This window comes from Cololabis saira, chromosome 8 (genome assembly GCF_033807715.1).
Source record: "Cololabis saira isolate AMF1-May2022 chromosome 8, fColSai1.1, whole genome shotgun sequence".
Classification (NCBI taxonomy): Eukaryota; Metazoa; Chordata; class Actinopteri; order Beloniformes; family Belonidae; genus Cololabis; species Cololabis saira.
This window is the reverse complement of record NC_084594.1, coordinates 4,663,184-4,735,272: the sequence shown is the minus strand read 5'-3', so window position 1 is coordinate 4,735,272 and position 72,089 is coordinate 4,663,184. Positions and strand designations below refer to the sequence as shown.

The following is a 72,089-nucleotide window of genomic DNA, read 5'->3' as shown; positions in this document are numbered from 1 at the left end:
ACTGAGTTTTGTCCTCCATCACTTACATTGGCCAGGTTTCCCAGATCAGTTAAGAAGCTCTTAACAGCAAAAGGCTTCTTTCAAACCTTCCTAAGGAGCCTGTGCACGAAAAACGCGTTTCCCAGAGTCGAATTGGGGGAAAAAAGCACTGTGTCACTAAACAATGAAAAATAAATATTTCCAAAATATCTGCAAATAATATTTTGCAGACTGCAAATACTCTGAATTGATCACCTTGTGAGCTTGTTTGAACTCCCTTAAAGAGGGGAAGTGAGACAGTGTGGCTCTCTGTAAATCTCTGGCTAAAACTGTCAGTTTGCGCTCAAATGCTAACACCTCCTCCAGCATGTGTAGCGCTGTGCCTCCTCTCCCCTGAAGAGTTGTGTTCAGCATGTTCAGGTTCACTGTCATGTCCACCATGAAGTGCAGCTTTTCGTTCCAGCTCAGGAAAGCTGAGCCCTTTGCTGCTCATGAAAGTTTTCACCTCTTCCAGACATGCAGCAAAATGTTTCAGCAGCTCTCCTCTGGACAGCCAGCGGACTCTGTTGTGCAGCAGGAGATCAGAGTATTTGCTGTCCACCTCATTCAGTAACCAACGGAACTGGCGGTGATTTAAACCTTTTGCCATTATTTTATTTACAATCTGAATGACAACATTCATGACCTCTGTGCATTCTGGAGGAAAAGTTTGCGCGCACAATGCGTCTTGGTGCAGGATGCAGTGAAAGGTGAGCAGCTTTCTATCCAGTGACTTCTGCAGCAAAGCCACAAAGCCCCTGTGCGCTCCCGTCATACTCGGTGCTCCATCAGCCACTGACACTAGGTGGGTTGTTTTTATTTCTTTGGCTCGTAAGCAATCAAGCACAACCTCACAGATGTCCTCCCCCCGTGTCTGGCCTTTCAGTGTTATCAGCTCAACCATTTCTTCCTGTGGTCCAGCAGAGTGCAAATATCGGCAGAACAGCGCTATTTGTTCAATGTCACTTTTGTCTTTGGACTCATCACAGGCGATTCAGTACGCTGCAGCTGAATTGATGTCTTTAATTTGCTGTTTTGTGATATTTTCGGCCATTTTTATGGTTCTGTCTATGACAGTCTTCGCAGCGAGAGGCATCTCTCTGATTTTCTGCACAATTTCATGCTTGTTTTTAAAGTCCGCGAATAGGTGTTCTGAAATCTTAAGGGATGATTGTTTCATATAGTCTCCATCTGTGAACGGTTTCCCATGCCAGACTATTTCCTGAGCGGCCACAAAACCTGCATATGTAGTTGAATTTGCAGACGTCATCCATTTCTTGAAGTGATTTTTCGTCAGATCAGCCTTCCGCATCAGTTCCGAAACAAGTTTTTTTCTAGGAGGATGACACCATCAAAAAGTTTGTTCTGTTTTATCCTCCTAATGACACGCTCCACATGTACCCTAAGTCTGGCTATGGCCTGTGTCTCCCTAACCTGGTATGCTGGCATCTGCTTCTGCTTAGACAAAAAAAGGTGGGCAGTACACTCTGCATTTGCAGCAGTTGCTGATTTGGAAGCCCTTATCTGCCATCACTGCCACGTCTTCAGTCAGCATCTTAGATATTCCTGACCAGGGCCGCTGCAAGGGGTGTGCGAACTGTGCGACCGCACGGGGCCTCGCGCTATGGGCCGTTTTTTTTTCCTTTTTTCCCCTTATAAATATCAACAGTCACGTTCCATTACAGACCTTAATGTGTACTAATCTGTGCATATCAATAAATATATGTGCAATGATGTGCGTGTCTGTTGTTCAATACAACTGCGTCTGACCAAGCGCAGACACAAGGTGCTCTGATCCAGACGGGTGGAGTTGGAACAAACTGTCACACAATGTCGAGAAAACGAGACGGATTCAGGAAATTTCCATCAGGGAATGAAAAAAGAAAAAAACTAAAGAAAATGGAAGAGTTTAATGCCTCTCTGAAAAGCTCGTTTGATAAATTTGTTACAAAAATCACCGATCCGACCGGGTCTCAAGCAGCCGTGGGGCCCCGCGTCGAGGCAAGAGATGATGATGAGGCAGGGGAAGGTATGCAGTATTTTGCTAATTGGAGAGTTAAAATTGTACATATAGACACCCGATCCGACCCGAAAAACCCCAAAATTTTGCGCGCGTGAGCGTAGCGAATGCGCGAGGGCCCCCCCCGGCCATTTCGCACAGGGCCTCGCAAATCTCCCAGACGGCTCTGTTCCTGATTGTCTGAATATCTCCTTGTCGCTAACTGAACCACCATACAGATCAGAGATGAATGTCACAGCACCATGTGGGGCTTTGCCAACCAGGGCTTTCATTGTGCAGTTGGATTGGTACACAGAGTACACCTCACTTTGGAGGAGGGGTGAGGATGGTGTTTGACACCTCAGCTCTGTGCAATCTAGGATCACCTGGGTGTCTGGGAAATCTCTGAATGCCTCAGGAAGGTAAGCTTTCACTTCTGCGTTGACCTTGGTTGATGTCAAACAATAACCTGGACTAGATGCAATTTAGGCTTACCTGGTATAGAATCTGATGTCGGCGTCGGAGCCAGCAAACCGCTGTAACCCAAACTCTCGCTGAACTCGTAACTCCTGCATTTCCTTTCTCAGATCCTCTAATTCTTTGGTCAGGTCTTCCACAGTTGTTAAGGACATGTCCAGTGCAGATGGTTCAGGGACTGAGCAGTAGTCGTGATCCATGGTGACATCTGTGTGCTGTTCTTGCTCCTCAGGAGGGACGGGTTTGGGCCGTTGTGTTCTCTCCCACCACTACGCCGTTAAATTTGGAGGACACCGTACAGAGTGGAACACAGCAATGCTCGGAGTAGGTCTTCTGTTGTTTTTGAAAGTGTACCGTCTTGAACACTTTCCTGCGTACACTCATGGCCGGCTCGAAGAACACGGAAGTAGACTGGAAACGGACGAACGGTTTTATTTGGAATTGGAAGTACGTCACAAAGCCTAGTGCATGTAGTCTATTGTCTAATGTTCTGTTCTTAAATTTAAAAAAAAACACCCTAGGAGGTAGACTGTATATCTTTTTTTTTATTCTTGTTCTACCGTGCCTTACCCACTAATAAAGATATAAAAAATAAAAAATAAAAAAAATCATTTAAAAAAAAAAATCTAAAAAACCCTGCAAAGTCTAAAGCGGGTATAGATAATGGATGGATGGATGTGTGGATGGATGATGGATGGATGGATGGATGATGGATGGATGGATGGATGGATGGATGGATGGATGGATGTATAGATGGATGGATGGATGGATGGATGGATGTGTGGATGGATGATGGATGGATGGATGGATGATGGATGGATGGATGGATGGATGGATGGATGGATGGATGATGGATGGATGGATGGATGGATGGATGGATGTATAGATGGATGGATGGATGATGGATGGATGGATGTATAGATGGATGGATGGATGATGGATGGATGGATGTATAAATGGATGGATGGATGGATGGATGATGGATGGATGGATGTATAAATGGATGGATGGATGGATGTATAGATGGATGGAGGGAGGGAGGGAGGGAGGGATGGATGGATGGATGGATGGATGGATGGATGGATGGATGAATGGATGGATGATGGATGGATGGATGTATAAATGGATGGATGGATGGATGTATAGATGGATGGATGGATGGATGTATAGATGGATGGAGGGAGGGAGGGAGGGAGGGATGGATGGATGGATGGATGGATGGATGGATGGATGAATGGATGGATGATGGATGGATGGATGTATAAATGGATGGATGGATGGATGTATAAATGGATGGATGGATGGATGTATAAATGGATGGATGGATGGATGTATAGATGGATGGATGGATGTATAGATGGATGGATGGATGATGGATGGATGGATGTATAAATGGATGGATGGATGGATGGATGATGGATGGATGGATGTATAAATGGATGGATGGATGGATGTATAAATGGATGGATGGATGGATGTATAAATGGATGGATGGATGGATGTATAGATGGATGGATGGATGATGGATGGATGTATAAATGGATGGATGGATGGATGGATGATGGATGGATGGATGTATAAATGGATGGATGGATGGATGTATAGATGGATGGAGGGAGGGAGGGAGGGAGGGATGGATGGATGGATGGATGGATGGATGGATGGATGGATGAATGGATGGATGATGGATGGATGGATGTATAAATGGATGGATGGATGGATGTATAGATGGATGGATGGATGGATGTATAGATGGATGGATGGATGGAGGGAGGGAGGGATGGATGGATGGATGGATGGATGGATGGATGGATGAATGGATGGATGATGGATGGATGGATGTATAAATGGATGGATGGATGGATGTATAAATGGATGGATGGATGGATGTATAGATGGATGGATGGATGGATGTATAGATGGGTGGACGGATGGATGGATGTATAGATGGATGGATGGAGACAGCGAAAGGAGAAAAATAGAGACCAATCCTTGGTAGCATTTTTCTTTGGCCGACCCTGTGAAGACGAATGGAGAAAGAAACAGAAACAAATCACTCTCTGTGTGTGAACCCAGCCTTGTGTGTGTGTGTGTGTGTGTGTGTGTGTGTGTGTGTGTGTGTGTGTGTGTGTGTGTGTGTGTGTGTGTGTGTGTGTGTGTGTGTGTGTGTGTCTTCGCTGTACAAACCCACAGAGAGAGGAATTGGAAAGCAGACGGAGGGAGCCGTGATGGGAGGATCCCGTTCCTCCCGGCCTCATCATCGTGGCTGGACGGTTTCAGCCATGAGAAGAAGAAGAAGAAAATCCCTTTACCTGTAGGGTCAAAGGCTAGATCTGCAGCGTGTGTTTGGGTCCTGACGTGGAAGACCATCACGAGCTCGATCGCAACATCGATCTTTAGATTTGGTCTCTGCGTAACGTGCAGGAGCTCTAACCTGCTGCTGAGGTCACTTTTTGATGACTAGATGTTTCTATCCTTCATTTCCACGGTCGTGGCGTCCTGCCGCTCCATCTCCCCCTCGTTAACTCTGCTTTAATGACTTTTTTAGTTAGTTGCATAAAAGGCAGAAAACATGGAAGTGATCACAGTTCGAGTTCAGATCCTTTTAGGGAGAATAAAAATAACTCAAGAGGGTAGAAAATTGAGTAGAATAATGCAGTGAAGGAACAAAGAAAACCACATCCACTGGGCAGGAATCAAAGGGGAACTTTATGGGTGAAATGTTTAAAAATGATGCCGCTGAGTGCTTTTTCTGTTTGATTTTTGGTTGATTCGCTTGTTTGGATGCTGTTCTGCTCCATAGATGTTTGATTTTAATTCGGACACTTATGTTGTATTTGTTATAAGTTGCCATGACAACAACCGAGTTAACTTTCCAGAAATAATGGGGTAAAGCCGAAGAGGAAAACTCTTCCGAAAAGGATGTAGAGAAGGAGAAAAAGACAGATGACAGAACCAACATGATCATCACGGGCAGCACGGTGGCTTTGACTCCCAGGCCCAGCAGGATCTTTCTGTGTGGAGTTTGCATGTTCTCCCCGTGCTTGCGTGGGTTTTCTCCGGGTACTCCGGTTTCCTCCCACAGTCCAAAAACATGCATGCTAGGTAAATTGATCATTCTAAATTGCCCGTAGGTGTGAGTGTGAGTGTGTCTGGTTGTTTGTGGGGACTGCGGGTGGAAACTAGCAATTCTGCTAAAACCAGTGCTTTAAGTGGGCCGGTACGCAGCGGTACGGAGTACCCCCACTTCTCAATATTAGTCTCTGGGGTACCGGGACTTTTTACGGCGTACCGGGACTTCTCATGAGCTCACAGTTCTCTGTTCTCTCCTTGCGATTTGGCTACAGTGGCGTCGCAACGCGACTGCCCCTCGTGAGACGTTCACTCGTAAAGCCTGATTTATGGTTCCGCGCTAAATCGCCGCAGAGCCTACGCCGTATGGTACGCGGCGACGCGCAACGTACATGCGCATCGCCGCGTACGCCGCAATACAAAGAAAGCGAAGAAGAACATATTTTAATCTTTCTTTAAAAGTGGAGAGGAGGAGAAGTATTCAAGGATTTGGGGAATACAAGGAGCTGAGGGGACACCAGAAGCTCTGAAGCCTCTGCTAAAAGCTGTCCATCAAAATCAAAATCACCCCCCCCCCCCTGAAATAAAAATGAATGTGGTTTTACTGCTATTTCAGCATTTAAAGTCATCACCAGAAAAATAACTTATTTGACAATTTTCACCTGTTTCAAGTAAATTTTCACTTGAAATAAGTAGGAAAATCTGCCAGTGGGACAAGATTTATCTTCTTATTACAAGCAAAAAAATCTTGTTCCACTGGCAGATTTTTCTACTTATTTTAAGTGAAAATCTACTTGAACCAGGTGAAAATTGATGTTTTTTCTAGTGACGAGTCTTGTTTTAAGTCCAATGAGATTTTCTTTTACTAAAATGAGACATTTTAACTAGAAATAAGACAAATATTCTTGTTAAGATTTTGAGTTTTTGCAGTGATCCATTTTACTTATCCTGTGAAGGACAGAGTCATATTGATAAGTTCAGAAAAGTGTTTTTTATTGTTGTGTTTTGATGTATTTGATGTAAGCCCAGTGGATATTTAAAAGGAACCCTGGCTATTAAGACATGTAGGTCTTAAAAGATAAATGTTGGTATCAATTATAACAATGTGATATAAAAAACCTTTTTGATGTCTTAGTTTTTTATAAAATTTGAAAATATAATTTAACTCGTAGGTCGCCATTGTTGTTTACACCGCAATGCATTCTGGGTAGTGACGTCACACGGTTGCACCTGCTGGCCCCCGTACACTGTTTTGACTGTTCAACGAGATAATCCAGAGGATAAACATGTCATCTGTTCAGCCATTTCAATTTGAACCCGAGCACAAGGTCAAGGAGGAAGACAACACTGAAAACATATCTCAAAACGAGCCAAATGAAGACCAAGAAAGACGGGATGAGGCGAGAGTGGGACAAAATCCCAGCAACTGCGTCTCAATGCAAACAGAGGAGTGAGAGCGTTTGCTGTCAAGAGCTCGTGTTTTTGTCAGCAGCTGTTCACTTTAAGCTATTGTGTGATAAAACGTATTCCAATATCAATAATTTTGGAGTTTATTAGCATCCACCGCTGTCCTATGCTTTATAAATCATTAGGACAGGTGGCGCCGCCAGGATTCAATTTTGTAATAGACACAGAAACAGTCCGTCCACTGCTCTATACGGCTAATTTCAGGGTCCCACTCGGCCTGAATATTCCACTATCCATTAGGGAGAGGATAGGTTAGTTGGCTATTCAGTGTTCAATAAGTATTTCAAAGATCTTTTTTCCTCAAACAAAACTTTGCAGTGACAAATTGGATAACGTGCGCACGGCGCACTACAGATATGGTGACATTATTATGCGCACCAGAAACACAGATGCAAACATAAACATTAAGGTGTCAGCGCATCAGAAACAGATGAAAACACAACTAAATATTTAAGGTGACAGCGCACCCAGAAACAGATGAAAACACAGCTAAACAGGTGGCGGCGCAACAGAAACCCAGATGAAAATGCAGCTAAAAACATTAAGGTGACGGCGCACCTACAAAAAAGTAAAAAAGAAAAAAAAAAAAAAAGATCAAAGTCGTGCGCATCTTACCAGTGCATTAAACTGTAGATAATGCAGCGGCGCAACCAGCCGGAATCCCGTACGCACTGTGCATTCCCTTTTTTTGAAGGATTTATTTTTGGTACGTGCTGGGTCCATCGTTTGATGACAGACCAGAGGCTGAGGGGACTGGCCCAGGACTTTGACGAAACGGGAGGCGCAGACTCAAATAGGCAAGAACATCTTTATATAATTTAATGACGCCAGATCTGGCTGGGGTTTTTATTGTAGCATCGGCTATCTGCTAGTTGAAACGTGTGGTCTGTTAGTCTATCTGAGTTTTATGGTGTTTTTATAGTTCATGCTTTATGGGGCTGTACTTTTTTTTTTTTTTTTTACTTTTTTGTAGGTGCGCTGTCACCTTAATGTTTTTAGCTGCATTTTCATCTGGGTTTCTGTTGCGCCGCCACCTGTTTAGCTGTGTTTTCATCTGTTTCTGGGTGCGCCGTCACCTTTAATATTTAGTTGTGTTTTCACAACTGGACTCGATGATAAAAGTCATCAGGCTTGAAGCTGACTGGTGTATTGCTGTTCTCATAAAAATGAATGATAAGGAATTTAGCATCCTTAATGTTTATACACCATATGAAGCATTGGCAAACGAGGATGAATATTTAAATCGACTTGCTTTTATAAATTCTTTTATTTCTGAGAACCAAGCCACAAGTGTCTTTGTAGTTGGTGATATGAATGCTGACATATCAGATAAAAGTTCTTTGTTTGCAAATCATATGTTGCAGTTCTGTGAAGAACATTATCTAACTGTATCCACTCAAATGTTTTTGCCTGCAGACAGTTTCTCTTACATAAGTGAGGCCTGGCATACCACATCATGGCTTGACCATTGCATTAGCACTGCATATGCACATGGTATTATAAGAACAATAGAGATTGTCTATGAGGCATCTACCTCTGATCATATTCCTTTTGTCATGACATTGGATTGTGATAGTCTCCCTGAGCTGGCTCAGCAGGTGAAAAACTCTTCGAATAATAAAATTGACTGGTCTAAACTCACATATGAGGATAAGCTTTTATACTATGGAAACACTGATGACCTCTTGAGTAGTCTCCATCTGCCCAAAGATGCTGTCCTGTGCACTGATGTAAACTGTAACCTGAAATCTCATTGTGAGGATCTCTGTGCCTTATATGATGGTATTGTGGGGTCTGTATATGAGGCCAGTAAAAGGTACTGTACCAACTCTGAGAGAAGACACACTATTAAGCCAGGGTGGAACAAACATGTGTCTCACCATCATGCAGAAGCCAAGCGGGCATGTAGGGCTTGGGTCCAGGCAGGCAGACCAAGAGAAGGATCTGTTCTTGATTACAAAAAAGCCACTACTGCTAGATATAAATATGCAGTTCGTTATGTCAATAGAAATGAGCAATTGATGAGAGCAGATTCCATGGCTGAAAAGCTCCTTGGTAACGATGTCACTGGGTTCTGGAAAGGGGTGAAAGCTATTAACAGGGACAATACATCACTACCTTGTACCATAGAGGGGGTTTCTGGTTGTGACAATATAGCTGAACTGTGGAGGCAGCACTATTCTGAGCTTTTTAATTGTGTTAAAAGTGACCCCTACATTTTAGGTAAGATTCCCAGTGGTGATAATGTGCAAATCACCGCCAAAGAGGTGCTACTAGCTATTGCACAGTTAACTGACAACAAGGCATGTGGCTCAGATAAAATTTTAGCAGAACATTTTAAATATGCGAGCCCAAGAGCAGCAATTCTTTTAGCCATTTGTTTTACTGGTTTTATGACCCATGGAGTCCTACCAGACTCCATGTTATCTGTAACTCTGGTCCCTGTCATTAAGAATAAAGCTGGCAAGGTGGGCAGCATGGACAACTACCGACCAATTGCTTTAGCCAGTGTGCTGTCCAAAGTTTTAGAGAGTATTTTATTAAACAGAGTGTCTGCTTATGTACACACTTCTGATAACCAGTTTGGATTTAAGGCTAAACATGGCACTGATCTTTGTATTTATGCTTTAAAAGAGATTGCTGATAGATATAGAAGACATCATTCTTCTGTTTTAATTGGGTTTATAGATGCATCCAAGGCATTTGATCGCATAAACCATCATAAACTGTTTTTAAAATTGAGTCAGAGGGGCGTGCCTGACAGTATTCTTAGGATTCTGGTTTTTTGGTATGCCAATCAGTGCATGCAAATAAAATGGGGGGATGTAGTCTCTGCTCCATTTGGGGTGAGTAATGGAGTCCGTCAGGGCGGCTTACTTTCCCCCTGCCTATTTAATGTGTATATGGATGCTCTATCAGACCAGTTGAAAAGCTGTAAAACAGGTTGTGTGATAGGAAATACTATTATTAATCATCTTATGTATGCGGATGATCTGGCAATCATTTCGCCTTCTAGTGCTGGGTTTCAGGAGCTGCTCAATATATGTTCTGAATATGGGGTGGAATTCAATGTTAGCTATAATGCTAAAAAGAGCTCTGTTATGATTTTTAGAACTAATGGTGATAAGGAACTGGTGTTCCCATAATTTTATTTGTCAGGGAATGTGTTACCTTTTTGTCACACTGTCAAGTATTTGGGCCACATCATCACTGATGATTTTTCGGATGATGAGGATATGTATAGGCAACGGCGTGTTTTACATACACAAGCAAATGTGCTGAAAAGTAAATTTTCCTGGTGTTCTGAAGAAGTTAAAATGAATCTCTTCAGAGCATACTGTACCCCACTCTACACTGCCCCCTTATGGGTTAAATTCAAAAAGGCGAGCATCCGCAAACTGCAGGTTGCCTATAATGATTGCCTACGTATTTTGTTGGGAAAACCCAGGTGGTGTAGTGCGAGTGAGTTATTCTGCCAAATGCGTATAAACACTTTTCACGCTCTTTTGAGAAAACTAATGTATAGATTCATTTGTCGACTGAATGACACACAAAACTCTGTTTTAATGCTGTTGACCAATCCTGGACTGAGTGCTGTGAGATATCAATCAGCAATGTGGAAACACTGGCATGATTGTCTTTTTTAAAATTTGTATGTGTGTTTGTCTTTTTTAAATGGACCCTGAGTCTATTAATAAAGTCTATCTATCATCTGTTGTTGATGCACTGACACCTTAATGTTTATGTTTGCATCTGTGTTTCTGGTGCGCATAATAATGTCACCATATCTGTAGTGCGCCGTGCGCACGTTATCCAATTTGTCACTGCAACGTTTTGTTTGAGGAAAAAAGATCTTTGAAATACTTATTGAACTCTGAATAGCCAACTAACCTATCCTCTCCCTAATGGATAGTGGAATATTCAGGCCGAGTGGGACCCTGAAATTAGCCGTATAGAGCAGTGGACGGACTGTTTCTGTGTCTATTACAAAATTGAATCCTGGCGGCGCCACCTGTCCTAATGATTTATAAAGCATAGGACAGCGGTGGATGCTAATAAACTCCAAAATGATTGATATTGGAATACGTTTTATCACACAATAGCTTAAAGTGAACAGCTGCTGACAAAAACACGAGCTCTTGACAGCAAACGCTCTCACTCCTCTGTTTGCATTGAGACGCAGTTGCTGGGATTTTGTCCCACTCTCGCCTCATCCCGTCTTTCTTGGTCTTCATTTGGCTCGTTTTGAGATATGTTTTCAGTGTTGTCTTCCTCATTGACCTTGTGCTCGGGTTCAAATTGAAATGGCTGAACAGATGACATGTTTATCCTCTGGATTATCTTGTTGAACAGTCAAAACAGTGTACGGGGGCCAGCAGGTGCAACCGTGTGACGTCACTACCCAGAATGCATTGCGGTGTAAACAACAATGGCGACCTACGAGTTAAATTATATTTTCAAATTTTATAAAAACGAAGACATCAAAAAGGTTTTTTATATCACATTGTTATAATTGATACCAACATTTATCTTTTAAGACCTACATGTCTTAATAGCCAGTTCCCTTTAAAGTTTACAGAAGGCTGCATTTAACTGCTGCTATGTCATTCCTGCAGTATTTCTGCAGGTGTTTTGGTCACTGCTATTATTTGTAATATATTATATTATTTGTAATCAGCACAAATTATCTGTCCCCATATGAAAAAATCCACCACCCCCCTGATTCTTTTTTACAACTCGAGTACTGTCTGCCAGTGAATGTGAGCGTTTTCTTGTGTAAACATAATTTGTTTGGAAAATTCAATAAAACAATTTTCTTTTTAAAAATCAGGATAATGTCCTAGTGTTTAAATATATCACTTAATCATCTGCTGTTACCCACCGCCTAATTTACCTGACATCAGTTGAATAAGGGGAGTACCGGCACTTATTTTTGTCCACTTAAAGCACTGGCTAAAACCTGGTGTATTTACACTGCTTAATGTGGTGTTCATGAATATGCATTGTCTCGTCTAAATAAAAATAAAAAATAATACAAAATCATGCAGCGAAACATATAACATATTCAGCAAGTAAAATTTTATATTTCTACGAGTTTTAGGTTTTCAAGGGCGTGACTGCAGGACCAGGTTCCAGTCTCATGGATTTAGGACAATTAGGACAGAAGAATGCACAGCATTGATGCTGGAGTGATACGGTGCTTGTCTTTTTCACTTTTCTATGAAATTTACACCAAACAGCTTCACCTTCTAATCTGGGGATTAACCCTCAGAGTTCAAGCGGCACAGTTCGGTGCCACAAGTGAACGCTCAGTAACACCGTGTCCTAACTGCATGCGACGCGAGCGAGCGTCAGCGTCTAAAACAATTCCATTGCTTTATTTTTTTTTTGCACTGTCTACAATGGTTGCGAGCGACGCAGCGCGATGCGGCGCGATGCGACGCGGCGCGCCGTTTTGAGCTGGACTTTTGTCGCACGCCCTGCTTCTATTTTCTTCCTGTCGCTCGCGTTGAAAGCCGGTTGAAAGTTGAAAAAAAAAGTTGAAAGCGCTGTAGGAAACAGTCATTTCAATACAAGAACCTCAATAAAGTGGCAGCTGCTGGAGGGAGATCGCCAGGGAGCTGGAAGGTTCTGATAAGATAATAAGAATCTTATCTTAATCTTATTAGGGCTTAATTTGTGCCGGATCCTGCCGGATTTCTCGTGTACTCTGCTTTTCCCCACATCCCAGTAATGATCTGACATGCTGACATGTTTGCTGCATTAACACCACACGCCGGTCACTCACGCTGTTCGCTGTTTGATTGCGTCACCGTTCGGTTTTTTCCCCACTTATTCCACCGAATAATAAGCTTGTTTTCTGTTTGGAAAGTACAAACGTAGGAAGATTACAAGTAATCACCCATCTTTTACTTGTCCCTTTACTCTTTTAGGAGTTATTTTAGGAGTTTCTTTCAGGACCGCACGGGCGGGTGAATAAAGCCTGATTTATGGTTCCGCGTAAAATCGACGGCGTAGCCTACGGCGTAGGGTACGCGGCGACGCGCACCGTTCGGTGAGTGCGCCGCGTAACCTACGCCGTAAGGTCTGCGTTGGTGTAACGCAGAACCATAAATCAGCCTTTTAAAACGCGAGTCTCCGCTGTCAATCAAAAGAACGTGGTAGAACGTGGGGGCCGATAACGCGTTCAGTGTTTCAGGACAGAGAGCGTCCGATGCCACGCAGTGCGGCGCGACAGTCGGACGCTCGCATGCAGTTAGGACAGGCTGTAAACCTCCTTGTATTCTGAGTTTGTAAATCCGGAGCACCTTTTGCTCAGGTGGGTTCATAAAGCGGATAAGAATTGAATTTGATCAGTAAAAACACCGTTTTATCCACCACAAAATCCCTAGTATAAACAGCAGAGGTTGGAACTTGGTTAAAAGTTTGTTCATGATGATATTGGGGAGGTTGGGAGTAAGCGTGGTGACTCGAGGGGGGAAAGGAGGGATAAATAGATGGAGAGTAAAATAGAGGGAGCAAGAGGCAGAAAGCAGTTGGTCGTTAAGCTCCACGTTGATGTGACAGTTCTATTATGAGGAAAGATGAGTGGTGGAAAAGTGGGGATTGAGCAGATCACTCTTTTCTCTCCCTGTTGTCTCCATCACATTCTTCTTTCCACTTCCCATCACCCTATATTTTTCTAAGACCTTCCTTTCACTCCTTTTCTGAACCGTTGTCTCTTTTTAAATGAAAAATGAGACACCTATTGTTCTATTGAGTAAGTTTTTCACTCTTTCATGTCATTTTTACTTTGTAAACTTACATATTTATCCACAATCCCAGTTAAGGAAGATAAAGTGCCTTCCTTTGGGTGTTTTTTATGGATGAAAAAGAAAGGCGTGTGTGCATGGGAGCTTGTTACGGTAAAACCGGTGTGTGCAGGAACTTTCAGGCCTGATGTTTCCTTTCCAGGTCCAGAAACGGCCGTAAGACGTCTGCATGTCTTGATCATGTTCACGTGCAGCTTTATCGGTGCATCTTTATCGTTGCATCTTTATTGTGCCGTTGTGGGTTTCATGGATGGTAACGATGTGCCGTTAGAGAGTAATAACTGCTTCAATGGAGGAGTGCAGCCTGAAAATCATCGTCTCAAGATTCAGGATTTAACCCTTGTGCTGTCTTCGGGTCAAGGAAGGAGGAAGAGAAGAAGGGAGGAAAGAAGAAAGGAAGGAAGAATGAAGAGAAGGAAGGAAAGAAGGAAGGAAGGGAGAAAAGAAGGATGGAAGGAAGGAAGGAAGAGTGAAAAGAAGGAAAGACAGAAGGAAGGGAGAAAGGAAGGAAGGAAGGAAGGACGGAAGAAAAGAAGGAAGGGAGGAAAGAAGGATGGAAGGAAGGAAGGAAGGAAGGAAGGAAGGAAGGAAGGAAGGAAGGAAGGAAGGAAGGAAAGAAGGAAGGGAGAAAACAAGGAAGGAAGGGAGAAAACAAGGAAGGAAGGAAGGAAGGAAGGAAGGAAGGAAGGAAGGAAGGAAGGAAGGAAGGAAGGAAGGAAGGAAGGAAGGAAGGAAGGAAGGAAGGAAGGAAGGAAGGAAGGAAGGAAGGAAGGGAGAAAAGAGGAAGGGAAGGATGGTTTTTTATTGAAGTGATTTTTTTTATTGAAAATATATATATATTTTTTAAGCAACTTCTTTTTTGATTAAATGATGAAGACACAAATGTCCTACCCATAATATGGCCCAAACACAAAACAACACTGCTTCAATCAAAAAAGTTGCTTCAAACAAAAAAAACGTCACTTCTATCAAAGAAAACATTTTCAATCAAAGAAAAACAGTGTTCAAATGCATTTTTTTGAGTCTCAAATATTTTTTGGCATTCAAACACGTTTTTTCTTTGATTGAAATTTTTTTTTTTTCGAGGTGAATTTTTTTTTGTTGAAAATATATTTTTTGATTGAAGCAATCTTTTTTTTTGATTGAATAATTAGGAAACAAATCTACCTCCATATGGGAATGTCATAAGTAAGTAACACATAATTATGCGGCTTTCTTACATTTATTGTATTGTATCATCTTTTTTTTACATGTGTATTATACAATGACAATATAATGAACTCTGTTCTGTTATATATTATGGTTCATCACTGGGGTTCCTGTTCTCTGGTGGTGTCATGTTGGAGCTGCAGGCCGAGGATTTCTTTTCCAGTGTTTAGAGAATGATTTTTTGCATTTTTTACAGTGTATTGACAAGGTGGGCAGCTTGCAAATGGTCACTGGGAAATAATGACAACCAGCATTCTTGATCAGTGTGGGGCTGCAATAATGCAATAAACCCTTAGACCAGGATGAGCGAGTGAGCAGAGGTGAAGCGCAAATCAAGCTCTGATTGTTTTTAACACCAACTGCAGGAGGAGCAGTAGCGGCGGGTCAAACCCGACCCCAGACTAACACACACCTGTCAACTACCAATTACTCCCCATTATAAACCTGCAGGACAAACCACCCCACAAATTACACATACAAGGCCTTACACGTTAGTATTTACAAAATAGGAACAAGTAAAAACCCATCAACCCAGACTTAAATGAGGAAATCTCAATAGATGAATGGGGCATTATATGCTCAGACCATTAACACTCAACTTCGCTTAATACAGTACAACTGGATAATGAGATGATACATCACTCCTGTAAAATTAAATAGATTTGATCCTAATATCCCTGACCTCTGCTATAAATGCAATGATTATCAAGGTACTTTATATCACTGTCTATGGCAGGGGTCAGGGCTCTAGAGCCGCATTTAGCGCCGCCCTAGTGGCTCCTGGAGCTTTTTCAAAAATGTTTTTTTTTCTTCCTTTTTTTCTTCTTTTTTTCCTCTTTTTTCTTCCTTTTTCCTTTCCTTTTTAATCTCGACATTTCGACTTTTTTCTCGACATTTCGACTTTTTTCTCGAGATTATACTTCAACATTAATCTCGACATTTCGACTTTTTTTTCTCGAGATTATACTTCAACATTAATCTCGACATTTCAACTTTTTTCTTGACATTTCGACTTTTTTCTCGAGATTTTACTTCAACATTAATCTTGGCATTTTGCCTTTCGCCTTCATTCTAAGGCTTATACAAGACTTTTCATTTTTTGCGGCTCCAGACATATTTGTTTTTTGTGTTTTTGGTCCAATATGGCTCTTTCAACATTTTGGGTTGCCGACCCCTGGTCTATGGGAATGTAAAGAAATCCAAACGTTTTGGAGGATGGTGGCAATATATCTCACAAAATATTTCCGCCCCGCTTCCTCTAAGCCTTAAATTGTGTGTTTTGAGCTTCCTACCCGGACAATTGCGCTTTGTCCAATAAGATGTCTGTGGAGATTCATTTATCCAGGTAGAAAGTTCTTCTAAAAAGGATTTTATTTTAAAAACACTGGACTTAAATTGGCTCATTCATTGGGCAGTCATGTGACCTTAGTCATGTGACTCCTTTGTGTCTATAACTGCCTACTTCCTGTGGACCAAACAACTGATGAAGGTGTTTGGATGAACACTGAAACATCTTGTGTTTTTAAGTATGTTTTAAGTCCAGTATTTTTAAAATAAAATCCTTTTAAGAAGATTTTTCCAATAAGGAAACACAAATGGTTGACCTCTGCTTACTATAAGCTAGACCAGTGGTCCTCAACCTTTTTTCAGTGATGTACCCCCTGTGAAATATTTTTTCATCCAAGTACCCCCTAACCAGCGCAAAGCACTTTTGGTTGTAAAAAAAGACCTAAAACAGAGTACTGTGCCATCAGTAACTGATTTATTAAACATCAAAATATTGCTGCTACGCTTCAACCACGACTCCATCGTTGGTCCAAGTGATTGACAGGTGAAGCCAGGTGATTGACAGGTTAGGTGGAACCATCCTGGTGTGGGGGATGCTCTGCGGTTTTAGGATAATAAGTTGAATAGCCTACTCCTGAAGATAAAATTCATTTTATGAATTTAGACTTATATTTTCCTCAATTATTTATGAAATATTTATTATAAGGATTATAAGGATTTTTGCATGGATGCTACTTTTTAAATATATGTATATTTTAAAATCTCACGTACCCCCTGGAGTGTCTTCACGTACCCCCATTTGAGAAACACTGAGCTAGACGATCAATAGCCTTGTGCTGGAAAAGTGTTAAAGGGGACCTATTATGAAAAACATGTTTTTTCTTGCTTTAACATATATAAAGTGGTCTCTCCTCAGTCTGCCAAATCAGAGAAGGAGGAAAGCAACCAAATTCTGCAGTGTCTGTACAGACCACACCTCTCTACCTCTGACCACCAACATCGGGGTGCCACAGGGGTGTGTCTTATCCCCGTGGCTCTTCTCCCTCTACACCAACGACCTCCGATCAGCCTCCCCTTTTGTCAAGCTGCTGAAATACGCAGATGACACTGCCATCGTGGGACTGATCAAAGACGGCAGGGAGGACGACTACAGGTCAGAGGTGGAGAGGACAGTGAACAAGTGCAGGGACTACAACCTCTTCCTCAATGAAGCTAAAACTGTGGAACTGGTCATTGAATTCCATAAAGACACTCCCATCATCATCCACAACCAACCCATCTCTGCCACAGACTCATTCAAATTCCTCGGCACACACATCAACAATAAACTGTACTGGGACCACCAACCACTCATCTGCTCAAAACAGCAAACCAGAGACTATTTCACCTCAGACAACTAAGAAAATACAGAATAAGGAAGAATTTAAAGGTCCAATTCTACACCTAAATATTCTAATCCAAAATATTAGTTGTTTATCAATCACCATATGGTTCGGCAATACATCCAAACATACACTACACAGACTGGACAGGGTAATTAAAAGGGCTTCCAAAATCACACCCTGCTAACTATCTGTTTAAGCTCTCAGAGGAGGATTATTTATAAGTCACTGGGTAAAAGGAACAAGAGATACAACGACTCTTTCTTTCCCTCGGCCGTACGACTAATAAGTGCTTAACTCCTTGTCCTATTTTCAGTGGTCCTGTCTGATATGTGCTGTTGTGTTCTGTGTTGGCAAAAATTGTTGTTCGTTCAATAAAGTGTTCAAAAAAGAATGTCTTGACACGTCAGCTGTCTTTCTTGAGTTTTAATAAAAGCATTCATGAATGGAGTCACACAGTACAACTGATCAGACGCGCAGTCAGTCCTGAGTGAGCTGAAGATGTTTAGAGACACGCTATCTTATAGTTCAGCGAGGCTGGGAACAAAAGACAAAATATATGTCACCCTGACAACCATGACTGGTAAATTCCACAGGCACTGTGTGAAAGGAGATCCTTCGGGTCCTTGACCTCGGGCCTGCTCTGTGTGGATATTTCTTCCTGCCCCTGATAAGGCCACATAAATTGTCAGCACAGGAATGTTCACTTGAAAACAGGATTGTGCATTAGTCAGTCTTAAAGCTAACTATGTTATACCAAAATTTCGCATTACATTGCCTTGTCCAGTTTTGTCTGCATTGCATTACTCTGTCTTTTTCCTCTGGAAAATGTTCTGTCTTTCGAATTGCTGTGGTGTATTGTTGCAGCTACCACCTGCACCGTGAAACAAATTCCACCGGCATAGCCGTGTGGCAATAAAAGGAACTTGACTTGACTTGACTTGACACTCCTCCTCCCCGGCTCGCCATCACTTTTCGTCATCGCCCGGCTGACGGCAAAGGAGCTGAGCCAGCAACGGGCAAATGCACCAAAGGGTAGCGATAACTGGGTAACTTTATTTAAAGAGTAATGCATTAGAGCATCAGTAGAATCAGCTAAATAATCTAATATCTAAGGTATGGGTATATGAGCTCTACAAGTCATTGCATTTTATTTTTAACTCAACGGAATTGGGACTGCAGTGTTTTATTAGGCGTTGCACGGGTGAGGGCTGCAGCAGATAGACCTCCCGCTGAAATGTTTTGTGCCCCCACTTCTCTAAATCCTACATAAACATGCCCTTTTAATGTGTTGTGCACCTGAACTGCATGGCCTAAAAGTTTTCACCTGAAAGTTGTGAAGTCGGAACGAGCAGACGCCAAGGACGAGCTGCGGGGTGCTTCTCTTGGAGTAAGCACAAATCTCACCGTGGTCAAATCTCATTTCATCCTGATTATGTAAAGCAGCGAGGGGGGAGCAGCGAACGCCGGGCTCAAACACCGCAGCATTAATGCCGGCTATCATATGCTGTCAATTTGGGATGAAGCATAGCAAAGGTTTGCTCATAACTTCATTATATCGTCTAATAGAGTTAGGACCAGTAGCCCCTCGTCTTTCCGCCTAGGCGGAACAAGATGCTGCCGGGAAAAACACAACAGCCGACATCTGAAGATGAACCCGACACTTGACAGGGGGGTTGGAAGTCTAGTTTTCCTCTCTGGATTCCTGCACCCTCCAACATCCTCTTCTGATACCCCTCAACTTTCAAACAGTCCACAATATGGCAACAGAAAATGGGCCCTTTATCAGAACTGTCTCTAATAATATTATTATATTATTATCAATTCCTAAAAATCGATTCGTATGTCTAAAGATTGATTTTTTTTTATCATTACATTACAACTTTTGGTATTTTTTTGTTTATGCCCAAAAAAGGATGTTTTGTTGGACATGAGTTTTCAGTTATAATTGCATAATTTGTCTATATTTCTTTGCTTTATATACTGTCTTGGGGTTACATTTGCATAAAATGCTAAAAACCAAATTCTCATAAATGGGAAAAAATTAAACTGATTTCATCCGTCTCTGTTTCCTCCCTGGATCTGTTTAGTAATTCTGCCCCACGATGTTTCTGAAAGCAGTTCTATCAGCATTCTGGGAGCTGATTGGTCCTTACAGCATCATTAGCTGCAATACTTGCTGTTGAATCTCAGTATAATACTAGTATTAATATGTTGCATTACAGTGATGCACTACAGTCATATACTGTATATTATATGGTGGGTGCGAAAAAGCAAACAAAAGCCCAGTAATAATAGTTACACTATGAAATTTGGTGTCAATGAATTACAATATATCCGTACAGTTTATTACAGTATTTTTTATACCCGTTGATAGTCTTAATTTCAAACATTCTTTTGAAGGTATGGATTGAACTACACATTCTTAAGTCCCTTTCGCAACAATTCCATAGTTTTACACCATTTACTGAAATACAATGTTCTTTTCACTTTGTTCTTGCCTTTTGGTTTTTGAACAAACCGGCATTTATCAGTTCATATTTATTTTCCTGGATTTTGATCAGCTCCAGGATTCTGCGTGGAAGGAGATTGTTGTGAGCTTTGAATGGGACCAATAAGGTTTGCAACTTGACTATATCCCAGAATTTGAGAGTATTCAAATTTATAAAAAGAGCGTTGGTGGGCTGATGGAATGCTTTTCTCTTTATTATACGTATTATTCATTTCTGTAACATAAAAATTGGTTTTAGATGGGTCTTGTATGTGTTTCCCCACATCTCCACACAGTAAGACATGTATGGAACTACAAGGGAATTTGACATGTTTTCTACTGTTTCATCACAAACAAACCCCCTATATTTACTACAAGATGTAAAAAAAAAAACAAAGTTGCAACGACCCAGTCAAAGTCTAGGCCTCAATTTGACGCCAAGAGAGCCGTGCACAGAGATCTACCACGAAGAAATTCATCGAGTCAATGCTGCCAAAGCTGCTTCTGCAAGCTACCCGATAACGTGAGAAGCAGTTCCTCCAGTTTTTCCTAAAAGGTGTAATAAAACCACGTCCTTCCTACGTGGTATTTATCCCATTTAAGGATATGATGGGGGGTTTTGTTTTACGTTTCGTTGGTAAGTTCCAGACTTCCCTGTTATGGAACCATCCTGTCTTCCGAACTGATCAGCTGAAAGCTCGTTGTAATAAATAGTTCTCAGGGAACGAATCTGAAAACGGTTGCAGAGCTTGTTGTGATGCTTTATTTCATTAAAAACAGTTTAGCATCATTCATCAAGAACACTTTATTGTGTTAGCGCTTAAAGGATGCTCCAAAGATAAACTAGCAGAGGAGGAGAGTGGGGAGCATTCGGCCGTAAATTAGACTTTGCATAATTACGGGAGAAGTTTTCTTTCCATATAACTTAAAGTATATCTGTTTAAAACATCTATGATATCAATCTTAGGGTCTGAGATGATGCAGTACAAGTTTCACTGCACAATTAGTGATGGGCAACTCTAATTACGTAGTTGGAGGAAGAGAGAGGGGTTGCAGCAATGGATCTTAAAAACGTCGGCACAAAAGTGGCACAGAAACGACTCCCTGGAGTAGACTTGTAATCAAGACCGCCTAAACCGAGACCAAGACTAGTTCAGCTCAAGACCGAGACCAAAAACAAACCTGATCAGCACCATCCTGGTTCAGCTAGTTTCCATATGAGCTTGTTTTCAACTGCAGCTCAATAACACAGAGAAGTGGATGATGATGTTGAACTCACTATAAATGTTTCCATCCATCAGCTGAGATCAGATATGTACGACGGAGTATTAGGGCCAAACTAAGACAAAAAAAATGGGAAATTACGAGAATAAAGTCATAATATTACAAGAATTAAGTCGTAATATTACGAGAATAAAGTCGTAATTTATGAGAATAAAGTCGTAATATTATTTTACGAGAATAAAGTCGTAATATTATTTTACGAGAATAAAGTCGTAATTTATGAGAATAAAGTCGTAACATTACGAGAATAAAATCGTAATATTATTTAACGAGAATAAAGTCGTAATATTATTTTACGAGAATAAAGTCGTAATATTATGAGAATATAATTTATGAGAACTCTAACAGGAAGAGCTTCTTCTCACTGTGTTAAAATGATGAATATTGAGCATCTTGTGAAGTTATATTTATAATATATTTAATATTAAGACTTTATTTTCAAAATATTACGACTTTATTCTCGTAATATTATGACTTTAGTCTCGTAATTTTACAACTTTATTCTCATATTATTATGACTTTATTATCGTAATTTCCATTTTTTTTGTCTTAGTTTGGCCCTAATACTCATAAGATATGTGTGGTGACTGCACTACCGCTATTTCTACACTATTGGAGGATTGACTCCAGTGCTTTTAAGGATTGACACGACTACTAACTAGTCCCAAAGTCCTCTAGCAGAATAACCAGCTCCAACACCCTCCACCTCAGGAAATAATGAATATAAATGTTACTGATTTAAATTGGACTGAATTTGGAGATTAAACCTGAATTTTAGATATTAAAGATTGAAATGACATTATTTACCATCATAGTAGCCAGATTACACTGAAGAACTGGTGATCACCAGATTCTGTCACTTCGGTGTGCAACGGCATCTCAGTTATCGAGTCACGTCAGGGGAGTCTCAAAAGTCACACACAAATCCAGCGCAGCTCACAGACAAAAAAAAAAGTTTGTAAGTTAGGTTATATTTGTGTGTGCATCAAAAATACATTTGTGTATCTTGTCCTACGCAGGTGTGAATTGTTCTGTGCATTTGTGAATCTTGTCCTGTGCATTTGTGAATTATGAGACTGTTCTAGCCCCATAGAGCTGGGGATCATTTGGAGACCTTCGTGTTCAGGGAGAAGCAGCAATGTAGCAATGCAGCTATGTTTTGGTAAAGCTTGTGCGCACTGTCAGCTGTTCTTCATGCAGGGGAGGGGCAAGTGATTTCTTAAGGGAGAACCCCCGCACCCCCTGGCAAAAACGTCTTCCTGCGCGCCTGCCCTACACTTACATTTTGCGCGTTCCCGTGAGGGTAGTGGTGTCCCAATTCCTCTTTGCATGTAGGGCTAGTGGCCATAACGAGGGCTAGTGTGTATGAATCTAGCCCTTCACAGCGAGGGATTTCAGATGCTGACTCACCGACCGAGGGCTAGAAATATTTCCCAGAATGCTTTACGTCATCATTTGCAGACTGAATCAAACAAAAAACATGGCGGACATTTCTTATTTTTAGTGAATAAAATTGATATTTTGAGTTAGTTTCTGCATAAAAATGCGTTTTGATTACATTTCTAGTGAGAAATATATATTTTACTTTCATAATATTCACTCAGTGAGTTTATATAATCACTCGCTTGCTTGTTTTTTCAGATCTCGCCAGAATAAAGGCTGATTTATGGTTCTGCGTTACACCAACGCTGAGCAAATTTCTTAACAGGCGTTATTTGGATAAACTGAGTCCAGGTTGGGGATCTTAACGGTTACTTTTACGCCTGAAAAAATATTAAAACTTAATAAAGTGGCATATTAACAGCACTACAACAGCTTTTATCTCTGGGCTTCCTGATATGGTGTGACGTTTGTGCAAACGTAACTACGCAGTCGCTTACGTACCCGAACGTAAACCACGCAGTGACGTAGCAAGTGGTCCCAATCCCTAGGGAAGATTACAAGGGCCCTAAAGTTTGTAGCTTCATTTTTAGGGTGAAGTGGTAGTGAGTAGGGTGAACATTGGGATTGAAAGTTTGTAAACGCGCCACAGCGGTGACTCCGGATCGGTCGACTGTGTTTCTGATGCTTGATCACAAGGCCGTCTGCTGATCCCAGTCTGTAGCTGATAAAACAAGGTTTTAGGGATAAAAACAAAGCTTCCCTGCAGTTAAGTCTCCACTCTGCTCTCCTTCCTGCTGCTCGTTTGCACGTCGTCCGTGTCTGATCGCGACGCCTCCCAGAGACGGAGAGCTTATCCGTCTGAAGACCTTTCCCGTTTGGGCGGCTGCTTACTATTCAGATATGTGAGCGTTCTCGGTAGGGATGGGAATTGATAAGATTTTTTCGATTCCGATTCTCTTATCGATTCTGCTTATCGATTCGATTCTTTATCGATTCTCTTATCGATTCTCATTTGGAAAAAAGTGAGAAGAAACAATTTTAGTATCAACTTTGTTTTAATAAAACAAAGTTGATACTAAAATACTAAAAAGAAACAATTTTAGTATCAACTTTGTTTTAATAAAACAAAGTTGATACTAAAATTGTTTCTTTGTTTCAATTTCTTTGTTTCTCCGACCTTTTTTGTTCAAAGATATAAAACTTTTATATCTTTGAACAAAAAAAATAGTCCCCACAAAATGATTTGTAATATACAGTAAAATATGTATTTAATATAAAATAATAATAATAAAATAAATATTCTTCTGTAGAAATTAACGAAAAACAAATTATTTTGTAGCAATTACACAAGAATGGCCAGTAACATGTTCAATACCACAAACTTAGTCACTGCTTGGTGACATTCATCTATTCTGGCCTGATACTCTTCCCTGCCTTGATAAAAGGAGAAGTTAGCGGTAGAAGCTCTTTAACTTCTCCATAGATGAGATGATGCTGCAGCTGTGTCAGGAGCTCCGCTGTCCGCCGGAGCGCAGCTCTTCTAAAGCATGATTTATGGTCCCGCGTTAAATCGACGCAGAGCCTACGGCGTATGGTACGCGGCGACGCGCGCCGTACTGTGCGTGTTGCCGCGAACCCCACGCCGTAGGATCTGCGTTGGTGTAACGCGGAACCATAAATCAGCCTTACCACATGCAGGCTGACTCCGCGCTCCCAGCGGATCAGCCGGCCGAGTCCTAACAGTTTCCCCCCTCTGAAATGTCCACATTGCAAGAATTGTCGCCCTGTTGTCATCCTTTTTGGTAAAATGTAACCAAACTTTCCAGCGTTTATGCCGCTTTGTCCCCGTGTTTTCCTGCTGGGCACGAAAGCGCACGTGGCGCAACGTGCTTGGTGACGTCATTCGCGCCGACTGGAATCGATAAGGGAATCGTTTGGGAAAAAGGCAAACGATTCCAAGGAATTGAAACACTGGGAACCGGTTCTCAACAAGAACCGGTTCTCGATTCCCATCCCTAGTTCTCGGTCTAGACAGACAATCAGCGTTGTGTGCAGCTTCACTGAGAGATCATCTTTATATTCAGACGGATACGCCGCCTCTTACTAATGCACACGCTGCATCGGAGGACCCGTACGCCAAAGCCTCCGTACGCAGAAAGCATAAAACGACACTAAAAAAACAAACCTGCTTCCGCTACCTGAATGTCTGAGTGGCGTCTAAACATCTCAGTAAACTAATGGTCTGATGGAGACGCTGAGAGGAATAATGATGCTCCAATAAGTCCTGTTGCTTCAGTCGTCATTATTAACACTTCTCAGACGGCATTTCATCGGCACAAAGGATGTAAATAATACTTGGAGAGATTCCTGTCCATGTTGGTTATCTGATCCTTGCATGTGCTCAAACGAGAAAAGGAAAAAGTATCACAAGTTTTTTGATTGAATTGTTTATTTCGAACACATAAGGGAAAAATATAAAATTTTAAAACAAATTCAAAACATACAGAAAAAAAGCAACAACAACAAAAACGTAATACAAACAGGGGAAAAAAAATGTAGACCTTAAAATAATCAGCAAGGCTCTTACCGAACGTCTGAAAAGAGTCATAGCTTCTATTATACATCCGGATCAAACAGGTTTCATTAAAGGTAGACATTTTTCTACTAATACTCGTAGATTACCTAATATTATAGACAGAGATGGGAGTAAGTCCCATACATGCAAGTCTCAAGTAAGTCCAAGTCGCCCCTATAGGAGGATCAAGTAAGTCAAGTCCAAGCAGAGCTTTAGTCAAGCAAGTCAAGTCGAGTCACGAGGCAAGTCATTCGTTTTTCTTTAAATGTCTGTATTTCACCAAACCTGTTTTTCAGAGTCAATATCTTTTTTCATGTAAGCTGATAAGTTAATGAATCAGCTCAACATGAATGAATTTAAAACAGCTTTTTATTACTTACACCATCACATTACTGTATGTAAAAAGAAACACTGTAACAGAATGTGCTTAATTCAACAAAACACCATGGTGTCTGAGATCAGCTGCTGTAACGTACCCGTGCACACAGGGGGAGAGAAACTACTTAAAGGAGCTGTATGTAAGAGCAATAATAAAACGAATCATAAAATGACCCCGATATGTCAACAGACATTTAAAAATCATGTTCATTTCAAATACTTATGTCACTGACAACAGCACTCAAGCCAGGATATTCCAGTTTAAAAAGAGGAGTTGCAGCCCTCAACTGATGTTTATGTTGAAGCTCCACCCTCCACCTATCTCCCAATCACCAAGTCAGTATTGTTTCTGAAGCTCCACCCTCCACCTATCTCCCAATCACCAAGTCAGTATTGTTTCTGAAGCTCCACCCTCCACCTATCTCCCAATCACCAAGTCAGTATTGTTTCTGAAGCTCCACCCTCCACCTATCTCCCAATCACCAAGTCAGTATTGTTTCTGAAGCTCCACCCTCCACCTATCTCCCAATCACCAAGTCAGTATTGTTTCTGAAGCTCCACCCTCCACCTATCTCCCAATCACCAAGTCAGTATTGTTTCTGAAGCTCCACCCTCCACCTATCTCCCAATCACCAAGTCAGTATTGTTTCTGAAGCTCCACCCTCCACCTATCTCCCAATCACCAAGTCAGTATTGTTTCTGAAGCTCCACCCTCCACCTATCTCCCAATCACCAAGTCAGTATTGTTTCTGAAGCTCCACCCTCCACCTATCTCCCAATCACCAAGTCAGTATTGTTTCTGCATCCATGTTGCCAGCTCGGCTCTAATTATGGCAGCCATGGCAGCCTACGTTCCTGCTGCATTCTGCAGCCTACCTGGCAACCTCTGGTCGGGGGGAGGAGGGGGAGGGTACACGCCGCTCAACAATATTTTGAAAGTGACTGCAGTACCAGTTTTGGACATTTCTTACAGACGGCTCCTTTAAGAGTGGTCACCATGGGAAACAATGGCTATTAAGAACGAGGATAATTTCTAAATGTATATCCATTGTAGAACAGGTGAAGTTGAGACAGTCATTAGTTTTCTCACAAGTTGTTGAATATAAAAAGCAGTGATAGATTTTTTAAATTGTATTTATATGTTCTTAACCTATGAATTGTATTTTTTGTTTTGCTTTGTTTAACCGATTCTTGATGCCAATAAAGCAAATTTTAATTTTGAATTTGAGACAGAGAAAGAGTGCGCACAACAGGAAGAACGGACAATGAACAGTAGTTGTGTCTGCATGTTTTCACCCGTTAACTACCAATAACTATTCATATTTCATATTCATATTCATGTTGTATTTGGATACATACACTTGCCTCCATTCATTCTCTATAATATGAAAATCCGTTATCACTCATGTTATCCTGAGTCAGAAAACAACAGTTGTTTTTCTGTGTGTGTGTGTGTGTGTGTGTGTGTGTGTGTGTGTGTGTGTGTGTGTGTGTGTGTGTGTGTGTGTGTGCGTGCGTGCGTGCGTGCGTGCGTGCGTGTGTGTGTGTGTGTGTGTGTGAGAGAGAGAGAGAGAAAACAATGTGAGCCTACAGTAACAAAGCATCACAATATCTTGAGTTGTAAACCATTACCAGTGGCCATTACACTTGCAAAAGATTAAACTAGTTAAAACCTTTGCACTGAGTTGTGACCGATGCGGTCTCATCATCACACCACCGTGGCTAAACACACGCTCAACCGGGGCACTGGATGCAGGGATATGCAACAGTCTTGCCACAACCTTGAAGAGAGAAGGAAGGGTGTGTCTGTTCAGTGTCCAGAAGTGGAGGCAGTCCTGTCCACTACGGATGTCCAAGAAGTGTGTGAGCTGCATATGAGGTGTTGAAGCTGAGTCCTTCTTTTGTCTCTTGTTCTGGTAGGATGCAAAGAGGCTTGACTGAGGCTCTGTCGCCTGGACCTCTTCTTCCTCTTCTGTGCGTGGGTTCGTTGGAGTAACTTTCACTGCTTCTTCCAGAATCAAGTCTTGAGCAAAAGCAAAAACAATATCACTCAATAACCAAATAATATGATAATGTGTATACTGTAATATTTTTTATACATAGGTTAACTTGACATGTATTTACTGTAAAGCTGTAACATACCTTTGATCATCTTTGACACCTCCTCCTTAGTGTTGTCAGGGACCAAAACATCATGCATGACCCACATGCTGCCAAAAGAAGGATCCAGCATGGCTGCCTTCAGATACAGTGGGTCAGAGAAGGGCAATGGCTGGCAATCAGATGATGAGTTTTCTGCCATCTTTACGTTTACGAAAATCCCCTTGAACCTCCTTTGAAGAGATGTCTGGAGGGTTTTGACGAAGGCCCCCAAGTAGCACATAGTGCCTTTTAGGTTTTCCAGATGGTGGTTGAGGGAGAGGATACAGGGAACCACTGCACTTATGGTTACCACTTTTTCACCTTGAGTGAGGTCAGTGGCCTCGGCAAAAGGCTCAAGCACACGCACCAACTCTTGAATTTGACTCCATTCTCTTGATGTGAATGCTGTCTCTTTGTGGCCAGACTCTTGAAGAATGGCTGTGAGCTTTGTGGCATCACATTTCAGTACAGCTTTCAACTGCCAAAGCGTTGAGTTCCAACGAGTGACAACTGAGGAAGGGATGCCAGATTGCCCAAACTCTCTCTCAAAAATGTCCTTGAAAGAAGTGCTGCTGTGGAGTAAATTGCTCAGTTTGCAGATCTTTGCAAGAGCTGCATTAGCTATTTTGGTGTCTTTTAAGCCATCCCCCACAACTAACTGCAGGGTGTGTGCAAAACACTGCTGTCTTGTCTGAGATTTAGCTTGGAGACAAAGATCCACCCTCTCTTGGTCTTCGATTGGCAAGTCAGTCCACAAGTTGTCGTCCTCAACTCCTTCATCTTCGTCATCCTCGTCATCTCCACGTTGTGGAAAACAGGTGCTGAATGCTTTTCTCATATTGGCAGCATTATCGCATATGATGTGCAATAGCTTCTTTTTGATTTGGTACTCTTCACATATTTGCTCAAATTCCTCACATATTCTTTCCCCTGTATGGGAACCCCTGAACCTATTACAAGACAGCAAAGCAGATTTCAGGACTATTCCACCTTCTCCATTATCCAACCAGTGAGCAGTAACTCCTAGGAAGCCCCGCATTTTCCGATCTGACCATATGTCAACTGTGACTGATAGATTTTCAGCATTTTCAAGACTGTTCTTTAGTTTTGTCTGCTTTTCCAGCACTACACCATCCAGTTTTGAAGTAAGAGTTCTTCGGCTTACAGGGTTGTACCTTGTGTCAACAACAGACATGAAGCGCCGGAAACTTGGGTGTTCTATGATACACAACGGCAAGCTGCAATCAATAACCAGGTCTGAAAGTATTGAACGTGTGATGGCGTTCTGCTGGGGATGGCTGGAAGTGTAGTGTTGCTTGTTGATTGTGATGAACTGGGATATCTGGGGCTGACTCGAGTCTGTCGTAGGAACTGCTTTTGAGTGAAGGTACTCGTCATATCTAGACATTTGGGACAGAGGGGGGGGGGGGAGATATATTTTAAACTCATGTATTCGCTGCACACAGCTTGCTATTACTGCCTACAAAGGAGTCATAACATCTGAAAGTAAAGTTCTAATATAGCCTCATTGTATGCATACATAGATATAAGGACACTAGTCAGTTTTGGTGTTTAAGCTCAGGGATGCAAATGCATTGTATGGTCAAAAAAAGAGAACTAGGTTATTTATGTACGCAGTTGTTTTTCTTCCCGTCTTGTACTTATTTTATGTTAAGTCTAATTTAGTGCCTTAATTAGCTCTTTTTTTGATCATATGTGTTTGCATCAATGAGCTTAAACACCAAAACCATGCCATAATGTCTGAAAAAAAAGTTTTGAATACATATAGCCTCATTCTAGGCATGCAGTTTTGATGTTTAAAACTCAAGGCTGCAAACGCAAAAAAGAGAGAAAGAAACTAATTGATGCACACAAAGGGCTATGCAAAACAACAGCCAACAGAGAGGAAGGCAGAGGTATTTAAAGAGTAACTAACACCGCGGTTGAATTGGTTTGATATTGGATATTCGACATTCAACACCCATAAAACTTGTGATACATACCACTGATTTTGGTCAATCCACTTGTGATGTGTTCATGGTCATCTAGACTATATATCACAAAACAGTAATTATTAAAAAATAATATTAAAAAATCATATATATGGGCTGATTTAATGTGGTTTAATGAATTCAACACCCATAAAACAATCGGTGTTATGTATCACAAGTTTTCCTTATAACCCACATTGTGAAGTATCCTGATTGCTTTTTTCTGCAGTCTGAATAGCAGTTGTAAATTGCTTATATATGTGTTGCCCCAAACTTCCACACAATAATCCAGATATGGTAATACTCGTGATGAATAAAGTTTATGAAAGTAAGTTTTGTTTCCTGGTCTTGGTGCAGCGGCTCCTCCAGCGTCGTTTCTCTGCGTGTTAAAGTGGCAGATGAAGAGAGATTGACGGGTTTTGATGGCAGGACTGGAGCCAGCAGAAGGGAACTCCAGACGACGTCACATCTGCTGATTCTCTTCACATCTTCCGCAGTACCGACGGCCTTCGGGCTTCTCTCTGAGCTTCTGCACCAAGACGGCTGGTGTTCTGTCCTTTTTTAATAAAGCTAAAGTTTTAACGAGTCTGAACGCGGCGGGAGCCGCCTGTCCCCAGACCGACCCATGCTGCAACCGTTTCTTCTCTTCTCTCTTCCAGTTTAATTCCATAGGTCAAAAGTTTCTTCCAACACTCATCTTGTCACAGTATTTTTCCACTTGTAATGCTGTGAGTCTAATGATAGTTACAAACAGTACTCGAGTTGTAAAAAAAATATCAGGGGGGATGTTGGATTTTATCATATGGGGACAGATAATTTGTGCTGATTACAAATAATATAATATATTACAAATAATAGCAGTGACCAAAACACCTGCAGAAATACTGCAGGAATGACATAGCAGCAGTTAAATGCAGCCTTCTGTAAGCTTTAAATATCCACTGGGCTTACATCAAATACATCAAAACACAACAATAAAAAACACTTTTCTGAACTTATCAATATGACTCTGTCCTTCACAGGATAAGTAACATGGATCACTGCAAAAACTCACAATCTTAACAAGAATATTTGTCTTATTTCTAGTTAAAATGTCTCATTTTAGTAAAAAAATCTCATTACACTTAAAACAAGACTCATCACTGGAAAAAACAACAATTTTCACCTGTTTCAAGTAGATTTTCACTTAAAATAAGTAGAAAAATCTGCCAGTGGAACAAGATTGTTTTGCTTGTAATAAGAAGATAAATCTTGTCCCACTGGCAGATTTTTCTACTTATTTCAAGTGAAAATTTACTTGAAACAGGGGAAAATTGTCAAATAAGTTATTTTTCTGGTGATGACTCTAAATGTTGAAATAGCAGTAAAACCACATTCATTGATGAAATGACATAAGGGATGGAAAGGAGGGATGGCAGTTTTACAGGGGGGATGATTTGGACCGTTTTTATTTCAGGGGGGGATGCCATCCCCCCTCATCCCCCCTCAACTCCAGGACTGGTTACAAACATCATAAAACATAGATAATTTACATACATTTTCATAACAATAAGATGATTTCCTTTGCCCTACCTTGATGATATACCTGACTCTTTCCCTCCCGGTGTTCTGCCATTTTTTGCTGCTTTGCCAAAAAATGCTACCTAATGGTTTTCTACCTTTGTAGAGCTACAATTTTACTGTGTTTTACTCCCTAAACCACGTCCCCCCCCCCCCCAAGTGGTCCTTGTCTCTTGCCAGGCCGTTATTGTAAATAAGAATGTTCTTAATGACCTGGGGCCTCATCTATAAAGCTTGCTTGCGCAGAAAAAGCGCCTGAAAGTTGCGGAAGCCGCCATCTACGCAAATCCTCGGATCTAAAAAGAAAAAACTAACCGAAAAATCTGCTTATCTTTACGGCAACTCGGACCCTCCCGTAAGAATTTACTTAAGACACGGGGAACTGGCGACGCAGGCTGTGAGGTGGTGAAATGAAGCCAGATTCATGTCATACTCTTAATAATGTCATCACATATCATATGTCAGGCTTATAATAATAAAATAATAAAATAAAATAATATAGCGCTGATCGTGTCCCTCTGTGTGTGAAGCTGTCAGTCAGGACTCTGGTGCTGCTGGAGCTGCAGCCGCGGTGACACGCCGGGAACCTCCTCCACCGCTTAGGACAGAACAAATGAGGGGCTGCGTTTAGGGAGCCCCACGGAGCCCCTCATTTCTTCCCTAAAGGGACACAGATTTTTTTTCATATATATGAGTTTTACGCGCGCCTGAAACCTTTACGTGCTGCTTGTATATGGTGCCTAAATTAGGGTCCCGCGTTAAAACGACGCAGGGCCTACGGCGTAGGTGTACGCGGCGACGCGCTGCTACGCCGTAGGCCCTGCGTTGGTGTGACGCAGAACCATAAACCCGCCCTGAGCCGCTCTGAGGGGAGGGAGGAGGAGGGGGAGCGGGGGGTGAAACGGGGCTGCGGGGCCGTTCTCGTATCGCTTTCATACAGTGTCTTGATAATTTGCAATTACAGGCTGAGCCTACCGTTAGTTTTTTAAACTTTAAAAAGTAAGGGAAAAAAAAAACATGATTTTGAAAAGACGGGGGGCATGTCCCCCCTGTTGCGCCGGGGAACTCACGGCGTTCAGCGCAGCAACGGCGTGCTGCCACTCACTCGCTTTATTTTATTGTATACTATTTATATACTTATTCTAACTTTTACTGTGACCACCAAATAATGTGGTTTTCCTGTCCTCCACATCATCTACAACATCTCTGTCTCCGTGAAAGTCAGTGTCACGGTGGCTGCTACTTCTCATTCATTCTGACGCCAAACCATGGATCTGCGCCAAACAGGCTGCAGAAAGCCACTGCGCATGCTCAGCAGGCTCATCCATATGCATTTCTGGGCGTGGATTCAGCTACGCAACCTTCCAGCTGGACTGCGTGGAAGTCTGCGTGCACATGGTTTTATTGATCCGGATTTTTTTTTGCGCCCGGCATTTTCGGCTTTTGAGCGTACGTGCACTTTTAGTATGAATCCTACGCAGTCCATTTTAAATGAGGCCCCTGCCTGGTTAAATAAAGGTCAATGACTGAATGAATATCAAATAAAGCCATAGAATTGTTGTTTTTTTCTCTTTTTCGTATACAGGACTTTCTCAGAAAATTAGAATATTGTGATAAAGTTCTTTATTTTCTGTAATGCAAAAATGTCATACATTCTGGATTCATTACAAATCAACTGAAATATTGCAAGCCTTTTATTATTTTAATATTGCTGATCATGGTTTACAGCTTAAGAAAACCCAAATATCCTATCTAAAAAAATTAGAATATTCTGGGAATCTTAATCTTAAACTGTAAGCCATAATCAGCAACATTAAAATAATAAAAGGCTTGCAATATTTCAGTTGATTTGTAATGAATCCAGAATGTATGACATTTTTGTTTTTCTAATTGCATTACAGAAAATAAAGAACTTTATCACAATATTCTAATTTTCTGAGACAGTCCTGTAATGTTCACAAAGTGTCATTGGTCGTGTATTTTGAATGATCAAATACTCAACATCCAACACATATTGGCCCGGTTTCCCAGATCAGTTAAGTAGTTTTTAACAGCGAAAGACTTCTTTCACAGGCTCCTTAAGATGGTTTGAAAGAAGTCTTTCGCTGTTAAGAACTACTTACAGGTTACACTGTAACTGATCTGGGAAACCGGGCCATTATCAATTTTACATCGTGCAAGAAATGATTGGCATGGCAATCAAACTTTGAAAATCAACTGTGCGCATGCGCAGAACCACAAAGTAGCATTTCTCTGCAGGTAGCAGAAATTGACAGAACACCGGCGCGGATGTGACGGTGTCGTGCTGCCATCTAGCGGCCACATGTGTTCCTACACCCTACAGCCTCTAGAGCAGCTTCATCCTGTCCAGCAGGGATTTGCAGAGACCTTTGGAGGGGAAGGTGCTGAAACTTAAAAAGGGACACATGGAACACAACTTTAACACTTTGATTTGATTTTGATTTGATTTATTTTATTTTTGAACATGTAAAAAAAAAGAAACAACACTAGGAAGAAGTGTAAACTTATTTAGTCTTACCCCCATTCACTGATCATTTAACCTATGATTATTTGGATTTAGAAGATCAATATTGAACATGACTTCATGTCTTGTTTTTGTTAAATGTTCCTCTATCCAGTCTTTAAATGTGTCTATATTAGACCCTAGTGTTCTGTATATACAGCTCACAATGACATTTCTCTTTTTTTCCATACATATTTCTATTGTAATACACGTAAGTACATTATCAACCACAGATGACATTTCTTCTACCACCTTATAATTATAATTTATGTCCACGTACAGAGCTACACCACCACCATTTTTGTTATTTCTGTTCATACAGTTCATTTCGTATCCTTCAAGCTCAAAATCCATGTCCCTTGTACTGTTGATCCATGTTTCAGATATTGTAATTATGTTGAAAGGCTGTGTGAACTGGGTTAAGTAATCCTTGGTGTTATTGAAGTTGGCATACAAACTTCTGCTGTTGAAGTGGATTATGGACATTTTGCTTCCAGTTTTTAAAGTGCTGTTGTACTGATCGTCCGTATAATAATGGCAGTCATTGTTAATGTTTAAGAAGAAGTTGTTTTCTGGATCAATATCATTTTCAATGTCCTGTGGCTTATGTTTAGTGTGTTGATATGTAGATAATTCCAGGTGATCAAGTTCAGCAATCCTTGGCCCGGTTTCCCAGATCAGTTAAGTAGCTCTTAACAGCAAAAGACTTCTTTCAAACCTTCTTAAGGAGCCTGTGAAAGAAAAACGCGTTTCCCAGAGTCGCTCTTAGCTTAAGAATCTCTTTCATTAAGAAGGAAATGTAAGATGCTGCTGACCCAGTCTTTACAACCATCTTAGTGAACAAAGACTCACAGATCCAGCCGCGTCAGGCAAATCAATATCACACCAAGCAATGAGATATTAAAACAATGCACCCCGCACACATTTTTATCGAATTTATACTTTAGATTTATATTGTTTAGCATTCATTGGTGACAGTAAAGGGGAAAAAAAAGAAAAATAAGGAATAACAAGTGTGTTCCTGTATATGCTTTATGCTTTACGCACAAATAAAACGATCATCATGAATATCATTTATTTGACCATTTGGCTGCTATACAGCATGTTCTCTCTGCAAATCAACCGCTTCGCCGTGCTCGAAGCAGAACTGTTTTTATGAACGCATTCGTGCGTCAGCACTTCAGTCCCCTGGACGTGCTGTCGGACCGGGCTGTCCAGGCAGCCGGGACACCGATCCTCCTGCGCCGAGCCCGAGCACCTATATGTGTGAAGACAGGGAGTTAGTGCATTGAGGAGCAGCGCTGCTTCTCCACCAGTGTTGTGCTAGTTACTGAAAAATAGTAACTAGTTACCGTTACTAGTTACTTCATTAAAAAGTAACTCAGTTACTTAGACCAAAAAGTAATGCGTTACTATGAAAAGTAACTTTTTACTTACTTTAAATAAAAACATTATTTTAAATGCTCCCATTAATGCCCCTCTAGCCTTCATTTCAGCAGGTACTGTATGGATTTACATTGTGCATCATGTTCTGCATTCTAAACAGTCTCCCCGCTTCTTCACTTCCTGTGTTAATAACGTTGGTTGCTTAGCAACAAGCTGAGAATGGCCAATGAGCTTCAGCAGCAGCTGAAGAACGGGACCTTTGATGAATCGTTCATTACAGTCTCAGATATAATCCATGGTGTCGGTTTATAAGAATCTTTTTGCCCAGAAGAAAAACCCAGCTACACCGCGGGGTTTAGGAGAAAAAGACGATAGAGTCGGGATGCAGCAGCATCAGAAGAGCAGTGGAATACGTGCGAGTTGGGGCTGATCTCTGCAATTTGAAGCCCTCTATAATTGTAAAAATAATTTCACTTATCACGGGTTCTTTTTGGAACATAACCCCTGCGAAAAACCAGGGATTGCTGTAATTCCACGTTGCGAAACTCGCCTTCTCTTGGCTCGCCATGACCGTCATGTTTTTGAGCGCACACACGCCCACTAAGTTTCCTCCGGTCTCCACGTGTGGGGAAAAAAAGCTTCACTGTATCTGCAGAAATAACGGAGTACCGCACCGTTTGGTAGCGGTAATTGTGTGACTGAATTTAAAAAGTAATGCGTTAAGAGTATTAGTTACCGCAAAACTAACGGCGTTACTGTAACCCGTTACTGAATAACGTTAGTCCCAACACTGGTCTCCACACCCGCTGTGTCTCCAAACATCCGCAAATACAACGTTGATAAATGCAATAGTGAAAACGGTCAAGCAGCTAAATAAACTTCCGAATATTTTTTTGAGGTAAAGGATTCTGTTTTACTAGTCAGGAGGATACAATGTGGTCCTATATGCTGAATGATCGTTAAGTTAATATCTCCTTTCGTCCATCTTTCACATTTAATAAAAACAATACATTTCCTCATTATTCTCTTACCAAGACTACTTCTTATTTAGTTGCAGTCTTGTTTTCATCATGAAAAAGGGTCATTGAATTATATTTATCATCTTAATTTTCCATTATAACGCACAGGAAGCAGGGAATTAGTGCGTTAGGTAGCAGCTGCGTGTGAAAATGCGCTGATAGTGATCGGTGATCGATTTGCCTGGCATCGATTAATTGGTTTCAGAACCAGACAGCTGCTCCAAAGAGCTTCTGAAAGAGCGGAACTAAAGGACGGTGTTAAGAAGTCATCTGGGAAACACCCGTATCTTAGGGTTCTCTCTTAGTTGAAACCTTCTTTGAACCTCTCTTAAATCCTTAAGAGAGGTTGGATCTGGGAAACCCGGCCAATGATTGTCCCCAGATATTTATAGGACTGAACCTGTTCAATGACTTGTCCCTTAATCCTAACTGGTTCAGGTGTTTTGGCATCTTCCTGAAATCAATTGCCATGTATTTGGTCTATGTCAGATTGAGCTGTAGGTATCTTGAGCTGTATGAGTCTTCACACCACTTGACAAAGTTTTCAACCACAGGGTCGTTTTCATTTCCCTGCAGCAGGCAACATCACAGAGTCATATGCATACTTTAATCATTGTTGAAACTATATCAAGAGCAGCGGGAAGTATTAATTCCTTCGCAAAAAAATGTGCAGCTTTTTACATTGAGCAACTCTGTATGTGCAACTTTATATTTATTTATTATCCAGATCCCCATTAGTTGCTGCCTCAGCAGCAACTATTCTTCCTGGGGTCCAACAGTACAAATATACATTTCTATAAAACTTTTACAGTACAATATAAAGTGTCAGAATAAAACAAAGTAGATAACAAGTACAAAGAACAACAACTAAAAAGAAAAACAAGACAAAAAAACAAAAACAAATAAAAACTAAAGATAATAATGAGCAGAAAACAATGAAAAAAAGAAAATGAATTTTCCTAAATGAAAAAAAATGAAAATGAAAAAAAAAAATGAAAAAAAAAAACAAATAACAACCAAAAACAGATAGATTAAAGATAAATCCAAGTACAACTAAAGATAAATAAGTTCATACTAAATGAGGCAAATACAAAAACAAAAACAAAGAAACGTATTTCAATAGAAGAAAATTTAAAAATAGTGAAAATAACTGGAAACGTCACAAAACTTCAGCAAAATAGAATACTAAGAATTGAAATTAAATGCAGAACAAGAAAATATGTTTATTTATATAACACTTAACTCAATTAAATCAATAAGCTAAAACCATTAGACACAATCTAAAACAACCAGTTTCTTTTGAACTTCCTTTCTTAGTCTCCTCTTGAAGCTTCAACTCTGCCACTAGTTGAAATAAGATTTTCTGGAAGTATATTCCAGTAAGTAACTGCCCTGTACATTACTGTTCTTTTTAGTGCATGGGTTTTAGGTTTGGGCAGGGTGAAATCACCTCTCGTGGCATGTCTAGTATGATAGCTGTGGCTATCACTAGCAAGCAGTAACAGTAAGAGACACTAGACTGAATGAGATTCAAGCTCTTTTGGAGGATGAATCTGGACGACCTGATGCACGACCTGATGCACGCATCATACAGCAAAAATGTTATGCGCTTGAAAAAGCCCTGGAAGAATTTATTCAGTTTCAAGATTCTGTCACAAAGTTCATGTCAGAAGAAGAAAAAGAGTGTGACCAAATGGACTGGTTTGAGCCCAAGAAAAAGCGCTTCAAAGACTTTTTGAGAGATGTGGAGAAAAAGATGGAGTTGGTTGCTTATGAGGAGAAACTAACGGGGCATGAGCTCCCTGAAGTAGAGCCGGAACACAGTGTGTCAAGGAGGGGGTCCACTGTCCGACGCACTGCGTCCTCAAACATCAGAAGATTGAAGCCTCAGGCTGAGGCTGAGAGAGCAGCTTTTCTGGTTCATGCAGAGATGCTTGAAAAGAAGCTTCAAATGGAAAAGGAAGAAGCAAGCCTTAAGGCAAAAAAGGAAAGGTTGCAAGTGGAAGCTGACTTGGCTGAATCCAATGCAAAACTAAAGGTATTGGAAGAGTATGAATCTGCTTCATCTCAAGTATCACGGATTGGTATAATGAAGACTCCAACTGATGGCATTAACGCTTATGTTGAGCAAATGGATCGGCTACAAAAAAACCCACCGAGAACTTTGGAAAGATATAACCCCTCACCACCCATATTCATAGAAGATAGTCTTAAAGAGGAGCAGAGTCAATATAGCATCCCTCCTATAGAGGGCCCCTCCACTACGTCAGCTGGAGCTAGAACCAAAACCCATCTACAGCAACAACCTGTGATGACGACAGGTGGCGCCACTCAGTCATCTTTTGGTCTCCATGATGGAAATAAAGCTCTGGTTGATGTGTTGACCAGACAAAATGAGGTTTCTGAACTTATTGTGAAGCAGCAACTATTGTCTTTACTTCCAGTCAGAGTGATAACACCATTCTCTGGTGAACCACTCCAATATCAGTCTTTTGTTCAAGCTTTTAAACTTTGTATTGAAAGAAAAACTGATAGCGACCAAGACCGACTGTACTTTTTAGAGCAGTTCACAAGTAGACAGGCAAAGGACCTGGGGCCTCATTTAAAATGGACTGCGTAGGAGTCATACTAAAAGTGCACGTACGCTCAAAAGCCGAAAATGCCGGGCGCAAAAAAAATGTGCACGCAGATTTGCACGCAACGTTCCTTTATGAATCACAGTCCAGCTGGAAGGTTGCGCAGCTGAATATCCCGCCCCCTACACGCCCATAAATGCATATGGATGAGCCTACTGAGCATGCGCAGTGGCTTCCTGCAGCCTGTTAGGCGTCAGAGAGGGTGCGTCAGCCACCGTGAGACTGACTTTCACGGAGACCTAGATGTTGTAGATGATGTGGAGGACAGAAAAACCACATTATTTGGTGGTCACAGTAAAAGTTAGAATAAGTATATAAATAGTATACAATAAAATAAAGCGAGTGAGTGGCAGCACGCCATTGCTGCGCTAAACGCCGTGAGTTCCCAGGCGCAACGTCTTTTCAAAATCATGTTTTTTTTCCCCTTACTTTTTACAGTTTAAAAACTAACGGTAGGCTCAGCCTTAAATTGCAAATTATCAAGACACTGTATGAAAGCGATACGAGAACGGCCCCGCAGCCCTGCTTCACCCCCCCGCTCCCTCTCCTCCTCTCCCGTCTCCCCTCAGAGCTGCTCAGGGCGGGTTTATGGCTCCGCGTTACACCAACGCAGAGCCTACGGCGTAGGTGCGCGTCGCCGCGTACCCTACGCCGTAGGCTCTGCGTCGTTTTAACGCGGGACCCTAATTTAGGCACCATACACCTGCACGTAAAGGTTTCACGCGCGCGTAAAACTCATATGAAAAAAAATCCGTGGGGCTCCCTAAAAGCAGCCCCTCATTTGTTCTGTCCTAAAGCGGGTGAAGAAGAGGCTGCAGCTCCAGCAGCACCAGAGTCCTGACTGACTGAGCTTCACACAGAGGAACACGATCAGCGCTATTTTATTTTATTTTATTATTTTATTATTTTAAGTCTGATATTGTGAAGTGTGATGACATTATTAAGAGTATGACATGAATCTGGCTTCATTTCACCACCTCAATCCCTGCGTCGCCAGTTCCCCGTGTCTTAAGTAAATTCTTACGGGAGGGTCCTAGTTGCCGTAAAGATAAGCAGATTTTTCGGTTAGTTTTTTCTTTTTAGATCCGAGGATTTGCGTAGACGGCGGCTTCCGCAACTTTCAGGCGCTTTTTCTGCGCAAGCAAGCTTTATAGATGAAGCCCCTGGTCCGTAGTTGTCTGCACCTGTCACCCACAATGGGATACAGAGAGGCCAGGAGGCTTCTATTAGAGAACTTTGGCCATGACATGAGAATTACAGCTGCATACGTCGACAAAGCGCTCAGCTGGCCAGCCATTAAAGTTGAAGATGCAAAGGCTTTGCATTCTTATGGACTTTTTTTGAGAGGATGTTACAATGCACTACAAAGTGGTCAGTACATGGATGAAATGAACACGCCCTCCAACATGAAAATGATTATTTCAAAACTACCCTTCAAGCTCAGGGCCAAGTTCAGATCGGCTGCTTGTGACATACAGGAAAGACACAATCGGAGAGCAAATTTCAAAGACTTGGTGCACTTTGTTGAAAAACAGGCTAGCTCAGATCCTATCTTTGGCGACATTCAAAATCCTCACCCTTCCAACAAAGCTTCTGGATCAAGGTTTACTAAACCTCCCACCAAAAGAAGTAGCTTTGCTACTGCAATAACTAATGTGTCTGAAAAATCAGAGGAGAATAATACTTACCCATCACCTGCCATCAAACAGCCATTGGAGGAGCCTGTAAAAAAGAATATTTCTTGTCAGCAATCAGAGAAACCTGTAAAAAGCAAAGTTACATATCTGAATGAATCAGAATCAGAATCAGAAAGGGGGTTTATTGCCAAGTTTGTTAACACACACAAGGAATTTGTTGTGGTGATTGGTGCAATACAGTAAAAATAAAAATATAAAAACAAACAAATATATGGAGATAAAATAAGAGATAGAATAAAATAAAATGTATAAACAGAAATAAACAGAAATGTACAATATGAGGATTAAAAAGTGCTGGATATGAGTCTTTACAAAAAGTGACATAGGATGACAGATGACAGATAAAATGTATAAACAGAAATGAACAATATAAACAGAAATGTACAATATGGGGTTTTCAAAGTGCCGGATGTGAGTCTGTACAGACGTTACGGGGTTGGAATATTTACGTTAATGTAACGTAGAGTGGGATGGGGGGGCAGTCTTTGGTAGACGGGAGAGAGGGGGGATCGGGGCCTTGTTGACAAGGACAACTGCAGACGGGACCTCACAGGACCTCACAACAGAATTGCTTTCCAAAAACCATGTGCATTCTGTTCAGGAGACCACACATTGGAGTGGTGTAAAACATTTAAAGCAAGACCACACAAAGAAAATGGTGGATTTTGTCAGGTCGAAGGGTGCTTGTTTTGGATGTTTAACTTTGGGACACATGAGCAGAGAATGCAAAAAAAGGCTCACATGTGCCATCTGTCAAAAGAAACATGCCACTCTACTGCACATCAAGACTGAAGAGGATGGCTCTCACCAAGAAGTGAAATCATCTGGTGTGATGTCCAAAGAAAAGCTAAGCAGTGCTCTGGTTACCATGACAATCAGTGACCATAATGGGGCCGGTAAAGATTGCGCTCTTTCCATTCTGCCTGTACAGATTAAACATGCCAAAGAGAACAAGGTTGCCCATACATATGCTTTTTTGGACCCTGGTAGTACTGCAACATTCTGTACTGAGAAGTTGATGAATGAGCTCAATATCCAAGGGCAGAGAACAGGGATTCTTCTAAAAACCATGGGGCAGGAGAAACCTGTCAACAGCTACAAAGTAACTGGCCTAGAAGTGTGCAGTATTCAAGATGGCACCTTCCTGGAGTTGCCTGAAGCATACCCTCACTCAGAGATTCCTGTTACAAAGGAAAACATTCCCACACAGGATGACATCAGGAAATGGCCGTACCTCAGTGAAGTACAGCTGAACACTATTGATAAGGAGGTGGGACTGCTTATTGGACAGAATTGCCCAAAAGCTCTGGAACCATGGAGAGTTGTGAATAGTGAAGGGAATGGCCCTTATGCAGTAAAGACACAACTTGGATGGGTGGTAAATGGACCGCTCAGCAGCAGCCCCTGCATGAATGAAAGTGGTCGGACATATCTGAAAGCAAACAGAATTTCAATCGCCAACATAGAAGAATTGCTCGTTCGTCAGTACAATCAAGATTTTCCTGAACAGTGAGAAAAATGAGTTATCATATGAAGATAAACAGTTTCTCAAGAAAGTCTCTGACTCTGCTACATTACAGAATGGACACTACTACCTCCAACTCCCTTTCCGAAAGGATAGTATGAAAATGCCAAATAACCATCACATTGCAGAACAGCGTGCCTTTAACCTTGTTAAGAAGTTCAAGAAAGATCAGGTGTTTTTTGAGGACTATAAAAGTTTCATGGAGGGGGTCATACAGAAAGGTCATGCTGAAAAGGTTCCAGATAGCCAGCTGCGAAGAGATGATGGACGGATATGGTACCTACCACACCATGGTGTGTATCATCCACAGAAGAAGACCATACGTGTGGTTTTTGACTGTGCTGCCACATACAGGGGCACATCTTTGAACAAAGAGCTATTGCAAGGCCCAGATTTATCCAACACACTGCTTGGAGTTCTTCTCAGGTTTCGGCAGGAGCCCATCGCTATGATGGCCGATATAGAGGGAATGTTCCATCAGGTCAGAGTACCGCCTGAAGATGTAGACTTCCTTCGTTTCCTTTGGCTGGCAGAGTACAGAATGACTGTTCACCTATTTGGTTCAGTCTCATCTCCTAGTTGTGCTAGCTTTGCCCTGAAGAAAACAGCAGAGGATAACCTGGGAAAATATGATGAAAAGGCTATTAATACTATCAGAGAAAACTTCTATGTGGATGATTGTTTAACATCAGTCTCTACTGAGAATGAAGCCATAGCTCTGGTCAAAGATCTTAGAGACGTCTGCATGGAAGGGGGATTTAGATTGACCAAGTGGGTAAACAACAGCCGTGCTGTTCTGTCCTCACTGCCTACAGAGGAACGAGCGAAAGAAGAGAAGGATTTAGATTTGGACAGAGAGAACCTACCTGTGGAAAAGGCACTGGGAGTCCACTGGAATGTAGAGACTGACAGACTTTCATTCAGAACAGCAATAAAGTCTCAGCCAATCACCAGAAGAGGTATTCTTTCTGTAGTCTGCTCTGTATATGACCCTTTAGGATTCCTTGCTCCTTTCATCTTGACCGCAAGAAACATACTCCAAGAGCTGTGCAAATCCAACTGCAGCTGGGATGAAAAGATACCCAACGCCTTTGCTCTACAATGGAGAAGATGTCTCACACACTTGAGCCAACTCACTGGTGTCTCTGTTGACAGATGCATTAAGCCAAATGGATTTGGTATACTGAAGTCTGCACAGCTGCACGATTTCAGCTATGCCAGCGAGTCTGGGTATGGTGTGGTCACCTACCTGCACCAAGTAAACAACATGGGTGAAGTTCATGTCGCATTCATTATCGGCAAGGCAAGAGTCTCCCCGCTCAAGCAAATGACCATCCCAAGACTTGAGCTAGCTGCAGCTGTCCTTGCAGTCAGAATGGATGTAATGCTGAGAAGAGAACTTCAGATTGTGCTGAAAGAATCAGTCTTCTGGACCGACAGCACATCTGTCCTGCAATACATTGCCAACACGACTAAAAGGTTCGACACATTGGTGGCAAATCGAGTTTCTGTGATCAGAGAATCGTCATCAACTCAGCAGTGGAGGTACGTGAGCTCCAAGCAAAACCCGGCCGATGATGCCTCACGGGGCATGACCGCAGAGGCATTCTTGCAGTCTATGAGGTGGATTCAGGGCCCAACATTTCTGTGGAACGATGGCCAGCATTGCCTGAAGAACTGAGTCCCATTGCCTCAGATGATCCAGAGGTTAAAAAGGAAGTGGTGGTCAATCGCATTTCAATGAAAGAAGAAAAGGATCCTACAATCATGTTTTTGGAACACTTCTCAAGGTGGAGTGATGTCAAGAATGCAGCAGCATGGATACTGAAGATCAGGCAGATCCTACAACAACTGAAGAACAAAAGAAAATAGTTTTCAGAAAGGCTCAAGAATGGCGACAACAAAGAAACTATTCAACAACAGTTGAACAAGTTTAAAGGGACACTAGTAGGCCAGAGTTATCAAAGCATTGCCAGATGCAAAGGGGCACGTAAGAAGAGTGCTGCTGAAGAAAAAAACGAGCACAGTAGAACGGCCTGTCAGTAAGCTATGCTTGCTGCAGGAAGCATCCCTCATATGAGAGTGATCATTTCAAAAAGATTATTTAGGTTTAGACTCCTACTAAATTTAAGTTAGTGTAATTGTTTTGTTAATCACAACCACAATTAGGGGCCGGAAATGTAGGAGCCAAAACAGCATTTATGTTTGTTAAAGGAATATTTATGATTTCACCACTTCCCATATTTTTGGTTCTAGTTTATTGATTTGTTTTGGCAGTTTGGCCACTGAATGGCAGTATGGCCACTGAGTGACAGCTTGGCCACATCCATGGTAATTGTGGGTGTGGTGCCAGTTAACAAAGGGAAGTGGAAACATTTTGTGAGACAATGGAGTCTGAGCCTTAGTTGGAAAGCAAACACAGTTTTTTAACCACAACTCACCGTAGAATCTCACCATAGCATTTTCATACATTTTCTTTCTTTCACATAAACAAGAACATACACTTTGTGCTGGCTTAAGAAGTTTTTTAGGATATTTTTTTAGTTAATTTTTACACAATGACTGGCTGCAATGTGACCGGATCTGGATCTACAACCAAGGTGCGTTAAAACCACTCTTCTAAGGCTGGGGCTGTGGCTATATTGGACAAAATAGCCAGAACAATCATCATCATCATCATCACTACCTTCATCATCATCATCACCATCACTACCTTCATCATCATCATCACTACCTTCATCATCATCACTACCTTCATCATCATCATCACCATCACTACCTTCATCATCATCATCATCATCACTACCTTCATCATCATCATCATCATCATCATCATCATCACTACCTTCATCATCATCACCATCATCATCACTACCTTCATCATCACTACCTTCATCATCATCATCATCACTACCTTCATCATCATCATCATCATCATCATCATCACTACCTTCATCATCATCATCATCATCACTACCTTCATCATCATCATCACTACCTTCATCATCATCATCATCATCATCATCATCATCATCATCATCATCATCACTACCTTCATCATCATCATCACCATCATCATCACTACCTTCATCATCATCATCATCATCATCATCATCATCATCACCATCATCATCATCACTATCATCATCATCATCATCATCATGGAGACACTGAGGAACCAGAACCAGAGTCCAAGTCCAGGATCCAGCAGAGACAGTTTCTCTGAAAGGAGACTCTGAAGACTAAACTGGACACAGAGACACTGAGGAACCAGACCTGGACCTAGACAAGGACCCAGACCAGGACCAGAGTCCAAATCCAGCACAGAGAGGTCCAGTGAAGGTGGTGTTGAAGGTGTGGAGGTGGATCAGTCTGTCAGAGACGACTCCATAGAAGGAAAGAGTTCCAGCAGGAACGTCCACGTAAACTGCTGCTCTGCCAGAGTCTGAAGGTGGAGATAGGGAGATGGTGGTGAATGTTTCTCTGTTATTGTGAGAGACACAGTACTGACCACCTGGAAAAAATTCCAGACTCCAGGAATGATCGTTTCCTCCAAACCTACAGTCACCAGTGTTTCCTCTCCTGCTGATTCTTCTGTAACTCACTGATACAGAAATGTTTCCGCTCCACTGGACCTCCCAGTAACAGCGACCCGTCAGAACTTCTCTACACAGCAGCTGACCATAACCATCAAACCTGTCTGGATGATCAGGATATGACTGATCCTCCTCCACACGTGTCATCTTCCTGTTGTTGTCAGACAGTTTGATCTTGTTGTGGACTGTGTTTGTGTCGATGGTGAGGTGACAGGAATCTGATCGAGAACAAAGAAGCAGCTGCAATTATTATTGATCAGTTATTGATCACTGATGGACTCATGAACGAGTGAAAATGGTTGAATAGAAACACACTTACACTTCCTCAGACCTGGTTTCAGCCATCGTTGTCCAGCAGGCTCCATCCTGGAAGGAGGAGAAGGGTCAGACCAGCTCAGTCTCTCTCAGAGGAAGCAGAGATGTCAGAGCCCCCCCCCCCCCCCCCCCCCCCCCCCATCACCTGTTGGACACTCCCGTATCCACTACACCCCCTCCCCCCCATCACCTGTTGGACACTCCCGTATCCACTACACCCCCTCCCCCCATCACCTGTTGGACACTCCCGTATCCGCTACATCCCCCCACAGCCCTGAGCAACCACCTGAGGTGGAGGAAAACCCCCACACCTGCTCCACCATGACCACCAGCATACAACCCCCCACCAGCAGTGTGTCCTACCTGAGAGTGTCCAGCCTGAGAGTGTCCTACCTGAGTGTGTCCTACCTGAGTGTGTCCTACCTGAGAGTCTCCTACCTGAGTGTCCTACCTGAGAGTGTCCTACCTTAGTGTGTCCAGTCTCCAGCGGGGATTCTCCAGTCTAAAAAGAAGCATCCCTGCTGACTCTTCTGGATGGTTGTAGCTCAGGTCCAGCTCTCTCAGGTGGGAGGGGTTGGAGGTCAGAGCTGAGACCAGAGAAGCACAGCCTTCCTCTGAGATCAGACAGCCTGACAGCCTGCAGACACACAACAGAGGTCTGCTGCATGTCCCCTGCTCAAGTGTCCTGCTGCAGACATGTTTAGCAGCTGGACCTGGAAAAGACTTGAATGAATCCTGACCTGAGAAACTCCAGGTGACAGTGTGGACTCTCCAGTCCAGGACACAGCTGCTCCAGTCCAGAATCCTGCAGGTCGTTGTTGCTCAGGTCCAGTTCTGTCAGACTGGAGGACTGAGAGCTGAGAACTGAGGACAGAAGTGGACAGATGTCCTCTGAGAGGTGACAGCCACTCAGTCTGCAGACGGAAGAAAAGAACAACAACCAGGTGTTAAATGATGTTAAGATGTTAAATATGAGGGTCCTACGATAGAACCTTGGGGAACCCCACATTTAATTTTTGTTGATTCTGATGTAACATGTTTCATGTTGACACAAAGTAGTCCCTGTCCTTTAAGTGAGACTCAAACCAGTCAAGTATTGGTCCACAAAGTCTGACCCAGTTCTCCAGTGACTCTAGTAAAATACTATAACAACGGTAGCAGATGCTGCGCTGAGGTCCAATAGTACCGTCACTGTAGTTCTTCTACAGTCTGCATTTATATGGATGTCATTGAACACCTTGACAAGGACGGTCTCAGTACTGTGGTGAACAGGAAAACCTGACTGGAAGACGTCGGCTCATCCTGGTCGAAAAAAGGAAATGTTCACCTGGGCGGACGGATATGCGGACACACAGCGGTACAGTCGGAGGTTCCCACCTCCAAGGTGTGAGGATGTGGGATGAAGAACCCCTGGTTCCTCCTCCAGCGTCTCTGGATGATTCTCCACGTTCTGCTTTTGACCAGAGGATAAAAAACTGACGGCCACATTGATGCAGCTTCTGACAGATACCAAGACCCCATGACGCTGCAGGGCGTTCTGCATCACTTCCTGTTACGGTCTGTGTGTCGTAGCGCGTCTCTCCTGTCTGCATCACAGAATAGCGCTCCATTTCTGGGTTTGGCCACATGTTTACCGCAGTGAACTGGGGCTACCCACCTGGCCACTAAAACACTAAGTTAGTGTGGTACCGCTGTGTAACTCTACCAAAACAATGTGGGACTCCAGAGTTTTCTCTGTATCTCAAATCTGACCGGTGATATGTTTGACAGCATGTCGTCCTTCACCGCTGGCTGTCCAGGTGGAGACCAAGTGCCGACCATCTCACTTCTGGGTCGGGTCTCATGAGGAACTCTGACTCGCTGCAGTTCCTCCCGCTAGAGGCTGCAAAAACCAGCTCATGGTTGATTTCACGTCCACGACAACTCGGACGATGAATGTGTTTGTACCATGTCAGGAGAGTTTGTAGAAAACATTACATCTATTTGTAACATGACTGATGGACAATCGGCTCAGCTGATGGTCATCCAGCACCACTCCCTCATCCCTCATCGTCATGGTAACAGTTATCTGTGGGTTGTAGTGACCCGGCGTCGCTAAACGCAGTAATCCTAGATTTCTCCAGGGAATTTTTTTTTTTTTTTTTTTTTATTTAACCTTTATTTCACCAGGAAACAAAAACTCGTTGAGATTAAAAATCTCTTTTACAAGAGGGTCCTGGCCAAGACAGGCAGCAACACAGTAACATGACATATGACACGACACATAACAAAACACAAAACACTGTAGACATTACTCATAGCATTTGCAGGCAGAATTGGACATTTCAAGATCTTTCAGGAGCGATTTAAAAGCATTAAGTGAGACCAGCTCTCTGACATTCAAGGTGTTTTGCAGCTGGTTCCAGGAGGAAGGCGCAGCATACCTGAAGGCCTTCTTTCCCAGCTCAGTATGCACTCTAGGGACAGATAGTAGTAGACGCTCCTGGGAGCGTAGATGGTAGCCTCCTGATTCTTTACGGTCAATGTATGACTGTAAATATATTGGAATCAGACCAAGTATAGCCTTGTAGACGAAAATGTACCAGTGGTTGAGCCTGCGAGTGGACAAGGCCGACCAACCCACCCGGGCATACAATGTACAATGGTGAGTGAGAGCTCTCATATTCGTAATAAATCTCAATGCACCATGATAAACAGTGTCAAGCGAATGGAGGCATTGAGAAGATGCATGCATATACAGAATGTCACCGTAATCCAGCACAGACATAAAAGTGGCTGCAACCAACCTCTTCCTAGCCTCAAAAGAAAAACATGCCCTGTTTCTGAAAAAAAAACCCAGTTTCAACTTAAGTTTTCTAACAAGTTGATGAATTTGTGGCTTAAAACAGAGAGAGTCATCGATCAGAATTCCCAGATACTTGTATTGGGACACAGTCTCAATCTCAAAGCCCTGGGACGAGGTGATACGGGGGATATTCACAGGCTTAGACCTTTTGTTTGAAAACATCATAAGCTTAGTCTTATCAATATTCAAGACAAGTTTAAGGTCACCAAGGGTGCGTTGCACAACATTAAAAGCCTCTTGTAAATAACAGAGAGCCTGGGTAGGGGTAGGGGCGGAGCAGTACAGAACTGTATCGTCTGCGTACAAATGAAACCTAGCGTGGGGAACATTTTGACTGAGACCGTTGATATAAATAATAAATAGTAAAGGTCCCAGAATCGATCCCTGAGGCACACCCTTGGATACATCAAGTGGGCTAGACAGGATGCCTTCTGCCTGTACACACTGAGATCTGCCAGATAGGTAATTCTCAAACCAGCAGACAGCCTTTCCTGATAGTCCTACACTGGTGAGTCTTTGCAATAATAATGTGTGGTCCACTGTATCAAAGGCTTTGGATAGGTCAATAAAAAGGGCTGCACAGTACTGCTTGTTGTCTAAAAATTCAATAAAATCATTTACTACCTTTACAGCCGCTGTCACTGTACTATGCTTTTTTCGAAACCCTGATTGGAAATCAGATAGGATGTCACTTGAAGACAAGAACTCCTTGAGCTGTTCACTTACAAGAGATTCTAAAACCTTTACCAGGGTGGACAACTTAGAAATCGGCCTGTAGTTATTTAAAACAGTAGGGTCTCCGCCTTTTAACAGGGGAAGAACAAAAGCAGATTTCCATATGTGGGGGATTTCACCCGTATCCAACGAGAGATTAAATAGTTGAGTCAAAGGAGGAGCAATACAGTCTGCCGCTAGCTTTAAAAAGTAAGGTTCCATTTTATCAGGGCCGGCTGATTTGCTAGTATCTAAAAGTTTGAGGGCTTTGCACACCTCTGGGGTTGTAAATGGGCTAAAAGAAAAGGCTTGATCCACTGCGACATGACCATCAGAGGTATCAGGGGAGGCTCCACAGTCTCTGTTAAGAGACTCAAACAGGTTGCCAGAGGCAATGAAGTGCTCATTAAAGCTGGCAAGCATTTCTTCCTTGCCCACAATTTTCTGTAACCCCTTCATAATGCAAGGCGGGAGCTCTATGCACTTATTGTCACTGGTAAGGGACTTGATGGTCTTCCAGAATTTCAGTGGGTTATTCAAGTTGTTTGTTGTTTTTGCGAGAAAATGACTTGCCTTTGCATTTCTGACTGCAACTGTGAAGGCATTTCGTAGGCGCCTGAAAAGCAGCCAGTCTGACTCAAGACCAGATTTCCTGGCTCTATTCCAGGCAACATTGCGCTCATGGAGGGAGCTGGCTAACTCTGGGGAGAACCATGCATTATTTCTCCCCTTGACTCTATACTTCCTGAGAGGTGCATGTTTGTCCACAATTTTATTAAAACCATCAGAAAAGAAAACCCAGGCATTTTCAACATCAGGAATGAAGTTGATTCGCTCCCAGTCAACGTTAGACAGGTCTTGGAGAAACGCCTGCTCATTGAAATGTTTAACATTACGCTTTATAATAATACGTGGCTTGGATTTAGGGACTTTGGTATTTCTGATCGTGGCAACAACACAGTGATCACTGATGTCGTTTGCAAAAACAGAAGCAGTTGTGTATTTATGGGGTGCATTGACTAGGATCAAATCGATCAGGGATGATTTGTCAGGGCATTTCAGATTAGGTCTAGTGGGGCTGTCGACAATCTGAAAGAGATTCATTGAATCACAGCAGGCTTTAAAATCGTCAGATACTGGGTGTAGCCAGTTCCAGTTGAGATCACTAATCATAACAATTTCCTTAAAATCCAGATCTGATATGAGCTGCATTAAAGAGGGCAGGGCATTACTGACAGCTGAAGGTGTCCTATAGCAACCAACAACTGTGATATGGAGAGATTTGGATACCTCAAGATCAAGAGCTAAAAATTCAAATTGCTTGCTCACTGACGTGGTAAGAAGCACATTCACATGGAACTGCTTTCGCACAAAGATTGCTACACCCCCACCCCTTTTGGGTCGATCCGCTCTGAAAACATTGTATCCCTCAATGCAAATATCAGAGTTACTAACAGATTTACTGAGCCAAGTTTCAGAAATAACGATTACGTCAGCAGCAGTTGATTGGGCCCAAATACGGATCATATCCATTTTAGCTAATAAACTACGTACATTCAAGTGAATAAAACCAAGACCAGTTCTCGATTTAAAATCAGCAGGGGTGTTAAAATCAGTAACAAGATTAGGGCCTGGATTGGGTTTCACATTTCCTGAAATCAACAAAATTAAAAGAATAAGACATCTCTGCTTATGTGGTGTAAGCCTAGAGGGGGATTCTCTCTTGGAGGACCTATTCAGCTCTGATACAAAGTCACAAAGACCATCTAGCGAAATGGTAAAGTTGTCTTGTAGGGTCATGATACAGTCTGTTCAAATCCACATAGTCAGAAGAAAAAAACAAAGGTAGCAGGTTGTTGCCCTGTAGGCACACATAGGCACGTGTTACCTGGCAAACATCAGGACCCTGAATGGAGAGTTGACCTAGTGTCGAGGAGTTATCGATCGCGTGAAGGCCATGCGGAGTTCCATTTATGCTGCATTGATTAACCAGGGAGAGCAGTACAGGAAGAAGTAATAGCAACATCGTCCTTCCAGCCAGGTGTAGGTTAGCCGATGCAGGGGTGGATGAGACCGGCAGCCAGGTGGAAACTAGCCGATGCAGGGCTGGAGGCGGCCAGCAGCCAGGCTAGCTGATGCAGGGGTGGTGGAAGCCAGCAGCCAAGCTAGCCGAAGCAGGGGTGGTGGAAGCCAGCAGCCAGGCTAGCCGATGCAAGGGTGGTGGAAGCCAGCAGCCAGGCTAGCCGATGCAAGGGTGGTGGAAGCCAGCAGCCAAGCTAGCCGAAGCAGGGGTGGTGGAAGCCAGCAGCCAAGCTAGCCGAAGCAGGGATGGTGGAAGCCAGCAGCCAAGCTAGCCGAAGCAGGGATGGTTGAAGCCAGCAGCCAAGCTAGCTGAAGCAGGGATGGTGGAAGCCAGCAGCCAAGCTAGCCGAAGCAGGGATGGTGGAAGCCAGCAGCCAAGCTAGCCGAAGCAGGGATGGTGGAAGCCAGCAGCCAAGCTAGCCGAAGCAGGGGTGGTGGAAGCCAGCAGCCAAGCTAGCCGAAGCAGGGATGGTGGAAGCCAGCAGCCAAGCTAGCCGAAGCAGGGATGGTGGAAGCCAGCAGCCAAGCTAGCCGAAGCAGGGATGGTGGAAGCCAGCAGCCAAGCTAGCCGAAGCAGGGATGGTGGAAGCCAGCAGCCAAGCTAGCCGAAGCAGGGATGGTTGAAGCCAGCAGCCAAGCTAGCCGAAGCAGGGATGGTGGAAGCCAGCAGCCAGGCTAGCTGATGCAGGGCTAGAGGGGGCAGATAGCCTGATGGATGCCAGCTACTATAGAGCTAGAGAGTTCAAGAGAGGAGGCAGGCTCCAAACAGTCCAGCATCAAACTAGGCCTCAAACAATTCTAAGGCAGACTGATACTAAAATGTCATGAAATAAATGTCACAGAGATCTCAGAGTGAGAAAATCTTGAAGATCTTGCAAAACATCCAAAATTCAGACCCAGTATGAATAAAATATCTCACATGAAGTGACTTAAAACATTACAATTCCACAGACTTGACAAACAAAGGGTTGACATAGCTGCCATCTTGGAGCACATATTCTGTGGAATTCTGTGGAATCAACATGTGGAAGGAGATATTCTGCTGGAATCCTGAATCCTGCTGCTGCACAGCTGGATGATGTTGTTGACAAAACTACAGCTTCAGTGTCAACAACGTTGGACGGTGTAATCCCTCAGGAACAGAAGGTCAAAGGTCAGAGCAAGTCGGCCCAGTGGTTTAATTCACAACTGCAGGTTTTAAAGCAGACATCCAGAAAGACGGAGAGAAAGTGTCGTTCCCATAACTTAATCAAGATTACATTAATCAAGAATCAATAATATGGTACTGATTAGACCACACTGCGGTTTAAACCTTTGATTTCTGTGTGGAATGTTAAGGTGAGTTTGTAGTGAAGTGGGTTCTACCAGTAAAACTGGACTGAAGTGAATTATCTGCTGCAAACTGAGGTGACCGAGCTTTTGCGGTGGCCGGCCCTAAGCTGTGGAATAGTTTGCCACTAAATGTTAGATCTGCCCAGACCCTAGTGGTTTTTAAGTCTTCTTTGAAAACGTATTTATTTTCTTTGGCTTTTAGTGTGTGACAAATTAGTTCCCCCACATCTGTGAGAAGTGATTGTACACTTTATGTGTCTGTTCTTTGTCGTCTATTCTCTATTTTTTATTACTATTTTATTGATCATTTTAGTATTTTAGTGATTTTATTGTTTCTACACTGGGTACTGTGTTTTTCTTTTGGTATTGTTTTATTTTCTTGTATGCTGTACAGCACTTTGGTCGACCTCGGTCGTTTTTAAATGTGCTTTATAAATAAAATTGACATTGACATTGACATTGCAAGGAAGTCAGCAGGAAAAGATTTGAATGAATCCTGACCTGAGAGACTCCAGATGACAGTGTGGACTCTCCAGTCCAGGACACAGCTGCTCCAGTCCAGAACCCTGCAGGTGATTGTTGCTCAGGTCCAGTTCTGTCAGAGTGGAGGACTGAGAGCTGAGAACTGAGGACAGAAGTGGACAGATGTGCCCTGAGAGGTGACAGCCACTCAGTCTGCAGATGGAAGAAAAGAACAAAAAACAGGTTATTTCACTGTTGTGTTTCCTTGTCAGAGTTCATGCTTGTGTGTGTGATTTTAGGTCCAATGTGTCATTAAAGTCTCTGGAAATGAAAGAACCAGTGTAAACTCACTCATGTGAGGTTGTGCTGAAAAAAGACCCAAACAAGTGAAGAAAACATGAAATCTGGAGGTAAAACCGTAGTCAGAAACTAGAGGTCCAACATGCGTCTGTACTTACAGAACTTTCTTGGAGGCTTTGACCACCGGCAGCAGCCTCCGTAGAGCCTTCTCTGAAGCTGAGAACTTCTTCAGGTCAAACACCTCCAGATCTTCTCCTGATGACAGTAAGATGAAGACCAGAGCCGACCACTGAGCAGGAGACAGTTTATCTGTGGAGAGAAGTCCTGACCTCAGGGACCGTTGGACCTGCTCCACCAGAGAACCATCGTTCAGTTCATTCAGACAGTGGAACAGGTTGATGCTTCTCTCTGCAGACAGATCCCCACTGATCTTCTTCTTGATGTATTTGATAGTTTCCTGATTGTTCTGTGAACTTCTTTGGTTTGATGTCCTCAGACCTCGTAGGAGGTTCTGATTGGTCTCCAGTGAAAGACCCAGGAGGAAGCGCAGGAACAAGTCCAGATGTCCGTTTGGACTCTGTAAGGTCGTGTCCACAGCTGTCTGATAGAAGCGAGTCTCTTCATCTTCATCTTCATCTTCATCATCATCATATTCTTCATCTTCATAATTTTCAAATTCATCTTCATCTTCCTCCTGAACTACCCATGTTTCAGATGTGAGAGAGGTTGTCTGATCTTCCAGCAGGTTGACTCCAGACTTGATGAAGGTCCGATGGACATGAAGAGCAGCCAGAAACTCCTGAACACTCAGATGGACGAAGCAGAAGACCTGGTCCTGGTACAGGCTCCTCTCCTCTCTAAAGATCTGGGTGAACACTCCTGAGTACACTGAAGCCTCTCTGACATTGATGCCACACTCTTTCAGGTCTTTCTTATAGAAGATCAGGTTTCCTTTCTGCAGCTGCTCAAAAGCCAGTTTTCCCAGAGACTCCACCATCTTCCTGCTCTCTCGACTCCAGTGTGGATCCGTCTCAGATCCTCCATCATACTTGGCCTTCTTCACTTTGGCCTGGACCACCAGGAAGTGGATGTACATCTCAGTCAGGGTCTTGGGCAGCCTCCCTCCCTCTCTGGTTCCCAGGACGTTCTCCAGGACCGTAGCAGTGATCCAGCAGAAGACTGGGATGTGGCACATGATGTGGAGGCTTCGTGATGTCTTGATGTGGGAGATGATCCTGCTGGTCTGCTCCTCTTCTCTGAACCTCTTCCTGAAGTATTCCTCCTTCTGTGGGTCAGTGAACCCTCTGACCTCTGTCACCATGTCAACACAGTAAGGAGGGATCTTATTGGCTGCTGCGGGTCGTGTGGTGATCCAGAGACGAGCAGAAGGAAGCAGGTTCCCCCTGATGAGGTTTGTCAGCAGTACGTCCACTGAGGTGGACCTTCTGGGGTCACTGACGATTGTAGAGTTGTGGAAGTCCAGAGGAAGTCGACTCTCATCCAGACCGTCAAAGATGAACGCGACCTGGAAGTCTTCAAAGCTGCAGATTTCTCTGGTTTCAGAGAAGAATCCATGAACTAGTTCCACCAAGCTGAACTTCTCCTCTCTCAGCACATTCAGCTCTCTGAAGGTGAATGGAAGCAGGAACTGGATGTCCTGGTTGGTTCTGCCTTCAGCCCAGTCCAGAGTGAACTTCTGTGTTAAGACTGTTTTCCCGATGCCGGCCACTCCCTTCGTCATCACCGTTCTGATTGGTCCATCTCTTCCAGGTGGGAGTTTAAAGATGTCTTCCTGTCTGATGGCTGTTTCTGCTCCGTCTGGTTTCCTGGAAGCTGCTTCAATCTGTCTGACTTCATGTTCATCGTTGACCTCTCCAGTCCCTCCCTCTGTGATGTAGAGCTCCGTGTAGATCTGCTCCAGAAGGGTTTTCTTTCCTGCTTTAATGATCCCCTCAGACACATGCTGGTGCTTCTTCTGCAGCTGACCTTTGAGTTTGGATTGACAAACGGCAGTGACGGTCTCTAAATAAAGATGAAATAAGGAAAACCACATAGTGATTAAAACCAGTCCACAACAAGTTCTACTTCCTCTAAAGAATCAACATTCACGGGGCTCCGCACTCAGACTGTAACGTTGGGTGAGCAGGGCCGCAAGCTGGATGCGATTCTTGAACAGAATCGTAGGCTAGCAGGGGTCTTTGAGCTCTTTAACAAGATGGAGAACACCTTGGAGAAGCTGGGCACCCGGCTTGGCGGGGATTGATCACAAATTCGTCTGATCGGAGTTTATTGAGGAACCAGAAGACTAAAAGGCAGACGTAAAATTACTGAGCTGCCTGCAAATTGTTGATTTGATTTGGCCTTGATGGAGTGGCATGGCAGGCCTCTTCGTCACAAATCTCCCTGGAGGAATGTAAACATGACGCTCTGCACCCAACTCAACCCTCCCCCTCTCCCACAAACACCTGCGGATCTCCCTCCCAGAACTGTACCGCTGCCAGATAACATCAAGGACGTTTGGCTGCACTCTGGGCGAAGGTTCTCGGACTTACCCCTCTCCCCATATTCAACGCCTTCCTGGCACCCCCCTCTTATCAGTAGCCCCTCCTGACACAGTCTCCGGGTTGGAGCGCCAGCTGGCAATGGCCGCGGCCCTCACTTGGAGGACCTGTGCCGGGTCCCACCCCCCCCATCCCCCGACCTGCCCATATCGTATACCCATAAGCATGATGTTGTTTTGTTGTGTGTATGTTGCTTTTCTGTGCTGAGGTGTTTTTTTGCACCTTGACACTAGGTATTAATACACAGTGTGAAGATGCCTTTTTTTCCCTCCTCCATCCCAGTGTCACCCTTCCTCTAAAAATGGCGTCCGTATTAATGGTGCCATCGGTGTGAACCGGAGTCAAGTTCTCTCGTCTGATTTATGTCTGACCTGGCAATAAAGCTTTTTCTGATTTCTGATTCCTAACAGAAGATGAGCTGAGTTCCTCCACCTTCCAGTGGGTTTAATGTTGTGTCTGATCTGTGAATGTTGGTCATCTACTGAGACATTGGGTGTTGTTTATCCAGCAGCTCAGATGTTCAGAGAAAGGTCTTACTGCTCTGCAGGAGGTCAGCCAGCTTCTCCTGCTTCCTCCTCCTCAAGAACTTCACTGTGATCTTCACGAATGTCTCTCTGATGCTCTTCTGCTCTTCATCTTCATCCTCCTCCAGACTCACTGAGGATTCTGGGTAATCTGGACTCAGAACCTTCAGGATCTTCTTCAGCTCGTCCTTCACAAACATGACGATGTCGTCCTCCAGCAGCTGGAACAGAAGATCACATGAAGGACACAATCAGACTGAAACCATGGAGACAAACATCAGGTCCATGTTGGACAGACTGACAGTCCACTGGTCTCCAGAGACCAGCATGCAGATGGACTTCAGGACAACAGGTGGAGAAGCAGTTGTTGTTCATGTAAAGACCTGAAAGATGGAGTCCAGCTGGGTCTGATGCTGCTGGACAGACAGACCACTGGGGGACTCTGAGATCTGCTGGTCCACTCTGTGGAGGAATCATGAAGAACTAGGTCACATGATGTCTGAAGGTCCATGGAGTCATGTTTGGATGAGGACAGTCCACCAGAGGACTTCCTGTCATGTTGAAGGTTCTCTGGTCCTCCTGAGACGACTGAGAACGTCCACGTCTTACTCCCAGTACAAGCTCTCAATCTGGTGGTACAAGAAGTAGAGATGCACCGATCGATCGGCCCCTGATCGGGATCGGGCCGATAATGGCCCTATCGGTTTTGATTGGAGATCGGAAAATAATAGTTCAGAGCGGCCGATCTGATGACGTTTACAACAACAAACCCCCCGCCCGCCCGCGCGTGCGTTCCCACACCTCAGACCGAGCCGTCCTAAAGGGGCATCGGCCTCGCCGGTGCGGGAGTTTTACAATGTCTGAAAAGGACAACAAATTTGCAGTTTGCAAAGTGTGTCTAAAGGAGATACCATGAGGAGTAATGTTACAAAAAGAATTTCAACACAACAAAGCTGATAAGACATTTGAAGGTTTTTAACACGAGTATATTGAGTTTTCAAAGTTGGCTGCAGCAGAAAAAAGGGAGAGAAAAAAAAGGATCGCGCACCAACGGCACTAACTCAGCTGTAACACCTGTAGCAGAGACTTATAAACGACAGGAAGAAAAATAAAGAACTACATCGTAAGGTAATGAATTCATATGCTTTGCTCATCAGCCGCTTTCAGTTGTAGAAGACATCGGGTTTAAACACGTTTGCAGCTTGGATCCGCGGTGCGCGCTGCCGCGTCATAAATATCTCACTGATGAAATGTTTTACCAAAGTATAAACAGTCCAAATCCTCACGCAGGATGACAGTCGTGTCAGTCGCTTCAGGAGGGACCTGTGGAGTTCTAGTGTGAAGAGTTTTGCTTCACTCACAATAGTTTCCTCACAAGCGCCGGATGCTACCGCTAAAGCTTCACAAAGCTTAATAATTCATAATTAATTTTTATTTTAAGATTTAATTCCTCTTTCCACAGGAAAACTAAGGTTTATAGTTTACCACTTGTATCAACTTTTAGAGAGTGACATGTCTGCTGTACCACAGGAAAGCTGAAGCTACTAAACCACACTTACTCTTTGTAAGCCGAGTCTTACACCTAATACCCTCATTTTTATACCTAATAATACAATGTCAGTGTTGTGTACATGAGACAACAATATTGACGAATTTATGGATTTCACGCTGTGATCGGTGATCGGCAAAATCGGGATCGGCCGATACTGGTTTTCGAGATCGGTGATCGTGATCGGCCCTCAAAATCCTGATTGGCGCATCTCTAACAAGAAGGTCCAGCAAGTGTCCACAAAGACCAGCTTCTCAACAGATCAATGTTCACATGGTTCCAGGAACTATCTGTCCTGTTGCATCCAGCAACACCGTCCAGCTGAGAAGAACTTCCTCCCTAAATAATGTTGCAACCACAGCAGAAAGATGTCCCCTGCTGTACAAACTGCTGAACTACAGTCACTCAGAAGAGACTCCAACACCCCCTTTATAGTCTGCTGTGTTTCTGGAAACATCAACAACCATCTAACAATGGCAGCAAAACAGAGAAATGTTCACTTTAAACATGTTACGATGAAAACGTTTCAGTCTCAGTTACGTTTTTCAGAAACAACGTTTACAAACAACTCACTTCTCTGAAGGAAAACCAGGAGCATCTTTAAAAGTGATCATGAAATCCTTTGATGCATCACTCTTCAAGGACACACAGCTGGGTCCAGGTCCAGGTCCAGATTGTCTCCTGTAATAAAGGTGTTTGGTGACGTGAGGTCATGTTCTGGTCTCTGGAAAGATCCTAGACACAACTTGTATTGTAATAGATGCTTTATAGATAAAACTGAACTGAAAACTATCAAGACACATATTTCTAAAACTAAAATAATCATGTTAAAAAACCCAGGGTTTATGGTGTATACCACCGGTATTTCAGGCACTAGCACGGGAATTTATGTAAGGTAAACCAGCCGAAAACTAATCATTTTCCCGGTCCGGAAACTCCCGTATTGTACTGGGACCTCCTGCTGTGTTTGGAGGTGCCAGACCCAGCAGGGTGCCATGCTGGCAGAATTGTCACACAAAGGTGTGACATTCCAGACTTTCAGATGGGGGTGGGGGGTAACTTCACCCCCCCAATCCCCCAACCCCCCTAACCCCCCCAACCCTCACCCCCACCCCCCCAAGCACAGCAACCTCTACTGGAGCTAAACAAGATCACCATAGACAAACAGGTCACCTCTTACCCATAGGCTGGTTAAATTAAGATTGACGATTTTCAAAGCAAAGAGTTAAACACAGTTTAACACCCAGCAATGGTGGCATTTTAAGAGAGTTCTTGAAAAGCAAGACTTGAACAGTAAACAAAGCCGATCTTCAGACAAATGCGACAATCTCACCCATACCAGACTGAAGTTCCTTGATGCTCCATGTATGCAAACAATGCAAATTAGCATTTCATGACAATTATATTGACTGCATTTTCAAATTAAATCACAATTCAGTATAGGGCTGCAACTAACGACTATTTTAATAGTCGACTAGTCACCGACTATTGAAACGATTAGTCGACTAATCGGATAATTAGTAATTTTTTCTTAAATTTAGTATGTCGCTTTAATTATGTGGCAAATGATAATAAACACGAGAAAGATGGGTACTTCAATGAAAAATACAGGACTGTCTCAGAAAATTAGAATATTGTGATAAAGTCCTTTATTTTCTGCAATGCACAAATGTCATACATTCTGGATTCATTACAAATCAACTGAAATATTGCAAGCCTTTTATTATTTTAATATTGCTGATCATGGCTTACAGCTTAAGAAAACTCAAATATCCTATCTCAAAAAATTAAAATATTCTGGGAATCTTAAGCTGTAAACCATAATCAGCAATATTAAAATAATAAAAGGCTTGCAATATTTCAGTGGATTTGTAATGAATCCAGAATGTATGACATTTGTTGTTTTATTTGCATTACAGAAAATAAAGAAATAAAGAACACAATATTCTAATTTTCTGAGACAGTCCTGTAGATATTTTATTCAACTTTGTCCCTGTTCATACAAAAAGTTAATAAAATGTCCTATTTAAAACCAAGGACAGGCACAGTGATCAGTTAGACATAAATCCATGAATAAATAAACATCTATCCATTATTTTTCATTTTTTAAGGACAGGCAAATGTGTTATATAAAAAATAAAATAAAACGTCTCATATTTTTTCTGTATCAAGTGGGTGAAATCGGTTCTGGACGGCAGGACGTTTTCTGGGTTGTGTGTATCATTTTTTGAAACTCGTCACACAGACCCGACGTGCGTTCTCTTCAAATGCTCGTGCATTACCAACGTGCTCCCGTGATAAGCAAGGTCTGCTTTGCAAACCTTGCAAGTAATCTTTTATTTACCGTATCGTGGCTAAAAGGCTCCAAAACTTTAGAAGTTTTGTTACATGCAGCTGCTCTACAGGACGGGACGCCGTCATAATTGTTTACCCGCTGCCGCTCGGCAGAGACGCTATCGCGCATGCGCGATTCTCGGCAGAGATTGTATTGAAGTGAGATGCCTCACTCCGTTGGAAAAACACGTCTAGCGACTATTGTCGACAATGGAATTCATTGTCGACAATTTTGATTATCGATTTTTGTCGACAACGTCGACGAATCGTTGCAGCCCTAATTCAGTATAATCAAAATTCACTGGTTTTTAATACAGAGAGCAATAAAATAGGAACATTTTTTTTTCAATTTTTAAAACAGAGCATGCAATACAAAGTAAAATTCAAATAGTAACTGTCACAGCCTGGCTCTTACAGCCATGACAAGGAGGGAGACACACCATGATAAGGAATAACAAAATAAGTTTATTAATAAGAAACGACTTAACTTAAATATGTCCAACAAAAGATTACAAAACATTGGATGTGGATGTCAGTAAAGTAAGCATGAGGTGCATGTTGTGTGAGTGGAGAGTGTAGATGTGTGTTGTAGGATGCAAAACGAAACAACAGGATAAAAAAGGAAACTAAGGCTGCCACATCACCGACCAGGTGCCTGCAAGTGAAGGAAGAGAGAGAGTATGAATAACCGGCTTTGATTTATACACTGGTAGACACCGGGCCCAGGTGTCACCAGTTGGCACTGATTACCACACTGCTGTTATAGAGTAGAGCAATACTACGACACCTGTCAAGGGCTTTTCGGACGCATTCCTTCGCGTCCCTTCCTCCCACTCTGGCCAGACGATGCACCTGTTGGAATATGCATCATAAGTGCTCAGCAATACCTTTTCACTTCAACCCTATTGACTAGACACATTTTCAGATTTGCAAAACCCACCATGCGTTCAAAGTTACTGTTGTCAATGAGATGCACTTCCTCCTCGTCAAACTGCTTCAATTTCAGGATATCATCCTCAGCGAAAAGCTTCTCCAGGGGCGTTAGCTTCATCTTCTTCCTCGTTTGAAGCTTAAAAGAAAAAAGTAATTCAAACTCAAAACAACATACAATCATTGATTTTTTTAAATAAAGTATGATTAAAGGAACGTTTAATGTTTATTGAAGTGTACTCACTGAAACAGTCTCATCCTCCGATTCCTCGCTCTCCTCCCCTCTTGGCTCGTCAGTCTGCTTGCGTCCCTCCTTGCCGAAGACACCAGGCTCTGTCAGCTGCAGCAGGTAAGTGTAATCAGACAGTCGGAAACAAATAAGTAATACAGAACATGTGCAGGAAATCAGTATGTGTACAAATCTAAATTCATTCAATTGACATTACCTGTTCTGTTTCTGCAGGATCATGTGCAGCAAGGATTTTCTCATTGATCCGGTTCCACACTGTCTTATCTTCCTAAGCATCCTCTTCCTCTAGCGTATGCTTAGAGCGAGGGTCCATGGCAGTTGCTTCTCCAAGGAAGTTTCTCACCTGGTCTGTCTGAAAAATATGAACATGTAATTTAGATTTAATTAGAGTAATAAAAAATACATGATGAATTTGTCTCAGTGACATTGATTTTTACCTGATATCGCTTTAATAGATCAGTCCAGATTGTCTTCTTTAGACAGGAGACAAACAGTGAATCTCCATCTCGGACTGTGAAATGGTTCTTCAGCTTTTGCAAGATTGGTAGGACTTGGCCGCAGGTGGAGCTCTTTTCAGTTGAGGCACAAAGGGTTGATGTGTACAGGATCTCTGACGTTGTCAGTCCAGCTCAAATCTAGAATAGCTAAAATGCAAAAAACAGCCATGAAGGTAATCGGTAGGAAAGACTCTCCGTCACTACAGGCAACTTTCGAGAAAACGGTTGTCAGCCTGGCAAATAGAATACTGTCCGACCCTTCACATATTTTATATCCCGTGTATGAGCTGCTACCCTCGGCTAGGCGCTACAGAGCGAGCCGCTGCAGGTATAATCGTTATAAAATGTCCTTCCTACCTACTTCAATTGCCCTTTTGAACAAAAAATAGGGCCTTTTGTATGCTGTGTTGGGGGTTGTGCCTGTGGTCCCTCAGCTCCATGTTCCCCCACTGCCCAACCCCTACCTAATCCCCCTCCCTCCTCACTCTTACCCCCTCCCAACCCCTCACCCTTCCTACCGAGTGGGGGGACATGGAGTGGGGGGTGCATAGGGGCAGCCCCTAGTACTGTACTTTTTGTATCTGTGTGTTTTGCACTACTGTACTTTTGTACGATGATTTACTACTTGGATTTTGATTGTTGATCTTTTGATAGTACTCTTGTATGATGATTTATAACTGGGGTTTTTATTGTTGATCTTTTGATAGTACTTGAATTTTTACAATGATGAACTGTGAACTGCCGAAATGCTGTTGTTGATTGTTTGTCTCATGTTTTAAAAAGACGCTGTATGCACTTTGGCACCTTTGCCCAAAACTAATTTCCCCTCGGGGACAATAAAGTATATCTCATCTCATCTCATCTCATCTCATCTCCATGAGTTCAATAAATTCCTCTGCTTTTCTGTAGTCCTCATTTGTCAGTTTGGAGAGTCTGTTTTGGAAAAAAGGAAAACAAAATAATAATTAATTAATTAATTAATTAATCTTAATTCACACTACACTAGTTTGTTGATCAAATTATTCTCAATTTAATCATGAATCAAACAATATGTAATTAATATGTAACAAATAAAAATCAAACAATATGTAATTAATATGTAACAAATAAAAATCAAACAATATGTAATTAATATGTAACAACTTTAAAAACTGTAATAACTTTAATTTACAATTATAATATGATGTTTATTAGGAGGAATAATGTAATGCAATGCAGTGTATTGACAGAGTATCTTACTTGTTGCTGACCGTCGGGTCCGTCGGCTCCGTTTTCCCGGGTATTTTTAAATATGCCACAGTCCCTCACATATAATCCGTGGGTGATTAAATGTTTGGCCATATTTGACGTACTTCCCCCCTTGCACGAGATTTCTCGCTCACACTTCACACATGTCGCCAATCCGTCAGTTCTCTTACCATAATATAACCACACTTTAGACCGTTTTGATTTTCCACTGCTTCCCTCCATTTTGTTTGAATTTGTCTGAACAGTACACTGCGCAGCCGCGGATATGACGTAATACTCAGAGCGCGCGCGGGGGGCGGGGGGGGGAGAGAGAGAGAGAGAGAGAGAGAGAGAGAGAGAGAGAGAGAGAGAGAGAGAGAGAGAGAGAGAAAAAAAAAAACCTGCCAGGACTCGAAATGAAGATTCGAAATGCGCATTTTTAAACGAATCTCGAATTTTGGGATTTCGGTTCCGGTTCCAAAATTGGAACCATACTTTTTTTGTCTTGCTTTCATGCCAATAAGGCCCATCAAATTGAATTGAATTGCATGCCACTCCTGTACTATACTCTGTCTTGTTTAATTAATTGGATTCAGCCTGTGCAAATAAAAATAAAGACTGGTTTTGTGCCATACAATTGTTTCTAATTTGTCATTATTGAATGTTCCTGGGATCCACTTTAACTTTAGTTGAGATTCAGATTAAGATATTTTTGAAAATTAAAAAAGAACTAACTAAGCCCTACTTTACATTTACAGTATCAAAAATGCTTGCTTTGATTAGACAATGTAAATTTTAGTTTTATTGTGGCAAAAGAGAGAGTAAAGGGAGAGAGAAAGTGTGTGTGTGTGTGGGGTGGGGGGCTCCCCTCCCCTCTCCTTTTTAAACAAAGGCCTAAAGGTCCCCTGCTGTTCCTCTACCCGTGGCAAAAAAGTGGGGTCAGTAAACTCCCGATTACAGCTCAGAAATGGCCGTATTTCACAGTAAACTTCTTTCACCAGTAAATTCCCAATAACATCCACATACACCCAGCAAACACAAACATTACCGGTTAAATGCTATGTCAGCATATTCCCATAAACTCATCTTTTTGTGTTGTGTTGTAAGCCGAGTCTTACACCTAATCCCCTCATTTTTATACCTAATAATACAATGTCAGTGTCGTGTACATGAGACAACAATATTGACGAATTTATGGATTTCAGGCTGTGATCGGTGATCGGCAAAATCGGGATCGGCCGATACTGGTTTTCGAGATCGGTGATCGGCCCTCAAAATCCTGATCGGCGCATCTCTAACAAGAAGGTCCAGCAAGTGTCCACAAAGACCAGCTTCTCAACAGATCAATGTTCACATGGTTCCAGGAACTATCTGTCCTGTTGCATCCAGCAACACCGTCCACCTGAGAAGAACTTCCTCCCTAAATAATGTTGCAACCACAGCAGAAAGATTGCCCCCTGCTGTACAAACTGCTGAACTACAGTAATAATAATAATTAAAGCTGCAAGCAGCGATGAACGGGCCCTCGCACTCACGTCCACCGCCCCCCATAAGCATATCAGAAATGACACCACCCACGACTCTCTATGTCAAACCATTCAAAAGTTATAGCAGAAAAAAGGAACAACCAATCAGAAGAAGGGGCGGGGCTAATTCAGGCCAATGAAGGTCAAGGACTCCATACAGAGTCTGATGACACCACCCACGACTCTCTATGTCAAACCATTCAAAAGTTATGGCAGAAAATCGGGACAACCAATCAGAAGAAGGGGCGGGGCTAATTCAGGCCAATGAAGGTCAAGGACTCAATACCGAGTCCCATGACACCACCCACGACTCTTTATGTCAAACCATTCAAAAGTTATGGCAGAGAAAAGTATTCTAGGGGGCGCTGTTGAGCCGTTAGGCCACGCCCATTAATGCAAACCATGAAATATCAAATGTATCGCCAGGCCTGGCTTGCATGCATAATTTGGTGACTTTTGGAGAACTATCAAATATGGACCAATCAGATGAAGGGGACGAGCGCTTTTTCGTGTCTAGCGTCGCCACGGTAACACTTTTGAAAGAGAGAAGTAATGTGCGTCGTCACAGGACAGAGACGAACATTTTGATGTAAAAAAAACTAAATTGCTGACAAAAGTTTCGGCATATTGCCGGGCTTGAACTCCCAACCTCTGGCACCAAAGACCGCCATAATCTGGCTGAGCTAAGTCTCAGCTATTCCTTTCATTTGACCTACTGTCTTAGGACAGACCAACATAGCGATAAAATGTCTGGAACTTTTTTTTCCTAATTTTTTAAATATTTGTAAGTTATAAATATTAGTAAAACCCTACTATTTTAATTATTACTTTTTCTGTAACCGTTCTGCCAAGGTTGTAACCGGGCTGAGCCGGGAATATTTCTGAGGTCACCACATTACAGGGAACTGATTGGTCGGGGGGCGGGGCCGTCATCACCCTACTCGCCACTGATTGGTCGGGGGGCGGGGCCGTCATCATCATACTCGCCACTGATTGGTCGGGGGGCGGGGCCGTCATCACCCTACTCGCCACTGATTGGTCGGGGGGCGGGGCCGGCAGATGTTTGAATCAGGAAGCGGGACTCTCTATGTCAAACCATTCCAAAGTTATAGCAGAAAATAGGGACAACCAATCAGAAGAAGAGGCGGGGCTAATTCTGGCCAATGAAGGTCAAGGACTCCATAAAGAATCTGATGACACCACCCAGGACTCTCTATGTCAAACCATTCCAATGTTATAGCAGAAAATCGGGCCAACCAATCAGAAGAAGGGGCGGGGCTAATTAAGGCCAACGAAGCTTAAGGACTCATTACAGAGTCCCATGACACCACCCACAACTCTCTATGTCAAACCATTCAAAAGTTATGGCAGAGGAAAGTATTCTAGGGGGCGCTGTTGAACCGTTAGCCACGCCCATTAATTGAAAACCATGAAATATCAAATGTATCGCCAGGCCTGGCTTGCATGCAAAATTTGGTGACTTTTGGAGAACTATCAAATATGGACCAATCACATGAAGGGGGGGCGCGCCTTTTGGCGTCTAGCGTCGCCACGGTAACGCTTTTGAGAGAGAAAAGTAATGCGTGGTGTCGCAGGATGGAGACGCACATTTTGATGTATAACACACCTGGGTGCACGTTACGGTTCGGGCTGAATTAACTGCTGAAGGAATGGCATAAATTTCGCCAAAATGACACAATTTATTCAAAATGGCCGACGTCCTGTTCGGTTTCGGCCATGGCTCCAAGAGACTTTTCTTTAAGTTGTGCCATGATACAGGTGTGTAGCGATTTTCGTGCATGTACGTCAAACCGTATTGTGGGGCTTGAGGCACAAAGTTTTCCGGGGGGCGCTGTTGAGCCATTTTGCCACGCCCATTAATGCAAACCATGAAATATCAAATTTATCGCCAGGCCTGGCTTGCATGCCAAATTTGGTGCCTTTTGGGGAACTATCAAATATGGACCAATCAGATGAAGGGGGGGTGCGCTTGTTGGCGTCTAGCGTCGCCACGGTAACACTTTTGAAAGAGAAAAGTAATGCGTGTAGTCGCAGGATGGAGACGCACATTTTGATGTATAACACATCTGGGTTCACGATACGGTTCGGGCTGAATTAACTCTCGAAGGAATGGCATATATTGCTCCAAAATTACGCGATTAATTCAGAATGTTCAAAATGGCCGACTTCCTGTTCGGTTTAGGCCATGGCGCCAAGAGACTTTTCTTTAAGTTGTGACATGATACAGGTGTGTACCGATTTTCCTTCATGTACGTCACACCGTATTATGGGGCTTGAGGCACAAAGTTTTTTCTGTCGAACCAATCAGATGAAGGGTGGGCACGCTTTTTGGCGTCTAGCGTCGCCACGGTAACGCTTTTGAAAGAGAAAAGTAATGCGTGTTGTCGCAGGATGGAGACGCACATTTTGATGTATAACACACCTGGGTGCACGTTACGGTTCGGGCTGAATTAACTTTAGAAGGAATGGCATAAATTTCGCCAAAATGACACGACTAATTCAAAATGGCCGACTTCCTGTTCGGTTTCGGGCATGACCCCAAGAGACTTTTGTTTAAGTTGTCCCATGATACAGGTGTGTACCGATTTTCGTGCATGTACGTCAAACCGTATCGTGGGGCTTGAGGCACAAAGTTTTCAAGGGGGCGCTGTTGAGCCATTTTGCCACGCCCATTAATGCAAACCTTTAAATATCAAATTTTTCGCCAGGCCTGACTAGGGTGCAAAATTTGGTGACTTTTTGGGCATGTTAAGGGGGGCAAAAAGGCCTTCACTTTGTCAGGAAAATAATAATAATAATAATAATAATAATAATAAAAATTCCTGCAAATACAATAGGGCCTTCGCACTGAAGGTGCTCGGGCCCTAATAATAATAATAATAATAATTAAAGCTGCAAGCAGCGATGAACGGGCCCTCGCACTCACGTCCACCGCCCCCCATAAGCATATCAGAAATGACACCACCCACGACTCTCTATGTCAACCCATTCAAAAGTTATAGCAGAAAAAAGGAACAACCAATCAGAGGAAGGGGCGGGGCTAATTCAGGCCAATGAAGGTCAAGGACTCATTACAGAGTCCCATGACACCACCCACAACTTCCTATGTCAAACCATTCAAAAGTTATGGCAGAGAAAAGTATTCTAGGGGGCGCTGTTGAGCCGTTAGGCCACGCCCATTAATGCAAACCATTAAATATCAAATGTATCACCAGGCCTGGCTTGCATGCAAAATTTGGTGACTTTTGGAGAACTATCAAATATGGACCAATCAGATGAAGGGGACGAGCGCTTTTTCACGTCTAGCGTCGCCACGGTAACACTTTTGAAAGAGAAAAGTAATGTGCGTCGTCGCAGGAAAGAGACGCACATCTTGATGTAAAAAAAACACAAAATTTGCTTACAAAAATTTCAGCATCCTGCCAGGCTCGAACTCCCAACCACCGGCACCAAAGACCGCAACGATCTGGTTGAGCTATATCTCAGCTGATACCTCACTTTGACTTACTGGGTTAGGACAGACCAAGATAGCGATATAATGTCTGGAACTTTTTTTTCCTAATTTTTTAAATATTTGTAAGGTATAAATATTAGTAAAACACTACTATTTTATTATTACTTTTTCTGTAACCATTCTACCGAGGTTCTAATCGGGCTGAGCACGGGACTATTTCTAACGTCACCACATTACAACAGCTGATTGGTCGGGGGCGGGGCCGTCATCACCCTACTCGCCACTGATTGGTCGGGGGGCGGGGCCGTCATCACCCTACTCGCCACTGATTGGTCGGGGGGCGGGGCCGGCAGACGTTTGAATCAGGAAGCGGGAGTCAAACCATTAAAAAGTTATAGCAGAAAAAAGGGACAACCAATCAGAAGAAGGGGCGGGGCTAATTAAGGCCAACGAAGCTTAAGGAGTCATTACTGAGTCCCATGACACCATCCACAACTTCCTATGTCAAACCATTCAAAAGTTATGGCAGATAAAAGTATTCTAGGGGGCGCTGTTGAGCCGTTAGGCCACGCCCATTAATGCAAACCATGAAATATCAAATGTATCGCCAAGTCTGACTTGCATGCAAAATTTGATTACTTTTGGAGAACTATCAAATATGGACCAATCAGATGAAGGGGGGGCGCGCCTTTTGGCGTCTAGCGTCGCCACGGTAACACTTTTGAAAGAGAAAAGTAATGCGTGTAGTCCCAGGATGGAGACGCACATTTTGATGTATAACACACCTGGGTGCACATTACGGTTCGGGCCGTATTAATTGCCGAAGGAATGGCATAAATTGCGCCAAAATTACACAATTAATTCAAAATGGCCGACTTCCTGTTCGGTTTCGGCCATGGCTCCAAGAGACTTTTCTTGAAGTTGTGCCATGATACAGGTGTGTAGTGATTTTCGTGCATGTACGTCAAACCGTATCGTGGGGCTTGAGGCACAAAGTTTTCCGGGGGGCGCTGTTGAGCCATTTTGCCACGCCCATTAATGTAAACCATAAAATATCAAATTTACTGCCAGGCCTGGCTTGCATGCCAAATTTGGTGCCTTTTGGGGAACTATCAAATATGGACCAATCAGATGAAGGGGGGGTGTGCTTGTTGGCGTCTAGCGTCGCCACGGTAAAACTTTTGAAAGAGAAAAGTAATGCGTGTAGTCGCAGGATGGAGACGCACATTTTGATGTATAACACATCTGGGTGCACGATACGGTTCGGGCCGTATTAATTCTCGAAGGAATGGCATATATTGCTCCAAAATTACGCGATTAATTCAGAATGTTCAAAATGGCCGACTTCCTGTTCGGTTTCGGCCATGGCGCCAAGAGACTTTTCTTTAAGTTGCGACATGATACAGGTGTGTACCGATTTTCGTTCATGTACGTCAAAGCGTATTATGGGGCTTGAGGCGCAAAGTTTTTTCGGTCTGAACCAATCAGATGAAGGGTGGGCGCGCTTTTTGGCGTCTAGCGTCGCCACGGTAACGCTTTTGAGAGAGAAAAGTAATGCGTGGTGTCGGAGGATGGAGACGCACATTTTGATGTATAACACACCTGGGTGCTTGTTACGGTTCGGGCCGTATTAACTGCCGAAGGAATGGCATAAATTTCGCCAAAATGACACAATTAATTCAAAATGGCCGACATCCTGTTCGGTTTCGGGCATGACGCCAAGAGACTTTTCTTTAAGTTACGTCATGATACAGGCGTGTACCGATTTTCGTGCATGTACGTCCAACCGTATCGTGGGGCTTGAGGCACAACGTTTTCAAGGGGGCGCTGTTGAGCCATTTTGCCACGCCCATTAATGCAAACCATTAAATATCAAATTTTTCGCCAGGCCTGGCTTGGGTGCAAAATTTGGTGACTTTTTGGGCACGTTTAGGGGGGCAAAAAGGCCCTCCTTTCGTCAGAAAAATAATAAGAATAATAATAATAATAATAAAAAAAATACAAATAATTCCTACAGATACAATAGGGCCTTCGCACTGAAGGTGCTCGGGCCCTAATAATTGGATTTATATAGCGCCCTTCTAGGCACCCAGAGCGCTTTACAGAAATCATTATTCATTCATACACATTCTCTCTGGTGGTGGTAAACTACATTTGTAGCCACAGCTGCCCTGGGGCAGACTGACGGAAGCGTGGCTGCCATATCGCGCCTAACGGCCCCTCCGACCACCACCAACATTCATACACATTCAAACACATTCACACAAGGCAAGGTGGGTAAGGTGTCTTGCCCAAGGACACTACGACAGCAAACTGGGACAGAGCGGGATTCGAACCGCCAACCTTCGGATCATTGGACGACCCGCTCTACCACCTGAGCTACTGCCGCCCCAGTCACTCAGAAGAGAGTCCAACACCCCCTTTATAGTCTGCTGTGTTTCTGGAAACATCAACAACCATCTAACAACTAGGGATTTTAATAATTAATCGATTTTCGATTAATTGCCGTTATGAAATTACCCGATTAAAATTAACGATTACAATTAATCTATTTATTTATTTATTTTTTTCGTTTAATTTCACCAGCTGGTATTACGCCCGGACCACATTTAATGCGACACAACACGCTGCCGCCGCGGCGCAGACGTAAAGTTAGAAGAAAGAGACGGCGGGTATGTTTGGTTTTAGTAACATCATGCTCAGGCCATGAGTCTGCAATGGCCCAGACGGGAGACACATGTAGCTCAGTGCTTCACTTTTATTTTTAATCCACTCTATATTCTTCTGGTTGTTCTCCGATATGCTCCCCTAAAGCCTGAATTATGGTTCCGCCTTAAATCGACGCAGAGCCGCCGCCGTAGCTCTGCGTTGTTGTAACGCGGAACCATAAATCAGCCTTCACCCGGTACATACATAGGTTTCTCTAAACATCTGTCCCCGCTACAGTTTTAACTAAAAGAAAATGTGCTCCAATACAGCAGGTCTCATCATTTTATTTTGAACACTGCCAAAACTCTAACTTAAAACGTAACTAGAACTTAAAATTTGCTTGACACAAATGACACTATTATGGCTGCTGCTACTACTAATAGCCTTGAAGTGCACTTTATATTATATTCCTTGTGGTACAAAAATGTCTTTTTGTTACTTTTGTATCAAATAAATATTTGATTAAGGAATACATTAAAATGCCCTTTGTATTTTATATAAGCAAAAAAAATTATGTTTGTATCTCAGATGGGGGAAAAACGCTGCT

General features: G+C 42.7%; 1 protein-coding gene and 1 long non-coding RNA gene across 2 annotated transcripts; both read right to left on the bottom strand.

Annotated features, from left to right (window-relative positions):
• Nucleotides 1-45,556: 45,556 nt before the first annotated feature.
• Nucleotides 45,557-59,959, bottom strand: LOC133449088 (NLR family CARD domain-containing protein 3-like). Its single transcript, XM_061728219.1, has 9 exons — nucleotides 59,928-59,959; nucleotides 57,429-57,507; nucleotides 57,059-57,266; nucleotides 54,124-55,982; nucleotides 53,700-53,707; nucleotides 46,966-47,139; nucleotides 46,752-46,862; nucleotides 46,486-46,511; nucleotides 45,557-46,128 (listed from the first exon to the last, which is right to left on the bottom strand). Exons 1-9 carry the CDS (start codon nucleotides 59,957-59,959, stop codon nucleotides 45,557-45,559), a joined length of 3,069 nt encoding a protein of 1,022 aa, XP_061584203.1.
• Nucleotides 59,960-61,871: 1,912 nt separating this feature from the next.
• LOC133449234 (uncharacterized) lies at nucleotides 61,872-62,669 on the bottom strand. The gene is made up of 4 exons (XR_009783014.1): nucleotides 62,546-62,669; nucleotides 62,305-62,460; nucleotides 62,103-62,198; nucleotides 61,872-61,997 (listed from the first exon to the last, which is right to left on the bottom strand). It is a non-coding gene; the product is annotated as an uncharacterized LOC133449234 (long non-coding RNA).
• Between the last annotated feature and the right edge of the window lie 9,420 nt (nucleotides 62,670-72,089).

Coding starts and splice junctions, on each gene's coding strand:
- LOC133449088 (XM_061728219.1), bottom strand. CDS start 59,959: ATGGAGCATCAAGGAACTTCAGTCTGGTATGG. Junction 57,508..59,927: donor GGAACTTCAGTCTGGTATGG/GTGAGATTGTCG, acceptor ATTCCTCCACAG/AGTGGACCAGCAGATCTCAG. Junction 55,983..57,058: donor GGCTGACCTCCTGCAGAGCA/GTAAGACCTTTC, acceptor ATCTTTATTTAG/AGACCGTCACTGCCGTTTGT.